The 67703-nt window shown below is 53.8% G+C and overlaps 5 protein-coding genes and 2 non-coding genes across 10 annotated transcripts in view; 4 read left to right on the plus strand and 3 right to left on the minus strand.

The window, feature by feature from the left end:
* Nucleotides 1–1646: 1646 nt before the first annotated feature.
* GCDH (glutaryl-CoA dehydrogenase) lies at nt 1647–15718 on the minus strand. Its single transcript, XM_039910521.1, has 13 exons — nt 15562–15718; nt 13055–13086; nt 11133–11247; nt 10624–10659; nt 10125–10268; nt 9285–9347; nt 8157–8327; nt 7529–7658; nt 7156–7372; nt 6679–6782; nt 5642–5767; nt 4397–4557; nt 1647–2170 (listed from the first exon to the last, which is right to left on the minus strand). The coding sequence occupies exons 1-13, from the start codon at nt 15701–15703 to the stop codon at nt 2097–2099; spliced, it is 1515 nt and encodes a 504-aa protein (XP_039766455.1). The 5' UTR covers nt 15704–15718; the 3' UTR covers nt 1647–2096.
* Nucleotides 11308–11445, plus strand: LOC114807507. Its single transcript, XR_003755567.1, has one exon. It is a non-coding gene; the product is annotated as a small nucleolar RNA SNORA7 (small nucleolar RNA).
* Nucleotides 15719–21797: 6079 nt separating the features above from the next.
* On the minus strand, nt 21798–21935 carry LOC114807541. Its single transcript, XR_003755600.1, has one exon. It is a non-coding gene; the product is annotated as a small nucleolar RNA SNORA7 (small nucleolar RNA).
* Nucleotides 21936–31199: 9264 nt separating this feature from the next.
* On the plus strand, nt 31200–36041 carry KLF1 (Kruppel like factor 1). 2 transcript variants are annotated; one of them, XM_029053190.2, is made up of 3 exons: nt 31200–31552; nt 32928–33846; nt 35695–36041. In XM_029053190.2, the coding sequence occupies exons 1-3, from the start codon at nt 31466–31468 to the stop codon at nt 35727–35729; spliced, it is 1041 nt and encodes a 346-aa protein (XP_028909023.1). In that variant the 5' UTR covers nt 31200–31465; the 3' UTR covers nt 35730–36041. The 2 variants fall into 2 exon arrangements, with proteins under 2 accessions (XP_028909023.1, XP_028909022.1); XM_029053189.2 differs by lacking the exon at nt 35695–36041 and adding an exon at nt 34265–35592.
* Nucleotides 36042–43938: 7897 nt separating this feature from the next.
* Nucleotides 43939–47813, plus strand: DNASE2 (deoxyribonuclease 2, lysosomal). 2 transcript variants are annotated; one of them, XM_007659347.3, is made up of 7 exons: nt 43939–44148; nt 45293–45452; nt 45652–45826; nt 46051–46138; nt 46356–46517; nt 46927–47124; nt 47249–47813. In XM_007659347.3, exons 2-7 carry the CDS (start codon nt 45364–45366, stop codon nt 47581–47583), a joined length of 1047 nt encoding a protein of 348 aa, XP_007657537.1. In that variant the 5' UTR covers nt 43939–44148; nt 45293–45363; the 3' UTR covers nt 47584–47813. The 2 variants fall into 2 exon arrangements, with proteins under 2 accessions (XP_007657537.1, XP_001507235.1); XM_001507185.6 differs by lacking the exon at nt 43939–44148 and adding an exon at nt 45057–45142.
* Nucleotides 47814–49857: 2044 nt separating this feature from the next.
* On the plus strand, nt 49858–51872 carry LOC114807318 (nuclear factor interleukin-3-regulated protein-like). Its single transcript, XM_039910584.1, has 2 exons — nt 49858–49945; nt 50993–51872. Exon 2 carries the CDS (start codon nt 51023–51025, stop codon nt 51758–51760), a length of 738 nt encoding a protein of 245 aa, XP_039766518.1. The 5' UTR covers nt 49858–49945; nt 50993–51022; the 3' UTR covers nt 51761–51872.
* Nucleotides 51873–56881: 5009 nt separating this feature from the next.
* The window catches only part of MAST1 (microtubule associated serine/threonine kinase 1), a 35432-nt gene continuing 24610 nt past the window's right edge, over nt 56882–67703 (minus strand). For both annotated transcript variants that reach the window (XM_029053430.2, XM_029053429.2), the window contains 19 exons: nt 67413–67514; nt 66865–66997; nt 66588–66655; nt 66324–66409; nt 65973–66181; nt 65509–65647; nt 65143–65275; nt 64717–64882; nt 64295–64396; nt 63952–64074; nt 63152–63261; nt 62767–62939; nt 62264–62520; nt 60339–60542; nt 59895–60124; nt 59598–59720; nt 59314–59450; nt 58887–59074; nt 56882–58460 (listed from right to left, as the gene is read on the minus strand). In XM_029053430.2, coding sequence (XP_028909263.1) covers nt 57130–58460; nt 58887–59074; nt 59314–59450; nt 59598–59720; nt 59895–60124; nt 60339–60542; nt 62264–62520; nt 62767–62939; nt 63152–63261; nt 63952–64074; nt 64295–64396; nt 64717–64882; nt 65143–65275; nt 65509–65647; nt 65973–66181; nt 66324–66409; nt 66588–66655; nt 66865–66997; nt 67413–67514 — 4014 coding nt within the window. In that variant the 3' untranslated portion in view covers nt 56882–57129. The remainder of the gene's footprint in view (nt 58461–58886; nt 59075–59313; nt 59451–59597; nt 59721–59894; nt 60125–60338; nt 60543–62263; nt 62521–62766; nt 62940–63151; nt 63262–63951; nt 64075–64294; nt 64397–64716; nt 64883–65142; nt 65276–65508; nt 65648–65972; nt 66182–66323; nt 66410–66587; nt 66656–66864; nt 66998–67412; nt 67515–67703) is intronic.

Here is a 67703-nt window from a genome sequence, read left to right on the forward strand (position 1 = left end):
TGGTTGAGCTGGGATTAGAACCCATGACCTACTGACTCCCAGGCCCGTGCTCTATCCACTATGCCCTGCTGCTTCCCAATTCTTTGCCTTGGCTGCTGGGGAAGCAGAGGATCCATGTCCAAAAATAAAATCAAAGATCACACACACACACACACACACACACACACACACACACACAGAGACCCCCACCACCACCACCACTCCCACCCCCCGCCCGTGTGAGAACCATCTTGATGAGGTCCCTAGTCAAGCACCAGCTTGCATATCCCAACCAGTGGTCTTCTTGGGAGGGTCAGGAGGTATGTGGTCACCCTTGTGCTCCGAGACTGCTGCTTACCTCGTTCACCATCTTGATCGGCCCACGGAGTCAGTCCGTATGGTCCTGACCTTGCCCCTTCATGACATCGCAACCCATTCCCAGAGGTTCCATCCCTGGAAACTCCCAGGAATTTGCCGGGTTTGCAGAATAGTGCTATTCCTATCTAAAGAAGAGGCAAAATGCAGCTCCCCAACCACCCTGTTTTCCTCCACTCTGGTTGGACTGGTAGCCTCTGAGGTGATGATTAGCTCCTATCCTGCCCACTTTCTCCTGGAGCAGGCTGACCCACTGAATACCCAGGCTGATAGCTTGCTCTTCCCATTTCAAACGCCCCACCATCTCTCACCTTCGACAGAAGCGGAAAGGGTGGCCAGGAATTGAGAGGAGGGTACGCAAACTTGAGGCACTATTTAAACTAGTCAGCACTGTTTATAAGTACCCATTTCTCCTTTAGTTTCAGTCAACCTCCTCTTGGGCAATTTTGGATAAACTTGCATAGGAATTGTGCACATGAACTACCATGCTAGTCCCAACACCGATCATATATCCCACCTCGACTACTTCATCAGCCTCCTCACTTATCTCTCCACTCCAGGCCACACTAGGATCTGCTGACCGGATCAATTTTCTTAAAAAAATAGTTCTGTGCACATCTCCCCATTCCTCAAAAGCCTCCAGTGGTTGCCCATCCACTGCCCTATCAAGCAGAAACTTCTCACCACCGGCCCTAAGGCACTCAATCCACTCTCCCTCTCCTACGTTACCTCGCCCATCTACCTCAACCCAACGTACACACTGAGCTCCTCTATCACCAACCTACTCACTGTACCTCGATCTCATCTAGCTCACATCCTCCCCTCCGGCCCCTAATTCCCTACCTCTTCATATCCAATAGCCCACCACTCTCCCCATCTTCTAAGCCCTCCTAAAACCATCTCTCTTCCAAGAGGCTTTCCTTGACTAACCCTGCATTTCCCCAGCCTATTCCCCCTCCTTTCTGCATCACCTATGTACTTGGATCTGTACCCTTCAAACACTCTGATACTCACGCCACTCTAATCCTTTTGTACACCTCCTTATTCTCTGTCACTTCCCCTTTCTGTAATTGATTTTACTGCCTCTCTCCCCCACTAGATTGTAAGCTACTTGAGGGCAGGGATCGTGTCTACCAACTCTATTATTTCGTATTCTCCCATTCGTATTAGTACAGCGCTGTGCACACAGTAAACAATAAATACCACTGACAGATACAGCTCTTCTTATTTTAGGGCTCCCATTCTGCTCATAAATAGAAATTATAGCATAATACTCTCTGAACATGCTAAACACAGCAGGCAGTAAGTGGGGACTTTATTTATCGTTAATAAAGTTCATCTTCTTCATTACCAGTCAAGTAACTTCAGAGAAGTTACCTTTACAACATAATGAAGGATAGATAAAAGGGTAAGTTTTTAACCGACCTTATTTTCCTGGTTAGGCGATTTTTTTTTTTTTTAATAAACACAACAACTTTGGGGAGTTTTAATGGTATAAATGAATAATAATTTTTGAGCAAGGGAGATTAGAATTGCAGAAATCACTTTCCCAATTTTTGGCATGGAGTAATAGCTTCCTCTTTAACAAAAAAAGTTTGGCTGGGAAAAATTTTTAAAAAGAGAAGAGTTTCCAAGTTTTCCTAAAAGACACTGCAATAACTGATGATCCTGCCAACGTGAAATTAGAATGGTTTCAAAATATTGTCGTGGGGTTTGGACACCAACTCCTTGGTGGAATGCATTTATTTCCCAACCGTAAATGCCTGAAGTCCCGTGATAGCCCTTCCAAGGATCAGAGCGTGAATATCATGAGTACCTAGGCAAAAGGAAAGTAATAAAGTTAAGTACGCAGTTCTGCACCTTAGGTGTCTTTAGCTACTTTTGTTAAGCGGGTTTTGACACGATTAGCTCCGATCTAACAATACATGGGCATTTAAGGAGCGGGAAACTAAGATTTGTTCCCGGATTTGGCCACACGGGGGCAGCAGTAGACAGTTTCCATCATCCTAAAACTGGAATCGAACTTTTAAAGAAAAACATTAAACGCTTTGCCATTGATCTTTACCATAGGAGGCTAAGGTCATTTTAACATTTAAGCAACGTACATCACTTTTGCAGAGCTCTAGAAATATATATATATTTAAAGGCTGGTAAATCTAGTGCCTGATAAATTAAACTCTAGTCCTCCTTACTACTACTAATTATAACGATTAGGGCATTTATTAAGTGCTTACTGCATGCTAAGCACTGGGGTAGATACAAGTAGGTCAAATCAGACACGGTCCCTGGTCCCTTATGGGGCTCGCAATTTATTTTATTACTGGTTAATTCATGTTTGAGCAGCTGAGAGCAGCATGGCCTGATGGAAAGACCATAGGACTAGGAGGCAGGAGACCTGGGTTCTAACCCCAGCTCCGCAAACAGCTGGCAGCGTGACCTTGGGCAAGTCACTTAAGTTTTCTGCGCTTCAGTTTCCTCGTCTGGAACAGGGGGATGAAATGCCTGGCTCCCACCCCTTTAGACCATGGGTCCCATGTAGGACAAGGACTGTCACACCTGATGGTACTATATCTATCCCAGCAGTTAGCACAGTGCTTGACCCAATGTAAGTGCTTACCAATCACCGCAATTATTTTTGTATTTTTAGAATATCTCAATCAAAACATGGCAACGCTTTTCCTGGGTAGGAAAGCTAAGGGATTTAGTTACGCAACTGAAAAGGTGGGGGCATCTTTCACATTTAAGAATAACCTAATTAGATGGAAAGTAAAAACAAATCTCAACTAGGCCCTCATGAAAATTTTTTTTTTTTTGAGTGTCCACACTGCACAGGATGTTGTGCAATTTGGGAAGATTCAGAGGAAAAATGTAATTTAAGACTCAGATTTCCTCCAGGTCCTCCATATAATCTCCCCCATGTCCATCTAGTATAAGACTAGAAGCAGCACGGCCAAGTGGAAAGAGCCCAGGCCTGGGAGTCAGAGGACCTGGGTTCTAATTCCATCTCTGCCACTTGTCTGCTGTGTGACCTGGGGCGAGTCACAACTTCTCTGTGCCTCAATTTCCTCATCTGCAAAATGGGGACTAAATCCTACTCCTTCCTACCTAGACCGTGAGCCCCAGATTGGACAGGGACTGTGTCCAAGTCGCTTCATTTCTCTGTGCCTCAATATCCTCATCCGTAAAATGGGGATTCAGTCCTGCTCCCTCCCCCTTAGACTGTGAGCCCCAGACTGAACAGGGGCTATGCCCAACTTGATGATCTTGTATCTATTCCAGCATTTAGCACAGTGCTTGGTACCTAATGAGTACTTAATAAATTCCATAATTAAAGACTATTTCCTAGATTGTGTCTTAGTCCCATCCAGTTTTTAAAAGACATTTTAATCCAAGACTACCCTAAGGCCCAGCCAAATGACAGGAAAGAATGAAGGGGAAGTGTGTGGGGGGGTGCTGTGGGGTGGCAGGGGCAGAGAGAGAGAGTCAGCTTAGTGGAATGTTCCCCCCACTGCTCTTCCCTCATTCATCCTTCTGCCATTCCTCAACTCCTTGGGGAATTGCAGGGTGTGTGGGGGCTGGAGGGCGAAGGGAGGGAAGGTGGGGGGAAGCAGCAGCAAGATGGAGGTTGATTAGTCAGAAATTCCTGATACGCACAGATGTTTCTGATAGATGTTTTAACATAGCAAGGATGTTGGCTGGCTAGTTCCTTCACTCTCTCTGGGATACTATCATGGCCAAGCTGAATTCCAAACCATTACTCGGAAATCCCGGCGCGCCACTCTCCACACTGGCTCTGAGTGGCTCAAGGCAGACAAAAGAGCCATTAGCTGCGTGGAGCCAGATGGGACCCAGAACAGCTCATGATTTTCCTTGGATTTCGTCTTTGAAAAATCCCTTCTCTGCTTTGCTAAGGACGCCATACTTCCCTGGGGAAGAGGCGGTCGTAATTCATTCACCCACCCTGTACGCCGTCTAGAGGGGGCTGGGGAGAAGTGGCGAAAGACATTCGCCTGACCCTGGCTGAGCACAGACTGGCTTTTACCTTCATAGGTGTTCACAGCCTCCAGGTTCATGGCATGACGAATCACGTGGTACTCATCGGAAATCCCATTTCCTCCCAGCATGTCACGGGCTTGGCGGGCTATTTCCAAAGCTTTGCCACAACTGTTCCGCTTCAGCATGGAGACCATTTCAGGAGTAGCTCTAGAAATACACACACACACACACACACACACACACACGGGAGGCATCAAAATTGCAGCTCCTGCAGGTCCCAACCAGGTTTAGCTGAGTCATCGAAAAACCCACCGTTTTTAGAAAGCCAGACTAACACCAGAGCCCCAAGGTTCTGCTTGGACCAGGCCACTGGCTCTTTTGCTCCCAGTGCTTAGAACAGTGCTTGGCACATAGTAAGCGCTTCACAAATACCATCATCATTATTATTATTTTGCTCCCGACCCCTCAACCCAACTGGGACTGGGTCCCAGCTGATTATCTTGTATCTACCCACCCCAGCGCCTAGTACAGTGTTGTCTGTTTATTTTATGGTATTTGTTAAGCGCTTACTATGTGTCAAGCGCCGACTTGGCGCTGGGGTAGATACAAGCTTATCAGGTTAGACACAGTCCCTGTCCCACAAGGGGCTCACGGTCTGAGTAGGAGGGAGGAAGATTTAATCCCCATTTTACAGCGGAGGAAACTGAGGCACAGAGAAGTTAAATGACTTGCCCGAGGTCACGCAGAAAGCAACCAGCAGAGCCGGAATCAGAACCCAAGTCCTCTGACTCCAAAGTCTACCTTCTTTCCACTAGGCCACGGTGCTTCTCTGCGCTTCACAAATAATAATAGTAATAATAATGATAACGATGGTATTTGTTAAGCACCTCCTATGTGCCAAGCACTGTTCTAAGCACTGGGGTAGAAACAAGGTAATCAGGTTGTCCCACGTGGGCCTCACAGCCTTAATCCCCATTTTACAGATGAGGCAACTGAGGCACCGGGAAGTTAAGTGAGTTGCCCAAAGTCACACAGCTAAGTGGCGGAGCCGGGATTAGAACCCATGACCTCTGACTCCCAAGCCCAGGCTCTGTCCACTAAGCCACGCTGCTTCTCATCCTACCAGTTACCCTAGGGCCCACAGAAGAGCTGTCGCCCAGAAGTCAACCGGCAACCAGGATTATACTCCACTGATACACTGCAGTTATAAGGATTAAAGGCTTAAATTATGCAACCTCCCCGCCCGTCCCCTCAGGAATTAAAACGTATCTCCCAGCACTCCCCTACATACTTGTCTTTATCCTTCAGACGCCCTAGCTGGAGACAGGCTTGCAGTCCAATGGTGATTTCAGTGAGCATGTCTGCCAGTTTCTTCTGTATTAGCTGGTTTCTGGCTAATGGGACTCCAAACTGAATCCTAAACACAATTAAGAGAGGAGTACGCAAGTTGTTGTGGAATGGCCTCCGTCTGGGCAAGAAGTAGAAATCACTGTACCACCTTCACCGAAATGACACCTACAGCTCCCCACAGTCTAACGGTAAACTCGTTGCGGGCAGGGACTATGCCTGGTTACTGCATTAGTGTACTCTCCCAAGCGCTTACTACAGTGCTTTGCACACAGTAAGCACTCTATAAATACGATTGAATGAATGAATTTGGATGAACAAAGCTAAACAGATTACGGGATGTTTGCTGAAGCTATTAAAACTTTCACTGACACTAACAGGGCTTCCCTTAGAGCTAAATACTCAGTCGATCAGTGGCATTTATTATCAGTCGATGGTATTTACCGAGCGCTTTCTGTGTGCAGAGCACTGTCCTAAGCAGTAGGGAGAGTACAACAGAGTCAGTAGGCACATTCCCTGTCCACAAAGAGCTTACAGTCTAGGTTGCCGGGGGATAGACACTGCAATAAATTAGGGGAAATGGCGGGGTATACAGATAAGGCACATAAGTGCTGAGGGGCGCATTTCAATCTATCAATGGTATTTTTGAGCGCTTACTTTGGGCAGAGCACTGGACGAGGCACTCGGGAGTCGGCGGACATAATTCAAACCACCTCTAGACTGTAAGCTCGTTGTGGGCAGGGAATGTGTCTGCTTATCATTGTACTGTATGCTCCCAAGCACTCAGTACAGTGCTCTGCATACAGTAAGCGCTCAATAAATACGACCGAGTGAATGAACGAATGACTGATCCCATCCTGGACACCGAAGCAACTCAGGTGCTTTCCAAAGGATGCCTCACCACTCTGAAGGGAGGGAAAGGCTCGGTGCCCTAAGAACCTAGACTCACCTAGTCCCCCTGCTTCTCCCCGCCTACCTTACCTGTCCAAAGCATACTGCCTGGCGGTGTGCAAGCAGAATTCCGCCGCTCCGAGGGCACCCCAAGCAATACCAAATCGAGCAGTGTTGAGGCAACCAAAGGGACCCTGTGGGATAACAGATAAAGCCCTGGTTGAGCCAGTCACCAGACCAGGTCCCTATAACCATTTTACTTAGTGAGAAAACTTCCGAGCCTCTGAAACGCAACCACCTTTAGGGTGGAATCGAGACCAAGGCAGATCTGGGATGGGTAAGGAGGAAATAAACATAGGGGGTGAGAGAAAAGCAATTAGGCAAGGCAGACCTGCCTCACCCCTCTTCACTCTTTTCATGATTATCCGGTCTCCACCCCAGCGCTTGGCATAGTGCTAGGCACAAAGTAAGCGCTTAACAAATACCACCATCATCGTGATGATTCGCGGCTCAGGACCCTTCTGTGACATCACAGACAAGACCTCCGAAATAAAATCAGAAACTTACGGCGAGCCCAGACACATTGGGGAGCAAGTTCTCTTCGGGAACTTCCACATCTTCCATCAGGATCATGCCTGTGACGGAGGCTCGCAGGGCAAATTTGCCTTCAATTTTCGGAGCGGAGAGACCTTTCATTCCCTTCTCTAGCAGGAATCCTCGTACTTTCCCATCCTCACACTTGGCCCAGACAACAAAGAGGTCGGCCACGGGGGCGTTGGTAATCCTGAGAGAGGGAATGAGCAACTGTAACCCACTGGGGAGGCCTGCTGCCCTGCTGCAGAAGAAGTTTCCAGTTGAGGCCAAGAAGCCCCGCCCAGAAAAGGAAATCAACACTTTCCGGGGCCCAAACGTCCGCCGGAGAGGAAACCAACGGCCTCACCAGGTTTTTGAGCCATTTAACGTGAAGGTCTTGTTCGCCGAGTTGTGCCGGGCCCTGGTCTCCATGCTGCCTGGATCGCTCCCGTGGTTGGGCTCGGTCAGGCCGAAACAACCCAGCAGCTCCCCCGTTGCTGCCAGGAAACCAGGAGTCGGAGCGGAAGAAGAATTGGGGTGGGGGTGAAAAAGGAAATCCCGCCTGGGGCCTGGGAGGCAGAGTTACACGGGCCCGGATGGGGCTCCGGCGGCATCTGCCCGGTCAACAGCTGAACAACTGCCCCAGTGGTGGGGGCGGCACTCTAGGGGCTGCTGGCCAAGAGGCCCGCAAGCCCCTCTTGGGCGCGGGCCACAAGGGAGAGCGGCAGGCCGCCGACTGAGAGAACACAGCCAGGATGTCTGCCACCCCGCCGAAGGGCAGAGTGCCAGGGCTCCGCTCGCCACCAGCGGCGGCGTTAGATGCCAGGCCCTGCTCCAGAAGGACGCTTCTGGACATCACCTACCCCGGGGAAGGCAGGGCCCCGGAGGGGAGGGGGCGGAGGGGGTTCTCCGCAGCTCAGCCGGGTTTCCGATTGAGAAGAGAAACCTCTCCCCGGATGCATTTTGGCGGAGGAGAAGTCGGTGTACTTGCTCACCAAGTCGGGGCAGGTATTTCTGCTTTTGCTCTTCCGTCCCATAGGCATGGATTGGGTGCATTACCAGGGATGACTGGACACTCATAACTGACCGAAAGCCACTGTCCACTCGTTCCAATTCCCGAGTCAATAGTCCATATGCGACCGATGAGGTCCCGGCACAGCCATAACCTGCCAGGGAAACAACCCCAAACAGGGGCATTGGCCAGAGTTTGGTCAAGCCAGAAGATCCCGTATGCTGACTGGCTACCCGTGAGAGAGGGATATGCAGGCGAGGTGAGGCGTCTCTGTGCGAGCTGTCGTGCGAGTTGCAAGGCTGACAGTCACATAAATAAACCCAGCCCGACAGAAATTAAACCCAAAAGAAATCAGGCTTCGGACGAGGAAGAATCGGGATAAAAATACAAACAGACCATCCCTCGGGCTCCTGCTTCTCCAGGCCACCAAGTACACTATGGGGTCTTTATTTGGCAAGGGTGAGAGGGTGGGGAGAAAGTGGCAAGCAGATCTGAGGCAGGGCTATGGGCTAAAAGGGTGGGTGGGTGCTGATAGAATGAGGAGAACTGAAGTATCAAACTTCAGAAGAACAAACATTTTTAAATTCTAAAGACACTTGCCAGAGCCAGACAACTAGATATCTGTTGGTTGGCTTTCCACGTATTGAGTTGCTTACTTTTGTCTTATTTGTAGCTCTGCTTTTGATTCTTTTGACCTGTTGGTCCCCCTGTAAACTGTAAGCTCCTTGTGGGCAGGGAACGTGTCTACCAACTCTATTGTACTGTACTCTGTACACAGTAAGCGCTCTCGATAAATACCATTGATTGATACTAATGGGCAATTTATGTTTGGCAGTCTCCCCCGTGAGACTGCAAGATCAACAGAAGGAACTGTGTGTTTTATTTCTATTGCGTGTTCCCAAGGGTCCAATAGAGCACTCCGCCCTGAGTTAGATGCCCAGTGCCACACTGTTGTGGATGAGGCGAGAATTTATTTATTTTTTTAATCCTTTTGTAACCCCTCTTCCCCCTGCTCCTTAGTAGCAATGAGATCTTCCCCCACTGTCAGAGAAACTCCTTGAGACCCTGCCGGGGCCAGGTGCAGAAGAGAGCTGCGATTTTTACACTTTACCTTTGATTGTGGGGCCCAAGACTCCCAGCTCCCCCATCTCTGTGACCATCTCGCGATGAAACACTAGAAGAAGAAAACAGCACACGTGTCCACCTACCACTCTGGGGGCCAGGCCACTCCCACCGCAGCCTAACTTCTTTTGTAGTTCCAACCCAGGGGAGCTTGAAATTGCTACTAAGGAGAGCTCAGTTCTTAGAGCCCAATCCAAGAGTTAAGATTTCCTCCTCTCACTCTCCTGCAACTGTTCCAAACTACAGATAATCATGTGGGAGTCCTAAGGGGGCAAGTTTGGGAGGCAGGGCAGCAAGGATAATGATGATGAAGAAAATAAAAATAATGATAATCATAACTGGGGTATTTGTTCAGTGCTTACTAGGTACCAAGCACTGTACTAAGCACTGGGGTGGATACAAGATAATCAGATGGGGCATTAGTTCCACTCCCACACCGGGCTCCTAGGCTTTGTGGGAGAGAGAACTGGTACTGGATCCCCATTTTACAGAGGAGGAAATCGAGGCCCAGGGAACTTAGGTGACTTGCCCAAAGTCACACAGCAGGCAAGTGGCAGAGCCAGGATTGGAAGCCAGGTCCTTTGACTCCCGGGCCACACAACCTGGAGCATGCTCAGCTGCATTCTTCCCTTGCACACCACGTCTTGGCCTCTGGCGTAACGAGCTAACTGGGCTGCAGGGACCAGGTGGACCAACCCAATGAGGAGGCAGTAGGTTGGCTCTCTACAGCTCCCATCCCACCAAGCTCTGCCTGGGTGCTCAAGCCAATGTCCGGGCCAATCTGGAGAAGCCCTCTTCCAACATCACCCCATCCTGAGCTCCCCGGTACCTTCATTTCGGTTGGCCATAAGGATACGTGGCATCAGCTTCTCCTGGCAGTACGTGCGGAAGGAGTCCCGGATCATTATCTCGTCCTGAGTCAGCTGCTCCTCCAGCAGCAAGGAGTCCCGCCAGTCAAACTGGGTTTTCGATGCTGACAGGACAGAACCATTCACACAGTCTGAGCCAGGAGGGCTTGGGGGGTACGGGGATTCAGTGTATTCGGCATAAAAGGCAAACGAGCAAATCAAGAGCACCGCCAAGTTCAAGAGGTCGGGCTCCATCCGGGTCTGGAGCCAACCAGGGAATGGCGGGATGGGTTTCCCCTAGGCCACTATTTCAAAAGGAGGGAGACCGGGCAGGCATGAAGTCCGGGAATGGGGCAGGGGAGTCAAGCTGCTTTCCCTAATGTGTGGATAACGGTAATTATTACTTTCTAAAATGACCCATTCACCTCTATTTGTAACCATAAACTGTGAGAGAGAAAATATCCCAAATGGCCTACTTACTTTTGGTTGACTTCAGTTCATTCTTTCCTTCCTTTTCTGGAGGGAAAAAAAAGTAAATAAGTATCCAAGTTCCACAAAATCTGGGCTCCAAAGTCACAGGAACTGGGACAAACAGCCCATAGTGTATACCCAACCCCGTGCCCCTCACTCAGAGGAGGGCTTAATGCGTGGCCTAGTGGATAGAGCACGGGCCTGGAAAGACCTAATCCTGCCTCCCCCACATGTCTGCTGTGGGACCCTGGACAAGTCATTCCCCTTCCTCTGTGCCTCAGTTCCCTCATCTGTAAAATGGGGATTAAGACCATGAGCCCCATGTGGAACATGAACTGTGTCCATCTGACTGATTATCTTGTATCTACCCCAGTGCCTAGTACAGTGCCTGGCACATAGTAAGCACTTAAAAAATACCACAGTTGTTATTACCATTAGGTCTCCCCACCATGCCGGGCTTTACAATGACCCAAGAGTGCAGCCCCCGCCCCGGCAGGGTCGCTCTCCTGCGTACTCACCTTTTGGGGCAGCCATCGTGCCCTGGGCCCGCAAAGCATTCAAGAGAGGGTTGGGTCGGCAACGGCATCTCAGGAACTGCATGCTGATGCTCCTCAGAGCCATCAGAGCAACTGCCTGGAGAGAGAGAAAAGCCAGGAAAGGACAGTTAGATTAGACAGGCGTGAGGGGTGAAATCCCCTCTCAGGATTGCACCTGGAGAGTTTGCAATACTCTACCAGCCTCGGCTACGAGAGGGAGAGTCAAGCAGAGGCCTATCCATTCCATTCCTAGCTTGGGCAGTGGCTAGCGAGTGGAAGCCAATCTGCTACAAGTCAAACCTCACCTGTTCTGGGCAGCAACGGCAAGGGAGACAGCTGAGGAGACAGCTGAGGGCGGAGACTCAGGTTTATTGTGCGGAAGAAGGCGACGGAAAACCACTTCCGTATTTTTACCAAGAAAACCCTACGGACACACTACCGGAATGACTGCAGATGGAGAATGGGGCGTTCTGGGAGAGACGTGGCCATGGAGTCGCTGTGGGTCAGAAACGACTCGACAGCGTAAGACAAGAGGGGTGAAAAAGTACCCAACCCATTCCAGGGCATCACCCAGGTCAAAGGCTGAGGACCGCAGATGCCTAAACACCCATCCCTTGGGACTTTCTCCTACAGGCAGCTATTCCCTAGCCTCCTCTACCAGCCATTTTCTGGCCCGAGCTCCAGGCAAGCCCAGAAAAGCACATCACATCAGCAGACTGTAAGCTCACTGTGGGCAGGGAATGTGGCTGCTTATTTTTATATTGTACTCTCCCAAGTGCTTATAATAATGTTGGTATTTGTTAAGCGCTTACTATGTGCCGAGCACTGTTCTAAGTGCTGGGGTAGACACAGGGGAATCAGGTTGTCCCACGTGGGGCTCACAGTCTTAATCCCCATTTTACAGATGAGGGAACTGAGGCACCGAGAAGTTAAGTGACTTGCCCAAAGTCACACAGCTGGCAAGTGGCAGAGCCGGGGTTTGAACCCATGACCTCTGACTCCAAAGCCCATGCTCTTTCCAGTGAGCCACGCTGCTTCTCCTTATGGGCCTGGGAGTCAGTAGGTCATGAGTTCTAATTCATGCTCCACCACTTGCGTGCCGTGTGACCTTGGGCAAGTCACTTCATTTCTCTGGGCCTCAGTTACCTCATCTGTAAAATGGGCATGGAGACTGTGAGCCCCATGTGGAACAGGGACTGTGTCCAACCCGATTTGCTTGTAGCCATCCCAGCGCTTAGTATAATAATAATAATGTTGGTATTTGTTAAGCGCTTACTATGTGCAGAGCACTGTTCTAAGCGCTGGGGTAGATACAGGGTAATCAGGTTGTCCCACGTGAGGCTTACAGTTAATCCCCATTTTACAGATGAGGTCACTGAGGCACAGAGAAGTTAAGTGACTTGCCCACAGTCACACAGCTGACAAGTGGCAGAGCCGGGAGTCGAACTCATGACTTCTGACTCCAAAGCCCAGGCTCTTTCCACTGAGCCACGCTGCTTCCCCAGTATTCCCCAGTATAGTGCCTGGCACATAGCGCTCAATAAATACGATTGCCTGACATCAGCCCAACAAAGGCAGCTGATGTGCCATGGATGAGTCTGTCCCACGGAACTCTGCTCTCCAGCCTGGCTGGTCCGGCCTCGCAAGGGAAATGGCAAGTAATAATAAAGCAGAGAAGGGTGAGGAGAGATGGATAGAGGCAGCAGGTGGGAGGTTAGCTTTCCCTGATCTCCTGTAGTTTGGGGGTGATCTGGAGCAGAGACAGCAAGTAGAGCCCCAGGCCTGCCCCCGGCCCCTTGGAGCCAATTTGTTGCAAAAATCAGACATCTGTAGGCATACTCGGGATGAGGATGAACACAACACTAAATTGTGTCTCCCTTGGACGAGAAATAGAGGCACATTACCTTCTGGTACTTGCACAAACTCCACCAGGTGCCTGGAGGGTGGGGAGAAATTGAAAGTTACCCATTTTTCCTGGTTGGTCCAATGCTTTAGTGCCTACAAGGTATCTGTGTGTGCATGTGCTTACAAGGCTGTCTTCTGGGACAGACCTTCCATCCCACACTGGAAAAGTCTTTGAGTTTGGTAGAACGGGATAGCTCTTCTGGCAGCCTGCTCTCTGAACCTCCCTCCAGGACCCTTAACTATGTTAACTATGAACCACTGATGTTCAGTCAGACAGTTTAGGGTCATTTCCCTGGTGGGAATAATAATAATAATCGTGGCATTTGTTAAGCGCTTACTCTATGCCAGGCACTATTCTAAGCACGGGGGTGGATATGAGAAGCAGCATGGTGTGGTGGATAGAGCACGGGCCTAGGAATCAGAAGGTCATGAGTTCTAATCCCAGCTCCGCCACGTGCCTGCTCTGTGACCTGGGGCAAGTCACTTCACTCTCTGGACCTCAGTTACCTCATCTGTAAAATGGAGATTGAAACTGGGAGCCCCACATGGGACAGGACTGTGTCCAACCCGATTTGCTTGTATCCACCCCAGTGCTTAGTACAGTGCCTGGCACTCAGTGCTTAATAAATACCATAAATTATTATTATTACAAGCAAATCGGGTTGATCATGGTCCCTATCCCATGTGGGGCTCACAGACTTGATTCCTCATTTTACAGATGAGGTACCTGAGGCCTAGAGAAGTGAAGTGACTTGCCCAAGGTCACACAGCAGACAAGTGGTAGAGCCGGGATTAGAATCCATGACATTCTGATTCCCAGACCCACGCTCTATCCACTACGTCAGGCTGCTTCCAAGAACCAAGACCCAAAGTGAGGGAGAAGCCTGCACTCAAGAGTTGGTGATGGAGCTGGCCATGAAACTGGCCACAAAATGGCTTCCTTGTAAGGAAGACTGTAAATCCTCTAGACTGTATGTGGGAGGGAACATGTCTACCAACTCTGTTATACTATACTCTCTCAAGCATTTAGTCCAGTGCTCTGCGCTCAATAAATACCATTCAATCGCATTTATTGAGCACTTATTGTGTGCAGAGCACTGTACGAAGCATTTGGGAGAGTACAATGTTGGGGTACCAAGCCTTTGCCTCCCTTCAGAGGGGCGAGGCATTCTTTGGGAAGCACCGGAGTTGCTTCAACATCCAGGATAGGATCACGTGCACCGACCCTATTGTATTGCACTCTCCCAAGCGCTTCGTCCAGTGCTCTGCACAAAGGAAGCACTCACTAAATACTGTTGATTGCCTGATACACGCACTGCGGCACTTATGTGCCTAACCGTATACCCTGCCATTTTCCCTACCTGATCTACTGCAATGTCTAGCCCCCCGCAACCTAGACTGTAAGTTCTCTGTGGACGGGGAACGTGTTTACCAACTCTGTTGCAGTGTACTCTCCCAAGCGCTTAGTACAGTGCTCTGCGCACGGTAAGCGCTCGATAAATACCACCGGTTGATTGATAACAGTAGGTAGACGTGTTCCCCGCCCACAACGAATTTAATAATAATGATAATGTTGGCATTTAAGTGCTTACTATGTGCAGAGCACCGTTCTGGGCGCTGGGGGAGATACAGGGTAATGAGGTTGTCCCACGTGAGGCTCACAGAAGCAGTGTGGCTCAGTGGAAAGAGCCCGGGCTTGGGGGTCAGAGGTCATGGGTTCCAACCCCTACTCTGCTCCCTGTCAGCTGTGTGACTGTGGGCAAGTCACTTCACTTTCACTTCTCTGTGCCTCAGTTCCCTCATCTGTAAAATGGGGATGAAGACTGTGAGCCTCACGTGGGACAACCTGGTTACCCTGTATCTACCCCAGCGCTTAGAACAGCGCTCTGCACGTAGTAAGTGCTTAACAAATACCAACATTACTATTATTATTCATCCCCATTTTCCAGATGAGGTAACTGAGGCTCAGAGAAGGGAAGTGACTTGCCCACAGTCACCCAGCCGACAAGTGGCAGAGGCGGGATTCGAACCGATGACCTCTGACTCCCAAGCCCGGGTTCCTTCCACCGAGCCACGCTGCCACCGACTGAGAGGGAGGCTAGACTTTAATAAACTCCCCTCTCTCTCCCTTCTCCCCTTGCTCCGCCCTAAAGTCAAGGGCAAATCTTGGGGGGCGACGGAGGAATACCCCAAACAGAATCGAGTTCCCCCCGCCCCCGATCCCCTCCACTGTTAGGGCAAAATCAGAGCCTAGGCCTTAAAGCGTACCCTGGGACCATCAGGGAAGCTGAAGGGAAAGTTTAGCACGTGACGGCTACTCAGGGAAGGGAGACTCGGGGTCCCTCCTGATGTCCCGTCTGGGGGAGCGGCGGGAGGTGACGAGACGCGTTGGGAAAATCTCAGCAATGCTGGTTTTCCCCAGGCGATCCCCACCCTGGAGCCCCGTCGTCCCGCAGCTACGCTTCTCTCTTCCCGTTTCTTTCCGCGTCTCCCGGCCGCTCCTCACCTTGGGTCCCGCTTGGAGGGGAAGGTCGCAGGGGGGGGGGGGGGGCGGTGGAAGAAGGGGTCCTGACAGAGGCCACGTGACCTCCAAGGAGCGGGAAGGGGGCGGGGCTCCTCGCAAGGGAAGGGGGCGGGAGGCTCCTCATTGGCTCTCCCCGAATTCCGGCTCTTCATTGGCTCTTTCTCCTTAAAGGGAAAGGAGCAGGAGCCCACTCCCTCGCCCCCCCGGGTGGGAGCCAGGGGGGAGGCCTGGGCGGCTTCGATCGGACGGAACTTGCTCTTTTCCTCTCTTGAAATTCTTAAAATTGGAAGAAAATGTCCCCCTCAAAGGGAAACCTGAGCGGGGCGGTAGAAGCAGCGTGGCTTAGGGGCAGGAGCCCGGGTTTGGGAGTCAGAGGTTGTGCGTTTTAATCCCGGCTCCTCCGCTTACCAGCTGTGGGACTTTGGACTAGTCGCTTCACTTCTCCGGGCCACAGTGACCTCATCTGGAAAATGGGGACCAAGACTTGTGGCTCGGTGGACAGAGCCCGGGCTTGGGAGTCAGAGGTCCTGAGTTCTAATCCCAGCTCCGCCACTTGTCAGCTGGGTGACTGTGGGCAAGTCACTTCACTTCTCTGGGCCTCCGTGACCTCATCTGGAAAATGGGGATGAAGACTGGGAGCCTCACCTGATCACCCTGTATCTCCCCCCAGCGCTTCGAACAGTGCTCCGCACATAGTAAGCGCTTAACAAATACCAACATTATTATTATTCCAGAACTGAGAACAGTGCCTGGCACGTAATAAGCGCTTAACAAATACCATCGTCATCCTTAGGGTCAAGGTCCCCGGGCGGTGGGTTGAGAGGGGAGGGTAAACCTTCCGCCGGTTGGCTGGCGGGAGGAGGTGTGTTGCTCAGGGTGTGACCCGAGTGCGGGGCGGAGCCGGAGAGAGGAATTAATAAAATCTGTAGTCTGTTCCAAATCCGTTCAGCCGCCTCTTCCTCACTTAATAATAATGACGGTATTTAGGAAGCTCTTACTATGTATCGAGCCCTATTCTAAGCACCGGGGTAGACACAAGCTAATCAGGTTGGACACAGTCCCTGCCCTACATGGGGCTCACGGTCTTCATCCCCGTTTCACAGATGAGGTAACTGAGGTTCAGAGAAGTAAAGCGACTTGACGAAGGTCACACGGCAGGCAAGTGGCCTACTGAGAGACCACCTCCTCCAAGAGGCCTTCCCAGACTGAGCTTCCCCTCCTTTCCCTCTGCTCCTCCCCCTCTCCCTTCCCCTCCTCTCAGCACTGTGCTCGTCCGCTCATTTGTATATATTTTTATTACCCTATTTATTTTGATAATGAGATGTACATCCCCTTGATTCTATTTATTGCTATTGTTTTGGTCTGTCTGTCTGTCTCCCCGAATAGACTGTAAGCCCGTCAATGGGCAGGGATTGTCTCTATCTGTTGCCGAATTGTACATTCCAAGCCCTTAGTACAGTGCTCTGCACATAGTAAACGCTCAATAAATACTATTGAATGAATGAAAGTGGCGGAGCGGGGATTAAAGCTCAGGTCCTTCTGACACCCAGGCCCGGGCTCTATCCACTAGACCACGCTGCTTCTCCGTAATTGTATCTGTTAAACGCTTACTACGTGCTAAACACCGTTCTAAGCGCTGGGGTAGAGACAAGGTAATCAGGTCTAACATGGGGCTCGCAAAGCTCAGTTCGCAGGGGCTCACTTCTGCCCCACAGTCTCCCACTTACCCAGACCCCAAGCCACCAGTGGTATTTATTGAGCGCTTATTGTGTGCAGAGCACAGCGCTAAGCATGTGGGAGCGTACAATACAAGAGAGTTGGTAGACAGGATCCCTGCCCACAAGGAGCTGACAGTCTACAGGGGGAGACAGACATTAAAATAGTTTAGGAATCAGGGAAATAGTATAAGAATATTTACATAAGTGTTCTGCGGCTGGGGTGCTTTCATGGTGCTTAAGGGGTAGATAGACAAGTGGGTTCAAGAGAGCGGTTAGGGGAAATAAAGGGCTTAGTCTGGGAAGGCTTCTTGGAGGAGAGGTGATTTTAAGAGGGTTTTCAAGGTGATAAGGACTGTAAGATTTGAAGGAGGATAGAGTTCCAGGCCTGAAGAAGGGTGTGAGCAAGGGATACAGAGAGTAGATTGACATTAGAGGAGTGGAGTGTGTGGGTTGGGTTGTAGTAAAAGATCAGACTTCACAGAGTGACACGTGGGCAGAACAGATTGACTCTAGAGGCAAAATTGAGACGGCAAAGGGCTGGGCACTGTGATCTCTAGACAGGACATGTAGACCATGGAACAGGTCCATACGGCATGACAGCGGAACAGGGTGGGGTGTGCTTCTGTACTTTGGAAGACAGGAATTGAGCCAAATTGGAAAAAATGATCGGACCAAAAGAGAAACAAAAGCAAACATACAAGAGCCGCAGAAGAAGATCGGAGGGGGAGATTCTGTATACCAAAAACTAAATGTGAGTCAGGAATGTACCAGTGTTATGAAAATAGTTTGAGACAACAGGAACAATAATAATAATAATAATGGTATTAGTTAAGCATTATGTAATAATGTTGGTATTTGTTAAGCACTTACTATGTGCAGAGCACTGTTCTAAGCGCTGGGGTAGACACAGGGGGATCAGGTTGTCCCACGTGGGGCTCACAGTCTTAATCCCCATTTTACAGATGAGGTCACTGAGGCACAGAGAAGTTAAGTGACTTGCCCACAGTCACACAGCTGACAAGTGGCAGAGCTGGGATTCGAACCCATGACCTCTGACTCCAAAGCCCGTGCTCTTTCCACTGAGCCATGCTGCTTCTCTATGTGTCAAGCACTGTTCTAAGCACTGGGGTAGATACAAGGTAATCAGCTTGTCCCACGTGGGGCTCACAGTCTTAATCCCCATTTTACAGATGAGGGAACTGAGGCACAGAGAAGTTTAGTGACTTGCCCAAAGTCACACAGTTGACAAGTGGTGGAGTTGGGATTAGAACCCACGACTCCTGACTCCCAAGCCCATGCTCTTGTCACTGAGCCACACTGCTTCTCGACTAAGACATGCAAGGGACAAGCAATAATCCTTCCACTAGGCTATGTCCTGGTCAGACTCTTATTATAGTATTCTGACCAATTTTGGCCACTGCTCTTTAAAAATACTGCAGAGAGAGACAATTAATCAATAGTATTTATTGAGAACCTACTGTGCTCAGAACACTGTACTAAGTACTTTGGAGACTACGATACAATTAATGGACACCATGTTGCCCTCAAGGGCTTTACATTCTAGCAGGGGAGACAGCATGGTGTAGTGGATAGAGCACGGACCTGGGAGTCAGAAGGTCATGGGTTCTAATTCAGGCTCTGCCACCTATCTGCTGTGTGACCTTGGGCAAATCACTTCACTTCTCTGTGCCTCGGTTACCTCAACTGTAAAATGGGGATAGAGACCGAGAATACCACATGGGACAGGGACTGTGTCCAACTCGATTTGCTTGAATAAATGGTGGTATTTGTTAAGCGCTTACTATGTGCAAAGCACTGTTCTAAGCAATGGGGGATACAAGGTGATCAGGTTGTCCCACGAGGGGCTCACAGTATTAATCCCCATTTTACAGATGAGGTAACTGAGTCCCAGAGAAGTGAAGTGACTTGCCCCAAGTCACACGGCTGGCAAGTGGCGGAGCCGGGATTAGAACCTACGACCTCTGACTCCCAAGCCCGGGCTCTTTCCACTGAGCCACGCTGCTTCTCCACCCCAGCGCTTAGTACAGTGCCTGGCACATAGTAAGCGCTTAACAAATACCATTATAATTATTAATAATAATAAATTTAAGGTCCTTGAGGGCAGGGACCATGTCTTCCAACTCCACTTTATTGTTAATAATAATAATAAGAATGTTGGTATTTGTTAAGCGCTTACTATGTGCAGAGCACTGTTCTAAGCGCTGGGGTAGACACAGAGGAATCAGGTTGTCCCACGTGGGGCTCACAGTCTTAATCCCCATTTTACAGATGAGGGAACTGAGGCACAGAGAAGTTAAGTGACTTGCCTACAGTCACACAGCTGACAAGTGGCAGAGCTGGAATTCGAACTCATGAGCCCTGACTCCAAAGCCCATGCTCTTTCCACTGCGCCACGATTGTTCTTTCCCAAGGGCTCAGTACGGTGCTCTCTGTACACAGTAAGGGCTCTCGACCTAGATTCTAATCCCAGTTCTGCTACTTGTCTCCTGCGTGACCTTGGGCAAGTCATTTCACTTCCTCTGTGCCTCAGTTACCTCATCTGTAAAACGGGAATTAAGACTGCAAATCCTATATGGGACAGGGGCTGTGTCCAACCTATCTTGTATCTACCCCAGTGCTTGTAGAGTGCCCAGGGCATCGTATGTGCTTAACAAATACCATTAAAAAAATACAATCGATAGATCGATTGATAAGTTACAGATAGAAAGAAGAAGGAAAACAGGAAATGTTTGTGAGTTAGTGCTCAAGTAGAGTATGTACAGAAATGCTGTGGAAATTGGTTAGTGCTTAAGTGGCCCAGAAGTGCTAAACAGGCAGTAGTGGGGACCTAAGAAGGGGAGATTTGAAATTAACTGAACCGGGTCTCATGGAGGAGACAAAATTTAGGAAAGGCTTCAAAAATGGGGAGAGTTGTGGTGTTTTGAATTTGAAGTTGGAGGGAGTTCCAGGCAAGGGAAAGGACATGAGTAAGAGATCGATGGCAGGAGAGATAAGAACAAAGCACAGCGAGGGAAGAATGAAGAGTGCAAGATGGGGTGTAGTGGGAGGAGAGAGTGGATAAGTAGGAAGGAGAGAGCTGATGGAGCGCTTTAAAAGCCCATGGTTAGGAGTTTTTGCTTGATAAAGAGAGGAGTGGAGGTTTTTGAGGAGTGGGGAAGCATATGCAGAATGATGTTCTAGAAATATGATCCAGGCAGCAGAGTGAAGTATGGACTGGAGAGGAGAGAGACTGGAAGCAGAGAGATCAATAAGGAGACGGATGCAGTAGTCACACAGGGAGGTGGCGAGCGCCTGGTCAAGTGTAGTGTTTGAATGGAAAGGAAGGGGTGGATTCTAAAGTGTTGTGGAGGAAAACACAATAGGACTTGGTGACAGACAGAATACGGGGGCTGAAAGAGAGGGAAGAGTCAAGGATAATGCCAGGGTTGTGGGCTTGAGAGATGGGGAGGATGCTGGTGTCAACTGCAATGGGAAAGCTAGGGGAAGGAGAGGATTTTTTTGGCGGGGGAATAATTAACATTAATTGTGGTATCTTTTAAGTACTTACTATCATAATAATGGTACTTGTTAATGGTACGTGTGCTAAGCAATGCTCTAAGCACTGGAGTTAAGTACAGTACAATCAGATCGGCCACAGTCCCTGTCCCACATAGGGCTCACAATCTAAGGGGGAGGGACAACAGATGTTTAATCCCCATTTTACAGATGAGGAAACTGAGGCACAGGGAAGTTACGTTCTTTGCCCAAAATCACAAAGCAGGCAAGTGGCAGAGCCAGGATTAAAATCCAGGTCTCCTAACTGCCAGTCCTGTACTCTTTCCACTAGGCCACACTGCTGAGGAGTTTCATTTGGGACATAACGGATTTGAGGTACCTGCACGGCATCCGGGTAGAGATTTTCTGAAGGTAAAAGAAATATGAGATTGCAGAGAAGGAGAGAAGTCGAGGCTAGCAAGGTAGAATTAAGAAGGTGTAGTTGAAGCTGTGGAAGCAGATGAACTTCTAAAGAGAGTGGATGTGGAGTAAAATGAGAAGGGGACACAGAACAGAGCCTGGAGGGGACACTCACAGTTAGGGAGCACAGGAAGAGGAAAAACCAGTGAAATAGACTGAGAAGGATCACCCAAGAGAGGTAAGAGAGAAACCAGAGGGGGAACTGTGTCAGAAAACACGGTTTAATGGAAAGATCATGGGGCCTAGGAATCAGAAGACCCAGGTTCTAGTCCTAGTCTGGTCTAGTCTAGTTCTGTTGGATGGGTTCCTTAACTTGATTTGCAGGTTGCCACACAGGTTTCTGTAAGCCTGTCTTTTGTCTGTCAGGAGGTGCTGCAGTGGGCGATCGGTGCAGTTCAATTGGGAAAATCCCCTCCCTTAATCATTTGTGTTTGTGTTGAGTGTTGTATTCTCCCGTGCAGTAAACTTGAGTCTTGGCCCTTGATTCTCTCCCATGCCGCTGCTGCCCAGCACAGGTGAGTTTCGACTTGTAGCAGATTGCCTTCCTCTCGCTAGCCACTGCCCGAGCTAGGAATGGAATGGGTAGGCCTCTGCTTGACTCTCCCTCCTGTATCCGAGACCGGTAAAGTACCGGAAACTCTCCAGGTGGGATCCCGAGAGGCAAAGCACTCGATTCCACAGTATAATACCCAAGTACAATACCATAGACACAAATTCATTCATTCATTCAATCATATTTATTGAGCGCTTACTGTGTGCAGAGCACTGTACTAAGCACTTGGAGAATACAATATAACACTCAACACAAATGATTAAGGGAAGGGATTTTCCCAATTGTACTACACCGATCACCCACTGCAGCACCTCCTGACAGACAAAAGACAGGCTTACAGAAACCTGTGTGGCAACCTGCAAATCAAGTTAAAGAACCCATCCAACAGGAGGTGGAATGTCAGTGGAAGAGATGGAAGGCTATGTAGAACCCTATCTCGCCACGGACCCCTTGTCCCCCATCCTCCCTCTGGCCTGGAACTCCCTTCCCCCTATATGCAACGGACCACCACTCTACCTTCAAAGCCCTCCTAAAATCACATCTCTTCCAAGAGGCCTTCTCTGATTAAGCCCTAATTTCCCCACTCTATTTGCTTTCCTTTCAGCCTCGCCTCTACCCTTGGATCCCATAGCACTTATGTCCATAACCTTATACTCTGCCACATCCCCTATCTGTACTTTATTTTCCTGTCTGTCTCCCCCTGTGGACTGAAAGCTTCTTGTGGGCAGAGATCGTGTCTACCAATTTTACTGTACTGTATTCTCCCAAGCACTTAGGACAGTGCTCTGCACCCATTAAATGCTCAATAAATACCGCTGATTGATTACCATCAAACCAAGAACTTCAACACATTGTCAAAGATGTTATATGGTCTTGTATCTGCTATCACAACTCCTCTGAAGATTGAGGATGGTTCCAGCCTCATCCCAGACAAGGAGGGAATCCTGAAGAGAATTGAGAATTCAATACTATTGAAAGTAAAGCCCTGAAAAAACCTGGAAAATTTTCCATCAAGGACAGACATGTAACTTTTGAGGAAGTCACCACAACATTCAGAGTCACAAAAAGTGTCTGTACCCACTGAAGTCTATAAGCACAGAGGGAACCCCCTGCTTAAACCCTTACACAAGCTCTTCTGCATCATATGGAACACGGAGGAGATGTCACAAGATCTCTTCTTTCAGGAAGAAATGTGAAAGATCAGATTGCCACAATTATCAAGGAAATCCTTCCTCTCCACTGCTGGCAAGATCTTAGCCAGAGTCCTCCTAGACCAGTTACTAAAGAATACTGTTGACTAAATGCTCCCAGAATAATAATAGTAATAACAACAACAAAATAATAATAACACTTAAGAACTTACTAAGTGCCGAGCAGTGTGGCCTGATAGGAAGAGCACAGGCCTGGGGGTCAGAAGGACCTGGGTTCTAATTCCGGCTCCGTCACATGTCTGCTTTGTGATGTTGGGTGAGTCACGTCACTTCTCTGTGCCTCAGTTCCCTCATCAGTAAAATGAGAATTAAGACTGTGAGCCCCATGTGGGACATGGACTGTGTTCAAGCTGATTAGGTTGTATCTATCCCAGCACTTAATACAGTGCCTGGCACATAGTAAGCACTTCAATACCACACACAAAAAAAAGCACTGTATTAAGAGCTGGGGTAGTTACAATACAAATAGATTGGACACAATCCCTGTCCCACATGGGGCTCATAGTCCAAGAGGTAAGGAGAACAGGCATTTTATCCCCATTTTACAGGTGAGGAAACTAAGGCCCAAAGAACATAAGTGACTTGCTCAAAGTCACCATGCAGGCAACTGTCAGTGCCAGGATTAGAGCCCAGAAAACAAGGAGGACAAAGGCAGTATTTTAAAAATAAAGCAAGACAAAGCCTCAGTCCATGCTGCATCCCAGTCAACTGCTGCAGGTAGGCAAACACGGCATTTTGCGATCAGGAAAGGAGCTGCTGTTTATGAACACGTGCTCCGTGAGCGTTGGGAGACAGAAGCAAAAGCCAAAACAGCACCAGACACTTCAAATCACCAGCGTGTGAGCACAACAGAGGACAGCTTTCATGGGTGTACAATGTGCTGGATGCCCCGCATTGGCCTTTTCAGTCATACACGCACCCGAAGGTGAACTGCACCTGCAGTAAGGTCGTCTTTGGGCCCAAAAGGCAACCATATATCCACAAAGGATACATCTAGGTCTGTTTAGGATGGCAAATAGACTGTAAGCTCGTCGTGGGCAGGGAACGTGTCTACCAACTCTCCTGTAGACTGAGAAGCAGCATGGCCCAGTGGAAAGAGCACGGGTCCATGCTCTAATCCCAGCTCTGCTTTGTGGCCTTGGGCACGTCACTTCACTTTTCTGTGCCTGTTACCTGGTCTGTAAAATGGGGATTCAATACCTGTTTCCCCTCCTATGTAGATTGTGAGCCCTGGGTGGGACATGAATCGGGTCTGCCCTGATTGTCTTGTATCTGCCCCAGAGTTTAGAACAGTGTTTGACACATAGTAAGTGCTTAACGACTACCACAATTATTATTTTTATTATATTGTCCTCTCCCCAAGCCCAGTGCTCAACACACAATAAACGCTCAATAAATACCACTGATTGAGTGAAAATAAATTATTCACTCACTCAATCACATTTACTGAGTGTGTTTACTGTGTACAGAGCATTATAATAAGCACTTGGGAGGGTACAATATAACAATAGACACATTCTCTGCCTACAACGAGCTTACTGTCTAGAGGAGCAGCGTGGCTCAGTGGAAAGAGCAAGGGCTTGGGAGTCAGAGGTCATGAGTTCAAATCCCAGCTCAACCGCTTGTCAGCTGTGTGACTTTGGGCAAGTCACTTAACTTCTCTGTGCCTCAGTTACCTCATCTGTAAAATGGGAATTAAGACTGTGAGCCCCATGTGATCACCTTGTATCCTCTCCAGCGCTTAGAACAGTGCTTTGCACATAGTACGCGCTTAACAAATGCCATCATTAGAGGGAGGAAGGTTAAATGCAATAAGGTTGTGTAGCCTGGAGGCTGAGGGGCGACTTGGACACCGTCTTCAAGTCTACGAAGGATATTGCATCAGCTGTTCACCTTGCACTGAGGAATGAACCAGGAGGCTCCGTTGAGGGTTGGGGACACAGCCGCATGCTCTCCCAATCTTTTGGGGGAGACAATGCTTCCCCCCTGCTGGGGTGAAAGTACCTCATCTCTAAAATCAGGACAACCTGATTACCCTGTATCTACCCCAGCACTTAGAACAGTGCTCTGCACATAGTAAGTGCTTAACAAATACCAACATTATTATTATTATTATTATTATTTTTAAGAAACTGGCCCTGCCACTGGCCTGGAGAGGTCACTTTGTTCGGTGCAGGAACAGGGCTTCCTCTCTGATGACCCCACTCTGTCCTCTTGGCCTGGCCCCGACCCCACTGCCTCCTGCTGGCCCAGCACCCGCCTGGGCAGGAAGGGTGGGGTAGCAGAGCCGAAGTGGCCCGGAAGGGAAGGGGCAGAGTTCCAGCTTCCCCTCGTGGGCCCGGGGTCGGGCACTGTGCCAGCAGCTACCCCGGCTGAGCCTCAGAGGGCAGTTTGTCCCCGGGAGGGGGGAGCCTGAGCACCCCCACCACCACCACCTTCCAAACCTCAATCAGAATGAGAGGCCAAAGTCTGTGCGATCCAAGTGGTTTCTGGAAATCTGGCTTCCCTTTTCCCCTACAACGGGCGGAGATAGCACTGAACCCCAAGATGGCCTGGGGATGCTGGTCTGACCTCCCTCCTGAAGTGGGAGAGAGAGGATGCTCAGTCTTAGTCAATCATATTTATTGAGCGCCTACCGTGTGCAGAGCACTGTACTAACTACTTGGGAGAGGACGATATAACAAGAAACAGACACATTCCCTGCCCACCACGAGTTTACGGTCTAGAGAGGGAGAAAGGCATTAATATAAAAAAAATTATAGATATATCCATAAGTGCTGGGGCTGGGAGGGGGGGATGAATAAAAGGAGCAAGTCAGGGTGACACAGAAGGGAGTGGGAGAAGAGGAAATGACGACTTAGGGAAGGCTTCTTGGAAGAGATGTGCCTTCAATAAGGCTTTGAAGGTGGGGGAGAGTAACTGTTTGTCAGATATGAGGAGGGAGGGTGTTCCAGGCCAGAGGCAGGACGTGGGTGAGAGGTTGGCGGAAGGTTAGACGAGGTACAGTGAGAAGGTTGGCATTAGAACCCATTGTTGGGTAGGGATTGTCTCTATCTGTTGCCGAATTATACATTCCAAGCGCTTAGTACAGTGCTCTGCACACAGTAAGGGCTCAATAAATACGGTTGAATGAATGAATTAGAGGAACAAAGTGTACGAGCCGGGTTGTAGTAGGAGAGTAGCGAGGTGAGATAGGAGGGGGCAAGGTGACCTCTGATCATACTCTTCGCTTTCCTTTCCCTAGGGAGGGCTCGTGGGCTTTGGCGTTTGAGGCCTTGGCTCCAGAGCACGAGATAGCAATGAGGTCTCGGGCCACTCGCAAAGCTGAGCCAACACGCCTTGCCCCTCCTGGCCCCTCAATCCCTGTTCTCCGGCATCAAAAGCTTCTGTCCCCTTTGACTGTCCCCTCCCCACCTCCAGGAGTCTAATCAGAGCCCCCACATGGCCTGGCCTGATAGAAGAGCCCTGATCATGGCTCCACAGATCCCAACCGACAGCAAGGGCTCATCTCTGCTGCACCGGAGCTGGCCCGGCTCAAAGCCGTTAGGCGGCAGATAAAGCCAGATAACCACTGAGGCTGGTGCCCTGCACAGCAAGAAGGCTGAGGAGGTCTTACTGGCTGTCCCCAAGTCCCTGTCCTGTCCTCCCTTGTGAGACTAGAAATGCATATAATCCCCACAAAAACATGAAGAATTTCCCCCAAACCCCTCTGAACCACACATCCCAACTTAATAGGGATTAAGACTGTGAGTCCCACGTGGGACAACCTGATTCTCCTGTGTCTACCCCAGCGCTTAGAACAGTGCTCGGCACATAGTAAGCGCTTAACAAATACCAACATTATTAACATTATTAACTCCCACCTGTATACATATATATATATATATATATATATATGCATTCTCAATTGCAAATTCAATTATTTATTCTGAGTCCATGCTGGGTAAAGATGTTTACATCTGTCTTCCTCACCTTGTGAGCAATAAATGTGTGCTGTGTTTCTCTTGTATTTTCCCAAGCCCTTAGTTCAAGGTATTGCACTCTGTGGGGGCTCAATAAATGCCATTACTCCCACTATCAATCAGTGGTATTTACTGAGCGCTTACTACAAGTAGGACACTGTGTTGAGCCCTTGGGAAAATGCAATAGAATTACAACTACTACATGCCTCCCTCTCCCACCCCCCTGGATCACGGACCCCATTCACATATCCAGTGTACACATTCACACGTGTGCCCCACTCAAACCCTGCTGGGTCATTTGCCTCCACTCATGCCTAGCACACATATTCACTTGTGCATGCCCCTCCCCAAACACCCCTAAAAAAATAATAATAATGGTATTTGTTAAGCACTCATTATGTGTGGAGCACTGGGGTAGATACAAAATAATCAGATCAGACACAGTCCAAGGGGAGGGAGAACAGGTATTTGATCCCCATTTGACAGATGAAGAAATAATAATGATAACTGTGTATTTGTTAAACTCTTCCTATGTGCCAGGCACCTTACTAAGCGCTGTAGTAGATACAAGATCATCAACTCCCACGTGGGGCTCACAGTCTAAGTCAGAGAGAAAGCAGGTCTTGAATCCCCATTTTGCAGATGAGGGAACTGAGGCACAGAGAAGTAAATTGATTTACTCAAGGCCGCACAGCAGGCAAGGGGCCAAGCCAGAATTAGAACCCAGGTCCTCCGACTCCCAGTCCTGTGCTTATCCCACTGGGCCACGTTGCCTCTCCCCTGACTCACTCATTCCCACTCAAAAATCCAGCACACGCACACTGACCAGTGTCTTCCCTTCCCAGTCCTCCCAAGCTGGACAAGCCCTAAAAAGAGTGACCGAAGCTGGGATCCTCCTGTAACCAAAGCCAATCCCAATCCTTCCCTATCTGTGGCCAAGGGCGGGAGCAGGGGAGGGGGTGGAGGGGGCTGGGCAGAGCCTAGAGCCCAGACAGGGTGGGGCCTGGCCCGGACCAGGCTGGGGGGCCAGATTCTTTCTTGGGGGCTGATTTGGCTTCACCCTGCCGAGTCCACAGTGTCCAGCTCGGCTTATGTTCCCACTTCCCTCCTCAGTCCCCTGCTCTCCCAGCCCCACCCTTCAACCTCCACTCCTCCAGCCTCTCACCACAAATGGCTAGAACCTTTGTTCCCCAGTTCCCCCCCTACTAGTGCTGCAAGCTGACTAAAGGCTCACAATCTATCGAATCCAGTGAACAGGGTCTGAGGGGCATCAGACACATACCTGCGGAGCAGGCAGAATCAAAGGTCACCTGATCCTTTCCATTGTCTCCAAACAGGATCACCCCTGCCCATCATTCCTTCACTGTCATGGCAGGGCCAAGAGGGGAAGATCAGCCTAAAGGCTCAAGGGGAGTAGACACTGGCTTGTTCACCCCATGAATCAGGGAAGGCTTACAGGGGGTGGGGGGCACAGGCTGTTTCTCTCCCACAGGGCCTGTGCTTGTCGGGCCTAAGGTATATACCCAGGTCCCTTTATCTTCCTGAAAGACTGTGATCTTGGCCCCTTCTTCCTCCATCTTACCTCCCCACCAAAGCCCCAGCACCAAAGGCGGCTCAGAGCTATCGTGTCTGGGCCACCCGGCTCCAGGGAGCGCTGATAAAGCCCTCACACCCATAATCTCTGGCGGGCCCTCTGCAGCTTCCCCGAACCCCCTTTCTGGCAAGTGTGGTGATTGTTTACTCCACAGTGGAGGGCGGGAGTTGCACGGGGAGTGCCAACGGGGTTCAGCTGCCAAAGGGACAACAGCCCATGCCTGAGCCTGCCATCCTGGAAGGAGACCTGTGGCAGGCCAGGGGCAGGGGGAGGGTACCAGGGGGCAGGCACACACTGGAAGGGGCTGAGGGGAGGGGTCACCGCCAAAGATGGGGATCAGAGAGCCCCATGGACAGTCAGATGTCTGTGGGAGAATAGACAATGCCAGTGATAGAGCTGGGGTGGAACCAAAGTTAACCCTCAGTCCTACCCAACCCAATAATACACCAGAGGAATGTGGCAGCTGTCCTCTTTCTTTTTTTAATGGTACTTGTTAAGCATTCATTCAATCAATTGTATTTATTGAGCATTTACTGTGTGCAGACCACTGTACTGAGCACTTGGGAGAGTGCAATATAGCAATAAGCAGACACATTCCCTGCCCACAGTGAGCTCATACTCCAGAGGGGGAAACAGGCATTAAATAAATTACAGGCATGTCCATAAGTGCTGTGGAGCTAGAAGGGGATGAATAAAGGGAGCAAGTCAGGATGACGCAGAAGGGAGTGGGAGAAGAGGAAATGACGGCTTAGACAGAAGGCCTCTTGGAGGAGATGTGCCTTCAATAAGGCTTGGAAGCGGGGGAGAGAGATTGTCTTATTATGTGCCAAGCACTGGAGTAGATAAAAAATAATCAGTTTGGACAAAGTCCCTGTCCCACCAGAGCCAGGATAGAGTCACTCTGTCCATCTGTCCAGCCCGCTACACTTCTAGCCTGGGCTGCAGCCACCAAAGCCTGAGTCAGACCAGACCGAGGCAGAGGGGAGATGGGTGACCTTGGGGTGGCCCAGAGGGTGAGAGGCCACAGGGAGACCTGCCCAAGGCTGAGGCCACTCTCCCCACTTCTGCTTCCTCTTTCCTGGCTGTGCAATCAGAGAGGGGGGCTGCACCCGGAAGGGAGAAAATAGACCCAATATAAAAACCCCCCATGGCCACCTCAATGGGGAGTGTGGGCAAGAGGAGGTAAAAGAGAGGAGGAACTCAGGGCAGAGGCCTAATGGGGGAGGTGAGTAGGAGGGAATCACCCAGGGGCTGAACAGCTGAAGCCTGCCTTTTGGGAACCTTTGGGGAAAATCTGGCCGTTTTCCTGAAGGAGAGACTGAGACTCCCCCTCCCCAAAATCAGCAGCATCCAATAGGGCTAACGATAATAATAATAATAATTATTATTATTATTATGGCACTTGTTAAGCGCTTACTATAGGCCAAGCACTGTTCTAAGCACTGGGGTAGATACAAGTTAATCAGGTGGGACACAGTCCCTGTCCCACATGGGGCTCACAATCTTCATCCCTGTTTTACAGTTGAGGTATCTGAGGCACAGAGAAGTTAAGCAACTTGCCCAAGGTCACACAGCAGACAAGTGGTGGAGCTGGGATTAGAACCCAGGTCCTTCTGACTCCCAGACCCGTGGTCTATCCACTAAGTCACGCTGCTTCTCCGATGTCCTGGTGTCCAGACTCCCCTCTGTTCTTGAGGGAGGGGGTGCACCCCCACACCAAGTTCCACAGGGAGAGGAATTCCTTGGGCCCAGGCCTTCCGCATCAGGTCCCCAGATGTGGCCAGACAGGTCTTGGGCCTCTGAGATTACCCTCCCATGGAGCCCTCCCCACTCATGGATTCTGCTCCTCCTCCCCCGCAACTGCAGATTTTTGGATTCTGCTGGAGAAAAATAGGGTGGAGGGCAGGAGTTCATATTATTGAAGGCCCCTTACTTCCCAGGTTTTTTTTTTTTAAATGGTATTTAAGTGTGTCAAACATTCTTCTAAGCGCTGAGATAGAAACAAGCTAATCAGGTTAGATACAGTCCCTGTCTCATATGGGGCTTGCAGTCTAAGTAGGAGGGAGACACCGATTGAATCCCCATTTTTGCAGTTGAGGAAACTGAGGCACAGAGAAATTAAGTCACTTGCCCAAGGTCACACAGCAGACAAGTGGCGGTGCTAGCATCAGAACCCAGGTCCTCTGGCTCCCAGGCCCATGCTTCATCCACTTAGACCACATTGCTTCCCACATATGTTAGAGCAGAATCTGGAAGAGTAAATGGGAGGCTGGGCCTCAGTTTCCCCCTCTGCTCCCTGACCCGGGTCAGCCCTCAAGCCGCACCCCTGCCCCGGTCCCCGGGGTGGTAGGAAGTTAATGAGTTTTCTGTGAAGCAATTTGAAACCTCAGATAGCCGGCTGGAAGGGAAGTGCGCCGGCCACCCCTGTTTACTCACAGTGTGTTTTGGAAACGTGAAAAATGAAAACATAAAACAATAAGATATTTGGATGTTCCCCAGAAATGATGAACCCATGAATTGTCCACCCCCCTCAGCCTCGTCTCGGAGACCGGCTGGGTCGCTCACCCCTATTGGTGTGCAGGCCGCCCCTTATCAAGGCCACCAGCCAATCCGCTGCCAGGAAAGGGGAAATGAACAGTTTGTGGATTTTGAAGATTTTGATTAGAACCTCCAGAGCCCATGTGCACAGAAGGAGGCAAAAGAATCGGGGTGTCAGGGGTGGGGTCCAGCGAGGAGAGGACTTCAGAGGAGCCAGAGAGGAAAAAAAGATAACTTGGAAAGCCATCAGTCCAAATCCATGACCTGAAAGGCGAAGGGGACTGGAGTCTTAGGGGCCACTCTGCGATCGGGGCCCAGGACCGGGGGTGTCCACCATGGCCGTGGCTGACACCGTCCTGCCATCCATCAACACTCTGGCCGGCTTCAATCAGTTACAGGACAAACAGCTGGATATCTTGAAGGTGAGAAAGGAGGAGGGAACAGGGGCGGGCTTGGGTGGAAGGATAGACTGAAGGACAGGGATCCGAGAAAGCAAAATCCTCGCTCACTCCCCAGGGCTGAGGGTTCTGAGAATCCGATAGCTGATAATCAATCGATTACACGATTGGTACGGTGACGGTCTCATGCCATCTCCAAGCTGCCAAGTCCAAGTCTCATTCATTGCGAGCACCTTTCCCCTCCCTCCCCACAGTCAACCCACTTTTCAAAAAGGAAGACTGAGACCCAGAGAGAGGGCACGCGTGAGAGGCAGAACCCAGGTGGGCCTCCATCTGGGCCCTGCCAAGCCCCTGCTGCCTCCAAATTTGGGTTCTATGCAGAAGATCGGGTCAAAAGTCTCTTGAAGCCACAGCACTGATTGACGATGAGGATGTATGTGTGTATATGTGTGCACGTGTGTGCACGTGTGTGTGTAGGAGGGTGGGCACTGTGTGTGTGTGTGCTCACATGTGCAGGAGGGTGGGCAGTATGTGTGTGTGTGTGTGTGTGTGTGTGCGCGCGTGCACGCACTCAGGTCAGGGTTTGGGGATGTGGTGGGGGCAGAAGGGCACACCTGCACTCCAACCCTGCAGTTCTTGGGCACTGCATGGGCCTCCCCATCCAGTGGGGAGTAGTCCTCTTCTAAGTGGCCTGCAGCAGTTTTCCAACCTCACCCCAGCGTTTAGTACAGTGCCCGGCACATAGTAAGCGCTTAATAAATACCATAATCAATTCCTAAAGCTGGGAGCCCCCAGGATGCTGGGCCGGGTCTCCTACTCCACTGCCCCGTCTCCCTGTCCCCAGAGGACCAGGAAATAGAATGGGGCAAAGAAGCACAGTGCGGGGGGGGTGGGGGCTGGGGTCTTAGCAACCAGCAGAGGCACCCCCCCCACACACACACCATCACCCACTGCTCCTCCTGGCCCTCTTGTAACTCTGAATGCAGCCAGGAGATAACAGGTTTTCTTATCTGCTCCCTCCAGCCTCTGGGACAGCGCCAACCTCTGCCCTCCTTTGGAGAAAGGATGGTGGGGGGGGGGGGGAGTGCATGTGTCAGGAAGGGGGAGCAGGGAGGAGAACCCCCTCCCCAACCAAGCACCCAAAGGGGCATCTCATTCCACCCCGGGGCTCCAGGGTGGCCCTCCCAGTCCACCCGCTCATCAAGAAGGGGAAGGAGTAATGTGGAAATCAGAACTTCCACCGAGTCTCTCCCATCCTGAGCCAGAGATTAAAGCCTAACTCCGGACCCCCAGTCCCATGAGCCCCGAGATCTGCAGCCCCCGCCCCCCGACCACTCCGGTCTCTTCTCTGCCTCTCACGTTTAGCCAACCCTGTCACCTTTTGTTTTCCCCTAAACAGTGGTGGAGAGTGGATGAACCCCAAGAGATAGTGTCCCCCAAGCCGCCAGCCCCCTCGGCCTCCCTGGTCCCCACCCGCCGCTCCCCTCATGTCAAAAAGGAGGAGGATGAAGAAGACTCTTACTGGGACCTGGACTTCCTCCTCACCAACTTCCCCAGCACGGAGATGGGTGGCCACTGGCCCAGCACTCCGGTGGGCTACGGAACCCCGGACGGACCAGACGGCCCCAGCCTCTATCCGGCGGAGACCTACCCTTCTTCGTCTGAGCTGCTGGGAGGGTTCTCTGGGGGCGGGGGGACCACCCTGACCACCCCAGCTTCCTCCAGCCTAGTGGCCGAGTTACTGTCCCCCGAGCCCCCTCCGGCCTGGGCCAGACCTGTAGTCAAGCCCCCAGGTGATAATGGGGTTCTGGAGGCCTTTCGGGGCTCCCCCACCTTTCCCCAGGCCCGGGTGGAGCAGGCCCCTGACCCCCAGCCCCTGGGAAGCCTTCCCGATCCCAAGCCTGTGACTTTGAGGCCTTGTTACCAGGTCCCCAGCGCCAGCTACTTCCACCCGGCCAAGGCAGGGAGCTTGGGAGACAAGGGGACCCCGAGGTATCCCTTCGCCGGGGCCCCCCCAATGGCTCCCTATGGGATGGTGAGCGGCTACCAGCCCTTTTACTCGCCGCCACCCTTGCACAGCCAGTACCAGGGCCGCTTCCAGCTGTACCGGGCTCAGCCCAGCCCAGCCCCTGCCTCCCCGGCCTTCCTGAGCCACCTGCCACCGGGGGCCGGGGCCGGAGCCGAAGACACAAAGCCCAAGCGCAGCCGTCGTTCCTGGCCCCGGAAGCGCCAGGCCAGCCACACCTGCAGCCACCCCAGCTGTGGCAAGACTTACACCAAGAGCTCCCACCTGAAGGCACACCTGAGGACCCACACAGGTGAGAGGAGTGGGGCTGAGGAACCCACACAGGTGGGGGGAGAGGGGGTGCGGGAGGGTTGTAGAAGAGGGTGGATGGACCATCTGGAGGAACCCGCCTCCACCCAGCCCCCGCATGCCCCCCTCCAGGGGGTTCCCCTTCCACAAAGAAGCACCCTCCAGGGGCTGCCTCCTTCTCACCAGAGAAGCCCTCTTCCTCATCCCCAGCATCCCTGTCCCTGTCCCCTCTTCCTCTTTGTCTCTAAGCCCCAGCGCTCTCCCTCCGCCCCCACCCGCCCCCCGGCAGCCTCCAGTTCTGAGGCGTTCACCTTCCCTTCCCCAAGGGTCTGGCCCCTTGCTGGCTCAGTTCTGGATTCTATCCCGTGTCTAGCGGGGTGGGGGTGGGGGGTAGCAGTTGATGACCAGGGGTCCTGTTCCAGGGGAGAAGCCTTACGCCTGCACTTGGGACAACTGCGGCTGGAAATTTGCTCGCTCGGATGAGCTGACCCGGCATTACCGCAAACACACGGGGCAACGCCCCTTCCAGTGCCAGCTGTGCCAACGCGCCTTCTCCCGTTCTGACCACCTCGCCCTGCACATGAAAAGACACACATAGTCTCCACTCACCCCTCCCAGAGAGGGGGGGTGGGGGGGGGAGCAGTCACCTGCCGGGTACCCGAGACACCAGTCCCCAGGCAGCTCCATATCCATTGCCGACCGGGGCCCCTCCCACGGTTTGAACAGACAGACGAGCTTGGAGACTTTAGGGGGGAGAGGGCTCCGCCGGTATGCTCTGTTTTTTCCTGGAATGAGGCTGCGTCGGTTAGGAGAGGCCCAACCGCCCCCCTCCCCCTTCTCCCCACCCCTTCCCCCCTCCCCAATATTCTGGATGACTGGAAGGTGGCTCCCCTTGGGAAGGCCACATTAAGGCGCGGGATAGGGAGGGCATCTTGTCGGGGGCGGGGCGTGGAACCTAAGCCCCAAGCCCTTAGCCCTAAAGAAAGGGTTAGCGCCAAGAAGAGAGAGGACCGGTCTCTTGAGAAAGTCCTGCTCCCTTCCTCCCATCGCCCCAATCCCAGCACCCTGGTTAGCGCTTGCACTCTCTGGAAGGAAACGTGGGGAGGAGAAGGGTCTGCTCTCAGCTCCCTCCTCGTCCCCTGACGCCCCTCCCGGTCCCCGAGCGTAGCCCCGGGAGAGCAGCTATTCCGGCCAGAGTCAGCCTCTTCCCCGCCCCGCCTCCCCCTCCGCCAGCATTAGCGATGACTAAGGCGCGGTAAGCAGTCGCCGCCGTAAATGGTTAATGCCCCGCTCCGTCCTCCGTCCCCCTGCTGCTGGCCGAAGGCCTGGGCCGCCTTAACCCCTTTTCCATCCGCTCGAGGACACTGGTTGGGGGGGTCGGGGGCTCCCGCCTTTTCCTCCTGGCGTCTCCGGGGTTGCCCAGGGCTGTGAGATCGGTAGCGCGGAGGGGAGGCTCGGTCCCGGCCCGCCTGGAGCTTAATCCAGGGGTCGGCGGGGTGGCCCGGGCTGGGGTTTCGCTGGGCGGAGGTAGGAGTAGTGATCCGGGGGCGGATGCGACCCTCCACCAAGGAAGGAGGAGGCCGGCACCCCCGCCCCCAAGTAGGACGGAGAGCAAGGGCAGAGCTGGATGGAGGCCGGCAGCGGCTACTCCCTTCCCATTTGCGCCTGGTCCCGCTGCACCTGCCGAACGTTTTGTAAATGGTCTTTCCGCTCTGCGACGCCCCCTCGATAAAGCTGTTGCTGAAACGCGGCCTGAGGCCACCCGACTGTTATTTGGGCAGGGGGGGAGGAGGGCCCACTTGAGTTGGAAGGGGCTGTTTCGCCAAAGGCTTGGCTTCCCTTACCTCTCCAGAGAGGGGGCCGGGCCCCGAGTCGTCCAGCCCTTGATCGCGACGTCCTTCTTCATTCCCGTCGCCCCGGCCGATGGGAGAAGCCGTTCCAGCCCCGAGCCTCCGCTGGAGTCCCGCAGCCTCCCCGGGCAACCGCGGGCGGGGCCGAAGCACCCCGGGGGAGACCTGTCAAAGAGAAGGTCCAGCCAGGAACGCCTGCCTCCCAGCCCCTTGGCCACTTCAACTCCGCGGCTCTAACTTGCCCTCCACTCCCCCGCACACCTTCCCCCCGAGATACACTTTTGTTGCTAAGCAACCAGGCGGAACCGGGGCAGGCTCGATTGAGGGGGGACCTGTAGCCTCGGAAGCTTCCCCCCCCCCCCGGCCCCTCTGCCTAACTGCCTGACAGAGCTAATGGGGTCCTGGGAGGCTGAGGGAAGGCCCTCAATAAATGCTCTTGACCGACTGATTGATTGATTGGGAAAGGACCAAGAAATGTCCTGATTCGATTGGCCCCTCTTCCCTCACCGGCCGAGGTAGGGCTGTGCCACACCAGGGGGATGCCCAGAGGGCCGGGCACGATCCACGGTCCACTCAACCAGAGCCTTCGAGATGGAGAGGGGAGAGTTGGGGCCCCTGGGTTTTGGTGTTCTTTCCTGTACTGCAGAGAGGTCCTATCCCCCAGGCCGAGACCTTCATTTTCTGGACAGAGAGAAACACCTCCCCAACACAGGTGTCACCCTTCCATTCAAACCCCACCAAAAAAAAAAACAACAAAAAAACCTACAAAAAAGTCTGCTGAGACCCTTCTTCCCCCACCTTCCCATTTCCCATTTGCCCAGAAGCAGCACAGGCCTGGGAGTTGGAAGGACGCGGGTTCCAATCCTGACTCCACCACATGTCTGCTGTGAGACCGTGAGCAAGTCACTTTACTTTCCTGTGCCTAAGTTACCTCATCTGTAAAATGGGGATGAGTGTGAGCCCCTGTGGGACGGGGACTGTGTCCAACCTGATGAGCTTGTATCTACCCAGTGGTTAGAACAGTGCTTGGCAATAGTAAGTGTTTAACAAGCACCATTATTATTATTAGCTCACTGGAACTTCTATTCTCGAGTGTCATCCAAGTTGATTTTCTTTTAGTTCTCAGGCTTTGCCACCGAGTTGTTCCCCTGAGGTACTGCAGGGGAATGGAGGAAGAGAGCCCCTGGCTAGACGGGTGGGCGGAGGTGAAGTTGAGCAATGTCTACACCGACCGTAACACCAGATCAACCTAATATTCATTCATTCATTCATTCATTCAATAGTATTTATTGAGCGCTTACTATGTGCAGGACACTGTACTAAGCGCTTGGAATGGACAATTCGGCAACAGATAGAGACAATCCCTGCTCAATGACGGGCTCACAGTGTAATCGGGGGAGACGGATGAAAACAAGACAACATAATCATGATAAGTAGAATCAAGGGGATGTACACCTCATTAACAAAATAAATAGGGTAATAAAAATATATACAAATGAGCACAGTGCTGAGGGGAGGGGAAGGGAGAGGGGGAGGAGCAGAGGGAAAGGGGGCTTAGTTGAGGGGAGGTGAAGGGGGAAAGGAGGAGGGAACAGAGGGCGAAGGGGGAGCAGAGAGGGAGCAGAGGGAAAAGGGGAGGCTCAGTCTGGGAAGGCCTCTTGGAGGAGGTGAGATCTCAGTAGGGCTTTGAAGAGGGGAAGAGAGTTAGTTTGGCGGAGGTGAGGAGGGAGGGCATTCCAGGACAGCGGTAGGACGTGGGCCAGAGCAGCACCATGATGGGGGCACAAGTGAACATTCAACCCTTAAACCACTGAACCCTAACTCTCACCCCAAAATAAGCCCAGTCTCCTCGTTTAAGGTCCCTGTTGCCAATCCCTCTCCCTGCCAGCTGGTGGTGCAGAAAGAAAACCATACATGCAGCAGCTATGAAAAATACAATGGGCAGAAGCCCAGAACTTGAAGTTCACGGAACTCTGCCAGGAAACAAGAAAGAAGAATTCTCCCCCCACACACGATTCCTACACTCATGTGCCCCCGTGCTCCTCTATTCAAGCTGGGACCACCCAAGGCAGCCCTGCAATCTGATTCGACAGACACTAGTTCTCAAACTTTTCCCCCTCCTGTCTGTTCCACAACTTCCTCCCTCACCACCCAGGGGGCTTCTGAGGATATTAGAGAAAAATTTGGGGTGGGGGAAGAAGGGGAAGGAGAAAAGAGGACTGTCCCTCCACGAGGAGATCTCCTGCCTGCTTTAAAATCTACCCCTTCAGCTGAGCCTCCGATCCCATTCCTCTGGCCTTAAAACTAAGGTGACAAGCAGCAGGGTCTAGCGGAAAGATCCGGGCCTGGGAGTCAGAGGATCTGTGTTCTAATCCCAGCTCTGCCATTTACCTGCTGCGTGACCTTGGACAACTTGTTTCACTTCTCTGTGCCTAAATTCCCTCACTTGCGAAATGGGGATTCAATACCCCTTCTTCCTCTGACTTAAAGACCATGGGGACTGATTAGCTTGAATCTACCCCAGTGCTTAGTAATAATAATAATAATGATAGCATTTTTTAAGCGCTTACTATGTGCCAAGCACTGTTCTAAGCACTGGAGTAGATACGAGATTACCAGGTTGTCCCACATAGGGCTCAGTCTTAATCCCCATTTTACAGATGAAGTAACTGAGGTACAGAGAAGTTAAGTGACTCGCCCAAAGTCACACAGCTGACAAATGGTAGAGCTGGGATTAGAACCCACAACCTCTGACTCCCAAGCCCATGCTCTTTCCACTGAGCCACGCTGCTTCTCCGGTCCTTGGCACAGAGTAAACATTTAATGAGTACCCCAATAATTTTTGTTATTATAAAAGCACTTGGCCCTGACCAAGCAGCGTGGCTCAGTGGAAAGAGCCCAGGCTTGGGCATCAGAGGTCATGAGTTCGAATCCCACTCTGCCACTTGTCAGCTGTGTGACTTTGGGCAAGTCACTTAACTTCTCTGTGCCTCATTTACCTCATCTGTAAAATGGGGTTGAAGACTGTGAGCCTCATGTGGGACAACCTGATTACGCTGTATCTACCCCAGCGCTTAGAACAGTGCTCTGCACAGAGTAAGCGCTTAACAAATACCAACATTATTATCTTTAATAGCAGTAGTAATATTAGGATTTGCTGAACATCCACTGTATTAGGTGCTTGGGAAGTAAAGAATAAAGAAGTGATATATATCCTCCCCACAAGAAGCTTACCTGCTAATGGTGGAAGACAAATAGCCTGTAAAAGTATTTACAGGAGTAGTCAAAATAAATAACTGAATGTTAAGTAAATAGACATGTATGTAAGAGTGTTACATACAATTAGGTTGGACACAGTCTCTGTCCCGCACGGGGCTCACAGTCTAAATAGAAGGAAGAACAGGAGAACTAAGGCACAGAAAAGTTAAGTAACTGCTCAAGATCACACAGCAAGCAAATGGTAGAGCCAGGATTACAACCCAGGTCCTCTGACTCCCAGGCCCATGCTCTTTCTACTAGGCCATGCTGCATCTATCAAACTCTCTTGTCTGCTGGGTGACCTTGAGCTAGTCACTTCACTTCTCTGGGCCTCAGTTTCCTCATCTGTAGAATGGGGATTCAATACCTGGTCTCCCTCCCCACCCTTAGACCGAGAGCCCCCTGTGGGACAGCAGGGACTGAGTCTGATCTGATGATCTTGTATCTATCCCAGCACCTATTAAAGTGCATGGCAGAGAGTAAGCGCTTAACAAATGTCAAAATTATTATGTTTATTTAAATTATTCAGCATTTACCCTGTCGGGCCAGTTTATGAGCCAGCAGCCCCTCCCAGCCTCCTGCTTTTATGAAAGATTTCTAGGGACAGACAATTTCCACCCCACTCACTCACCCAACTGCCTCAGGCCACTTACTATCTGAAAGTCCTTCTTTACCCAGGAGGTGGTAAGACTAGGTGATTCATTCCCACAGGAAGTTGTGCAAGGCAAAAAAAAGTATCAGCAAGTTCAATCAATCAATCATATTTACTGAGCACTGTACTTAGTGCTTGGTAGAGGACAATATAACAAAGTTGGTAGTCACGTTCCCTGCCTACAAGGTTTCGATCGATTCCTGAATGAGTGATTCATTCATTCATTCATTTGTATTTATTGAGGGCTTACTGTGTGCAAAGCACTGTACTAAGCATTTGGGAGAGTACAATATTCATTCAATAGTATTTATTGAGCGCTTACTATGTGCAGAGCACTGTACTAAGTGCTTGGAATGTACAAGTCGGCAACAGATAGAGACAGTCCCTGCCCTTTGACGGGCTTACGGTCTAATCGGGGGAGACAGACAAGAACAATAGCAATAAATAGAATCAAGGGGAAGAACATCGCATTAAAACAATGGCAACTAAATAGAATCAGGGTGATGTACATCTCATTAAACAAAATAAATAGGGTGATAAAGATATATACAGTTGAGAAACAGACAAATTCCCTGTCCACAGCGAGCTTGCAGTCTAGAGATCTAGAGATCCACAAAGGGACACTAGAGGGAAAGTTAGGGGTGACAGATGGATAGTCCATTCCTAACCATGAGGATAGAGGCCCAGTATTCCGCTGGCACTGTCAGTCCTTGGATGGATAGACTTTGGGTCCGATCTAGGAATGTCACTCCTCATGTCTTATGTTCTCCTGCTTCCGTTCATTTCCTCTTGTTCTCTCAGCTCGCTGGGTTAATTTGTCATCGCTGGAATTGAGAAAGAAAGTGGGGCTGAGCATGAGCTCTGGCTATGGACTGTGGGGGAAGGAGGGTGTGGTGGGATGTTACCCCATCTCTTACCATCTCCTCACAGGAGAAATTAATCTGGAGCTCAGAGTATGTAATCGTTATTGATATTAATAATTGTTGAATGCTTACTTTGTGCTAAGGACTGTACTAAGCTCTGGGGCAGGTACAAAATAATCAGGTCAGACACAGTCCCTATCCCACATGGGGCTCACGGTCTAAATAAGAGGAGAGCAGGAATTGATTCCCCATTTTATAGATGAGGAAAATATGGCCCAGAGAAATGAAGTCATTTGGCCACAGGTCACACAGCAGACAAGTAGCAGAACCCATATTAGGAGCCAGGTCCCCTGACTCCCAGACCCATGCTCTTTCCACTAGGCCACCCTGCTCCTGGTTCACACTGGAAATCTGATCAGAAGGAGAGAGGGAGTGGAGGGAGTGGAAAGAGAAGCCTTTGACTCTCTCATAAATCCCTCCCAGGGACTTTTTCACTGCCCCCTCTCCCTCAAGGGGACATACTGGAAAAGAAGGAGAAACAGCGTAGTGTTGGGAGTCAGAAGGACCTGGGTTCTGATCCTAGCTCCACCACTTGTCTGCTGTGTGACCTCGACTTCACTTCTCTGGTCCTCAGTAACTTCATCTGTAAAATGGGGATTAATAATGAGAGCCCCCTGTGAGACATGGATCAATAACCAACCTGATTAGTTTGCATCTACCCCAGTGCTTAGTACAGTGCCCGGCATATCGTAAGCATTTAACAAATACCATAAATAAATTTAAAAAGGAGGAGGCTCACAGACAGGATTAACCACCCCATCTGAGTGCTCCCTGTGGAACCCTCAATCCATTTTGAGCAAACTCCCCTTCACCTGCTCCTCCCCGCCATCTCCGAGACCTGACTCACTTTGGATGCTATCTCCCCTGCTGCTCTCTCACCCATGGGGGGCCTCGCCTTCTCTTATTCTCCCAGATTCACCATGAAAGGGAGTGGAGTCAGCCTGCTCCCTGTCCCCCTGGTGCCACTTTCACACCATCCCACCCTTTCCATCCTTCACTTTCTGTACCCTACCACTCTCTGGACCCTACCCCAAATAACCTGAGCAATTTCGGTGCCTTTTTCACCTTCCTTCTCTCCTCCTCTACAATGATCCTTGAGGACTTCAATCTCTATTTGAACGTTCTTGACAACACCCCCAGCCACCTGCTTCCTCTCATTCCTCGACTCCACTGACCTCCTGCACCAACCTACCTCACCCTCTTCAGCAACTTGGACACCCCCTGGATTTCATTACCACTAGTTATTATACCATTTCTAACCTCACCAACTCTGATATCCCTCTCTCCAACCACAATCTTCTAACCTTCCTACTCTCCCATGCACACTCCCTTGCAAAGCTATTCTTTCCCCCCTAAAGGAGACTTCCGACCTCTTGAACAATTCCAATGTATCCCAAGCCGTCGTATCCCACTAGAGCTCCCTACCCAACCTTTCCTCTTTTGATGCACAAATCCATGCCCTCAACTCCACCCTCTCTGCCAAACTCACCTCCCTCACCCTCATGTCCCTTTAATAATTATGGTATTTCTTAAACGCTTACTATGTGTCAAGCACTGTTCTAAGCGCTGGGGTAGATACAAGGATATCAGATTGTCCCACGTGGGGCTCACAGTCTTAATCCCCATTTTACAGATGAGGGAACTGAGGCAAAGAGAAGTTAAATGACTTGCCCAAAGTCACACAGCTGACAAGTGGCGGATCCGGGATTCAAACCCACGACCTCTGACTCCTAAGCCCGTGCTCTTTTCACTAAGCCATGCTGCCCTTTCAATCTCGCACCAACATCCCCCAACTCAAGATCACCTTCACAGCACGCTTCCTCCACTCCCGCGCTCACGTCACAAAGAGCTGCTGGCAGAAATACAGGCACCAGGCCGACTTCACCTGCTTTAACTTTGCCCTCTCTTCCTCTCAGAAACAGGAAACCTGCAGGACGCAGTCTTTGCTGACCAGTCAATCAGGTTTAGGGGCCATACCTGACAATTTCACAGAGAGATTAGAGTGCTGATGGGTGATGGAAAAGGGAAATGGCCCTGCATTAGAAGCTCTCAGTGGGCCTGGACCCAAAGATAGAGGCTGGGGAGACCCAGCTGGGTTAAGGGTTGAATGATTCTGAGTGGGCCAAAGGGTTTCTCCCTCAAGTCCTGCCCAACCACTTGCAATGTTGCTTTTGGGACTCTCTTCTGCTTTCATGGACTGACTCCGCGGAAAGGGTGGGGTCAAACCCTGAAAGGTGCTTCTCACTGAGGTCTTCATGATCTATTTTTATATTGTTATATTGTACTCTCCCAAGCACTTAGTACAGTGCTCTGCACACAGTAAGCGCTCAATAAATATGAATGACTGGCTGACTGACTTTCCAGGCTGGAAGATTGAACTTAGTCAATCAATGGTGTTTATTGAGAAAATTAAGCAGCACAGCCTGGTGGAAAGAATATAGTCCTGGAAGTCTGAGGGCCTGGGTTCTAATTCCGGCTCTGCCACTTGTCTGCTGTGTGCCCTTGTACAAGTCACTTAACTTCCCTGTGCCTCAGTACCCTCAACTGCAAAATGGAGATTCAATGTCTGTTCTCCTACTTAGACTGTGAGCCCCATGTCAGAACTGATTATTTTGTACCAATCCCAGAGCTTAGTACAGTGCCTGGCACATAGAGCTTAACAAATATTATTATTGTTAATAATAATAATAGGCATAGTGGCATTACGATTACCCTGTATCTACCCCAGTGCTTAGAACAGTGCTCTGCACATAGTAAGCACTTAATACCCACATTATTATTATAAGATGCACCCACATGGCCTAGTGGGTAAAGCAAGGAGCCTGAGAGTCCGAAGGTCATGGGTTCTAATCCCAACTCTGCCACTTGTCTGCTGTGTGACCTTGGGCAAATCACTTAACATCTCCGTGCCTTCATTAACATCTGTAAAATGGGGATTGAGACTGCGTGCCCCACGTGGGACGAGGACTGTGTCCAGGCTGATTTGCTTGTATCCACCCCAGCGCTTAGTACAGCGCCTGGCACATGGTAAACGCTTAACAAATCCCACATTTATTAAGATGAGTACATACATGCTATGGGCGTGGGAGATCAAAGTGCATATGGCGTACGAATCTTAGTACAAAGGTGACACTGTAAGGAGGGAAAATAACGTGGCCAAATCCCAATCTTCAGGCAGGTCGGCTACTTGAAAAGCCACTGGCGGAGCCCCTTTTGGGCTTCCGGGTTTACCGGATTGGCGAACCAACATTTTTAATATTTGCTTCCTCGACACACGCGCTCACTCCCTTTCTCTCCCCCTGGCGCGCGCTCGCGCGCACTCTTCCCCACCCCCAGACACGCGCGCATGCTCGTTCTCTCCCCCTCGCCCCTGGCGCGCGCGCGCTCTTCCCCCGCCCCTGACGCGCGCGCGCGCGCGCTCTCCCCTATTTCCCCCCAGTCCGTCTTTCCCTTTCTGTTCCTCCCTTCTCCCCTGAGGGGTCCAGATTTCTGGAGAGTTGCCTGTTTCTATGCCCAGAGTGGAAGAAAAAAGTGGAAGGGCGGGAGAAGAGCCGGTCCCCCGGCGGAAGGGGCGGGACTCCGCCGAATCGGAGGAGTGAGCGCTCACGCCTGGCCTGGGAGAGGTAAGAGAGTCATTTCCTGTTAGCCTGAAAGGGAGGAAAGGATGCTGAGAGTGGTGGTGGTGGAATTCAGGAAGGTGAGAGGTTCCCCCTCCTCTCAGTGGGAAGCAGCCTGACAAGAGCCCGGGCTTGGAAGTTAGAGGTCGTGGGTTCTAATCCCGACTCTGCCACTTGTCTGCTGTGTGACCTTGGGCCAGTCACTTCTCTGGGCCTCAGTTCCCTCATCTGTAAAATGGGGATGAAGACTGCGAGCCTCACATGGGACAACCTGATAAGCTTGTATCTACCCCAGCGGTTAGAATGGTGCTTGGCACATAGTAGGCGCTTATCAAATACCATCATCATCATCACTGTTCTAAGTGCTGGGATAGATACAAGGTTATCAGGTTGTTCCACTCGGGGCTCAAAGTCTTAATCCCCATTTTACAGATGAGGTAACTGAGGCAAGGAGAAGTTAAGTGACTTGCCCAAAGTCACGCAGCTGACAAGTGGCAGAGCCGGGATTAGAACTCACGACTTCTGACTCCCAAGACAGGGGTCTGTCTATTATTGATGTCTGTCTCCCCACCTCTAGACTGGAAGGTCGTTGTGGGCAGGGAAAGTGTTTATGGTTGTATTCTCCCAACTGCTTTGTGCTCTGTACACTCTAAGCGCTCAATAAATATGATTGAATACTGGTGGCAGCTTCTTCCAAAGAGGTGGCCACAGAGCATGTCGATCAGAGTGGCAAAAGAGAAAACATGCCTGCTAGGATGGACCGAGCCCCTTTATTCCCTGCCTGTGCTCAAGACCCCTCGTACAGTCATCAGGACTTCCTCTTTCTGGGGCCACTGGCATGTGAGCACATGTGACTTAGTAGGTCCTCTTCGTAGGGGAAGTGAAAAAGGAGAAGAGCCACACAGAGAAAGGAGGCTACAGCTCACTGCACCAGCTTGGGTCCCTGCAGCCTTCTAGGGAGCTGTGTGTTCAAGGGGTTTTGAATGCTAAACGGAGTGAGGTGCGGGTTTAACCCACAAATCTGCATCCTTAGCCCTCCCTCCACCCCAGCCTAAAGCTGAAGTCCTAGAGATTTCCTTGCCCTGGGTTCCCAGGGTTGGCAGAATCAGCCTGTGCTCCAGCCTGACTGTGATGATCTGATGTATTCTAGGAAGGATTCGGCCCGCTTCGTCCCCATTTCCCAGGATCAGGGACACCACGAGCCCCCAATCCTCATCCACCATGGTTATCCTCCTTCTCCTGGCAGCAATGTTGCCTGGGGCGGCCACTGTTATCTCCTGCTACGGGGACACTGGCAAGCCTGTTGACTGGTGAGTGTACCCTTGAGGCTGTCATGCCTCTACTCCTCCCCTCATATCCTGGGCATCACATTAAGACCGGTGTGGGCTCCAAAACATTAATGGACCACTGGCCCCGGGGGTGGATGAGGCGTTGTCTTTCCCAAGCACCCTTTCCCTGCAACTCTCTCCCCACTTTTTAGCTTCCAGACCAATCCCTCTCTCCTCCCAGGTTTGCTGTGTACAAGCTGCCCGAGTTGCCCGATTCCCGAGCGAGGAGTGGAATGAGCTACATGTATCTGGACGGCAAGACCGAGGGCTGGCGGGAGGGCACCGGACTCATCAATAGCACCCAAGGAGCCGTGGGGCGCACTCTGCAACCGCTGTATCGGGGCAATGCCAGCCAGGTGAGGCTGGTGAAACGGGTGGGGAGAGAGGGGAAGAAGAGATGGGGACAGAGTAGAACCTTTCCTTGGACTCTGACCTTGGCCCTGGGAACAGAACAAGACCCCGTTGCCAACTCCTGTCCAGGCACCTCTTCTGTTGTCAGGGGAAGTATTCCTCTTCAATCATCCGATAATTGTCCCCTTTTGTCCCCTCTGGTCACATTCCCTCCCGTCCACCCCCTCAGTGTGACGGGCTGGCCTTTCTGCTCTACAATGACCAGCCACCCAAGGGCAGCGGTGTCAAAGATAAAGCCTCTCGTGGGCACACGAAAGGTAATCAATCAATGGTATTTATTGAGCTCTTACTGTGAGCGGAGCACTGTACTAAGTGCTTGGGAGTTAGACACGATCCCTGCCCTCAAGGAATTTAAGGCTCCATATGGCCTGGAAGCGGGTGGGGGCTTCAGATCCGGGCTGACCCTCCCTCCAGTAACGCATGTCTCCCCTGAAAAAAAAACAAAACCTAACTCTGTCTATGCCTCTCCATCAGGAGTGTTACTGCTGGATAAGGATGGAGGCTTTTGGATGATCCACAGCACCCCTCACTTTCCCCCGCCCGCCAGCACCACCTATTCGTGGCCCGACACAGCCCGACCCAAGGGCCAGAGTTTCCTATGTGTTTCCTTCAGCTACTCCCAGTTCCAGGAGATCGGTGATGGGGCGCGGGCTGCTGGGGAAGGAGAGGGAGGCCTAGAGGGGTGGGATGATGGGGCCAGGAGAAGGTAGGTGCAGCAGAGGGGAGTCCAGGGCTGTGGAAAGAGGGAGGCAACTCTGTGGGCATGGGAGACTGAAGGGGTTGGGAAGCTACTGGGCCTGGAGGCATAGCTGGGAGAGCAGAATTTGGGTGAGGAGTAACGCCAGGGCTAGGAGGGGTACCTGGGAGAGCTGAAATACCATCATCATCATCATCATCATTATTACTAGCAATAATAATAATTTGGAAGGTAGAAAGGTCCAGGGTTGGGAGGAGGAGCGGGGGAGCGGGAAGAGCAGTTTGGAGGGAAGAGAGAGCAAGGTAGGAAGGGCTCTGATCTAACTCTACCCACTTCCTTCTCCCCCAGGGAAACAGCTGGCTTACACCTTCCCTCTGGTGTACAACTACTCAGTAGAAGGGACCTTTGCTCAGGACCTTCCTGAGCTGTTGGCTGCCTCCCAGGGTCATCATGTGAAAAGCGCCCCGTGGAACCGCAGCGTGGCACTCACTTCCTCTAGCGGGGAGGTCTTCTTCAGCTTTGCCAAATTTGGTGCCTTTGCAGATGGTGAGGCCCGGTCAGCTTGGGTAGCGGGGGCGGTTAGGGTGTGGGGGGCAGCAGCAAGATGGGGCTCGGGGAATCAGCTTCTTCCCCTGATTCCTCCCCCTGCCCCTCTCCCCACTTTCTGCAGACCTCTATTCAGGCTGGCTGGCCTCAGCCCTGGGCAGCGACTTGGATGTCCAGTTCTGGCCCAACTCACCCGGAGTGCTGCCCTCCAACTGCTCAGGGCCTTTCCGGGTGCTGAATGTGGTGCACACAGCCTTCCCTCCGCCCGCTGGCCCGACCTTCAGTGCCACCCTGGATCACTCCAAGTGGTGCGTGGCAGCGAGGGGCCCCTGGACCTGCGTGGGAGACATGAACCGGAACCAGGGCGAGGAGCACCGGGGCGGGGGAATTCTCTGCTCCCGCTTACCTGCCCTCTGGAAGGCCTTCCAGCCCCTAGTGCAAAAATGCCAACCCTGCTAGCCAATCTCAGTGCCCAGGCAAGAAAGGGGGCTCGTGCAGCTCAGTGCCAAGGTGCCCTCCAACTTCACTGTGTTGCCTGGTTGCTCCGCCCAGGAGCCCCCAGAGTGGGTGAGACCTCTAAGGATCCAGCCGAAGCAGACCTCGTGGGTTGGGATACAAGCTTTCAGGGCCCAACAGGAAACTCTGAAAAGAAATAAACTCTGCCAAGGGAATAAAAGGCTTTGGCAGTGTGTGTTCGTGTTTGTTCGGTGCAGCCAGAGCTGGGTTGAGGTGACGGAAGGCTAGAACAAGCAGACCTGATGCCTGGGGTGAACTGAGACTGACTTTAGTCTTGGGAGGATGGGTATTCCCTAAAATCTTGGCCAGGCAAGAAGAAGGGGCACAACCCAAGACTCCCACCTCCCTCCTCTGCCTTTTTTTATGCTCTGGGCCCAGGGATGGCAGTGACCTGAGCCTGGTCCTGTTGCTAAGCAACCAGCCTGTTCACTGATCTACTTTTTTGCCACCCAGAAAGGGATTCTAGGAATTCCTGGACTTCCCTGAAGAAACCTGAACAGAGGTTGGGGGAGGGGGTGTGGGGGGGTGGGGGCTAGGTAGGGGCTACTAGGGGACAGGAGGTCTCTCTCCATCTCCCATGTTCGGCGTCTCCCCAGCCCCAGGGGGGACCCCATAGCTCTAGTTCCCCTTCCCTTTTCTAGATCTTTATTGCTCCATCCCCGCCCACCTTCCTAGAAGGACCAAGGGAATGGGTCAGAAAGACCGGGGGGTCTGAAGTCAGGGAGCTGGGGGTGGGGGGAGCCATGGGTTATAAATATCCAAGCAGAGAACATTCTGTCCTCACAGAGCTGCCACCACTGTTATGCAATCTGGTGTCCTCCCAGTCTTGTCCAAACAGGCCTTGGGCCCCAGAAGCCTTCCATTCCAGCTCCCCTCTACTCCAAGACTTTCCTAACTTTTTCTACATTCCAGCGGGGCTTCATTTTTCTTCACTCTGGATTTGCCTTGCCACAGTCTTGGTGGCAGAGGGCCTGGGGGTTGGGGGTAGGATGGGGTCAATCTGACACTTGGGTCCAGTCCCGGTCCCTGGAGCAGGATCAGGGGATGAAAATCCGGGTGTGAGTGGCAAAACTGAGCATCTGGGTTCCCTGGCCATGCCTGCTACTCTCCCCTTTCTCTCGAGAGACACTTAGAGAAACAAATGTCTCAGGTATTAAACATTGGGCACTTCAAAGCCCATGTTTCTCCCTTCTTTGCCATCCCTCCTCTCACTACACCCTAAATCCAACTTCTTTTCCCCTTTCTCCACGCCTTCCCAGGAGTGGTTTACCCCTAGGAATATAACCCTTGCCAGGCACTCCCCTCCCATTATATAACTGGTTGTGTAACTGCCCCTCCCACCCAGATTCCGGACCTTGGAGGAACATCAACTTGTTGCCATGGCAGTGGCTGATTGCTCTGGGGGGAGGGAAGGAGCGGGGGGGGGGGGGGAGCGGGGGAGGGTCGGCGACAGGTACTGCTCCATATGCCAGGGCAGGAAGTGAGCGGGTGTCTTGCCACCTCTTCGGACCGTCCCCCAGAGCCTCCCCGCCCCTCCCCCACACACACCTCAATTTAAGGGTGGGAAAACCGAGGGCCGACCTTGGGGGCGAGACTGGCCCAGGCTCACATAGGCCCTCCCAAACTCCTCCTGATCATGGCTCATGAGGAGATGAGCCCGCGACCCCCCATCCCTCCCCAACACACACACACACACACACACACACACTCAGCTAGTGTTCTTGCAGGAGGTGAAGAGCAGCCCAAGGGGAGGAAAAGGCGAGAGAGGGAGCGGCAGACAAAAAAAGTGGACGGTAAAACAGGTAGCGAGGAAAATGAAAGAGAGAAGGGCGCAGAGCGGGAGCTCCGGGAAGCAGCGTGGCTCATTGGAAAGAGCACGGGCTTTGGAGTCAGGGCTCATGAGTTCGAATCCCAGCTCTGCCACTTGTCAGCTGTGTGACTGTGGGCAAGTCACTTCACTTCTCTGTGCCTCAGTTCCCTCATCTGTAAAATGGGGATTAAGACTGTGAGCCCCACGTGGGACAACCTGATTCCCCTGTGTCTACCCCAGCGCTTAGAACAGTGCTCGGCACATAGTAAGCGCTTAACAAATACCAACATTATTATCCGGTGACCGAGAGGAGGGGGAAGGGGCGTAACCCGAGCAAGGGCCCGGCTCTTCTCCCGCCCTCCCCGGGCGGGCGGCCTGTGAGTGACAGGGGGCGGGACGGGGTTACACTGGGTGAGCGCAGATCCCCGGCTGAACCCGGCCAGAAGCGGCAGGGCGGACGGACTCGAGCGGGAACCGAGAGGTGCCCCGAGGCCGGTGAGCTCAACCGGTAACCCTCTGCCCCGGTAAGAGCAGCGGAAGGGTAGATCACCGGTCCGGACCTCTGGCTGTGGCTTTAACCTCTAACGACGGTGGGGTCTGCGGAGCGGGGGGGTGACCCGCGTTTGGGGCTGTCGGCCTCTTGGCGTTGAGGGCTGCGTGACGGTGTACCTGCGCTCTGGGGATGCGTGCGACAGTCTTTTTGAGCGCAGTAGGTCAGAGTGTGGAAGACCGTTTCTCTTTTTGACGTTTCGGGAGTAGGTCGACGTCTCCTGTCGAAGGTGTCTGGCAGAACAGTGCCTCGGAGTGTGTACGTGCGTGCGCGTGTGTGTTTTCTCGGGGCAAGGTTGTGGAAGGGTGGTCAGGACTCCCTGTCCTGGGCTGGAACGTCCTGGTCGATAGTGGGAGGAGGGGAAAGAGAGAGAAATAGCCGGGGACGGGACAGAGAGCAGCGGGCTAGTACCGGGGGTGGGGGGAGGTCACGAGTTCAATATCCAAGGTGAAGAGGGGGAGGAAATGAAATCTGGGGTGAGGGGGCTGGGGCCCAGAAGGGTGGGGGACAGGAAGGGGGTGGCGGAGGGAGACAGCAACAGTCCAGGAGTGGGAGGGACTAATTACCCTTAGTGGGTGGAGAGGAGAGGTGAGGTCCACAGGCGGTTTGGGGGAAAGAGAAGTGGGGTAAGGAAAATTGAGGTCTGGGAACTGGGGGTGAGGAGGGGTCCGTAGTCTCAGGAGAGTGGGGGTGAGGGAACTGAGAGCCAAAGGGGGCAGGAGGGCTGAAATGTAGCCCCCAGAGGAGGAAGGAGATACTGGGGCGGGGGGAGGTTGGGGGGGGGGAACTGTGGGGAGTGGGGGGCGTCGAATGCAGAGGGTTCCCCTAGACTGTCAGCTCCTCGCGGCGGACAGGGATCGGTTCTCCCCACTCTGTTGCGTACTACTCTCCCAAGCGCTTAGTACAGTGCCCCACACTCAGTAAGTGCTCCGATAAGTACCATCGATTGATTGATTGATTTCCCCTGACCACTCTCCCTCCTCCTCTTCCAGTCCCCTGACCTTTCTTCCATAAGTGTCAGCATGGCAGAGCCCGGCCCCTCAGAGCCTCCAGGTCTGCAGACACCTGGGGCCTGCTTCACCAAAGAGGAGGCACCGTCCCCGCTGAGCCCCCACGGTTTGCGGCCCCAGTCTCTGCCTGCAGGCCCCGCCAGGCCACCACCCGCCTCGGCCCTGAGGCGCAAACGCAAGTTCACCCCGGAAGAGAAGAAAGACGAAGGCTACTGGGATCGGCGAAAGAAGAACAACGAGGCCGCTAAGCGCTCACGGGAGAAGCGGCGGGTTAATGACTTGGTCCTGGAGCAGCGGGTCATGACCCTTCTGGAAGAGAACGCCCAACTTCGGGCCGAGCTGCTGGCCCTCAAGTTTCGCTTCGGTCTCCTGGGTGAGGATCCACCACCCCCCTGCTGCCCAGAGCTGTCTATCTTCTCCGAGGACTCGGGCTTTTCTGCTCCCGGCAGTCCTGAGCTGGCAGAGTCACTTGGTGAAATGGGCAGTGCCCGCTCAGAAGCCAGAAGCCTCCTGCCCCACAAGCTGAGGTTCAAAGCCGCTTCAGAGCCTGAGGAACCCGGAGCTGAAGGGAGTGACCGCCTAGTGGGACGAGCCAGTGGGGTGCCCCTGTTGGCCTGGCACGGCCCACCATGCCCTCCGACGCCTACCTCAGCGAACAGCAGCCTCCACACCCAGCTTGCGTCTCTCTCAGCTGAAGTGGCCCAACTCAAGAGACTCTTCTCAGAGCAAATCCTGGCCAAGATGATATGAGGGCTAAGGGAGTCGGAGGATGGGGAGAAAAGAGGAGAGAGGACACGAGCTGTGCCTATCCTTCAGTGCCTGTTTGTACCTATGGGACTGAGAATAAAATGTGTTTCCTGCAGTGCCTCTCCTTCCCCCACCACCCCCGACCCCACCCCGTGCAGTAACTGTCTTCTATTTTACAGAGCTCCCAGGACCAAGTCTCCCTGGGCGAAGTTTCTGTTCCCCAGGCTCACTATGCTTTACTGGAGCAAGTGGGAGTACCCAGTGGCAGAGGGTGGCTTCCAGATCTATATGGGCCAAAGTTCCCACTGAACTCCATGCTACCCAAAGGGCGGAGGAGTCAAGAAAGGGCATCCCCGGAAAGGCGTGGAGTCCCAAACTAACCACAAGGTGGCAGCAGAACCCCACAGTGCTCTCTGCAGACCATCCAGGCACGTAGTCATCCTCTTGAGGGCGCTCTGTATCTTGGGCTTAATAGGTAATAATAATAATTGTGGAATTTGTTAAGCGCTTACTATGTGTCAAGCATTGTACTAAGCGTTGGGGTAGATACTAGATCATCCGGTCTCCCATGGGGCTCACAGTCTAAGTTATAATAATAATGTTGGTATTTGTTAAGCGCTTACTACGTGCAGAGCACTGTTCTAAGCGCTGGGGGAGATACAGGGGAATCAGGTTGTCCCACGTGGGGCTCACAGACTTCATCCCCATTTTACAGATGAGGTATCTGAGGCACAGAGAAGTGAAGTGACTTGCCCACAGTCACCCAGCTGACAAGTGGCGCAGTCGGCATTCGAACCCATGACCTCTGACTCCCAAGCCCGGGCTCTTTCCACTGAGCCACGCTGCTTCAAGTTGCAGGTGAGGGTACTGAAGCACAGAGAAGTGAAGTGACTTGCTCAAGGTCACACAACAGCCAGGTGGAGGAGGCGGAATTAGAACCCAAGCCCTCTAACTCCCAGGCCTGTGGTCTTTCCACTGGACCATGCTGCTTCTCTAGTAGGCGCTCAAACAAATAAAATGGTGATGGAGATGAAGTGAGACACAGAGCAGACAATGCACAGATCTGAAGGCCAAGGCCCTTTACCCAAGGGGGTGGGGACATCGCCCAGGGATTGGGGTGCCAAGCTTGGGGCCACACTACTGAGTGCTCCCTGTGGACATCACACTAGGCCCAGGAGTGACCAGAGAGGGTCTGGGGTTTCTTTCCTCTCCCAAATCTCTCAGAGGAGTAGGGGCAGGAGGGGTTAGAGAGTTTAAGGGCTAAACCAGTTTCTCCCCTTAGTCTTCTGGGAAGGAACAGCTCTCAGAACAAGGAGACCCCTGTTCCTTCAGATCCCACTATCCCAGAGAGGGGAGGGATGAAGAAGCAGAGAGATGAAAGGAGAGGGAAAAGGATGAAAGTTGGAGAGAAGCAGGAGAGGAAGGCAATGCTAAGTGAATGAATGGCCTCTGTCCCAGTCCAAACCTCCCACCCCGTTTTTTTTTTTCAGATGCCCTCAGGCCCTTGCTTCCCTACTGCCTCCTCCCTAGCTCAGATCTCCAGCTCTCAGGGTCCACCTTTCTCCCCACCACAAAACGGTGTGGCCTGAGAAGAATGAGAAGCAGCAGGGCCTAGTGGATAGAGCCTGGGCCTGGAAGTCAGAGGACCTGGGTTCTAATCCCAACTCCGCCACTTGTCTGCTGTGTGACCTTAGGCAAGTCACTTCACTTCTCTGTGCCTCAGTGACCTCATCTGTAAAATGGGGACTAAGACTGTGAGTTCCATGTGGGACATGGACTGTGTCCAACCTGATTATCTTGTATCTATCCCAGCACTTCTGCCTGCCACATCATGTTTAATAAATACCATAAAAAAAATAGGAGGCGGTCAAAGCTGGTTATGCAACTAGTTGCCTGTTAACACATATCATCTCCCACCCCCAGTCCCACAGCAAAAGCCGCCACACCACTGTGCCGTCACTCCTGACCTCGAGCACTGCTCCCCTTGTATTGATTTCAAGTTGCGAGGGAGAAAATGGGGGACTTTGTCCTCCCTTCTTTTAATTTTTTAAGATATTTGTTAAGTGCTTACTACATATCAAACACTGTACTAGGCACCAGGGAAGATACAAGACAGGTGGGACACAGTCCATGTCCCACCTAGGGCTCAGTCAATTCCCAATTTACAGATAGCAGTTAATCAGGTTGGACACAATCGCCATCCCACAGAAGACACACAGTCTTGATCCCCATTTTACAGATGAGGGAACTGAGGCCCAGAGAAGTTAAGCGACTTGCCCAAGATCACACAGCAGACAAGTGGCAGAGCCTGGGATGAAAACCCAGGTCCATCTAACTCCCAGGCCCATGCTCTATCCATTAGGCCATGCTTCTTCTCTCCCTACTCTCTCTATTTCTTCTTCCCCCAGCACAAGATGGGCAGCTGCCCTCTGAATTGCTTAGATCTGAACCGCCTAGCTCAACCTTCTTCCCTCTGCTCTCTCCCCTGTTTCCTTTTCTGTAGCTTTCACTCCGTTCCTCTACCGTCACTGCAAAGGGGTCTGGCACTACCCCCCGACTCGCCGAGAGCCAATGATGGTGCCAGCTTGAACCGCAAGTACTTACCTGTTGACAAGGAGCCTCTGGGCTTGGGCCAAAGTTTCGCCGGCTGATGCCAGAGGAAGAAGTCACCTGGGGCACATCTGGAGGTTTCCAGGAAAGCAGGGTGACTAGAATGGGCTGGGAGCACTGGGTCCCAGAGAAACTGAGGAGCTGAACTCAGGAAAATTTGCCCAGGAAACTTAGGGAAGAGATGGCAGGCTCAAATGTCCCTCCTTTCGGGAAACCTGGATACCCCCAACTGTAGAGCAAGGGAAGGTCCCAGACTCCCCCTCTTCCTCTCAGGTCCATGGCCATGCCACACAAATCCAACTCTCTTCATAGTCCTCCAACCAGAATCTAGGCAATGCCCACAGGGTGGATGGCACAGCTGAAGCCAAAACTTACCCTTGACTGGAGGGAGCCAACCAGCCGCCCTAGCTGCCGGGTTTTGCCAAGCTTGACTACCTGATACCAATCTAGGGACCTGAGGGCAAGATAGGTACCAGCTGCTGGCACTGGAAGTGGGTGTTCATCACTGAGAAGCATGACAGTTACTTAGGGAAGTGGTGCAAGAACAAGGCTGCTAAAGGCTTGTGGGGAAAATATCCGGCCAGGACCTGGGGCTCAGAGTCAACTTCAGACATCCAGCTGCCTTGAGGCGGGGCCAAAACATCCCCCCACACACACACATTGTGCATGGTTATCACGTCATCCTGGGCACAAAGCACAATATGCCAGCATTCTGTCATGCTGCACCCGCAACACGACGTCATATGCAACATTTTGCAGAAGCTCCTTTCTCCACCAGCATCCCAGGCAGCTCAGTTCCTAGGCCCTGACTTACACCCCACCGCCATCTTTGAGAAGGGCAGCACCGTGGCCATCTTTGAGAGAAGCCATGTGGTGGCCATCTTTGGGAGGTCTGGTGAAGCCGCTCCTGCCACACCTAGCCCTGAGGCGACACCTTACTTTGTTCATCATCCGAATCTGGCCCCGCTGGTGTTAGTGGACGCAAGCACTGTGCAAGGAGAATGCCCACTTTACCTCAATCTGCCCTTGGGACCCAGCAGTGCTGCTTTTGGAATGGGGAGTAGCAAGTTAGCAGTTCGGAGTACCCCCATTCTCCGGCACAGGCACTCCAAGCACGAGGTACTCATTCCGCAAGCCTCACTCGCTGACACATCTAATGGCTCCTCATCCCAGAGCAGCCTCAGTGGAATAACCACCACCGGGCACTGAACTGCTATTTGGGTGCCAGGGGCCTGGTCGCTATGCCACCTCAGGGCCACCCAATGTCCATTTTCCAGTAGCTAGAGAGTTGAAAATACATGTGGCATTTGTCAAGCGCTTACTAGGTGCCAAACGTACTAGGTGCCTAAGCACTGGGGTAGATACAAGATGATCAGGTCAGGCACAGTCCCTGTCCCACGTGGGGCTCACAATCTAAGAAGGGAGAACAGGTATTGAATCCCCATGTTACAAATGAGGAAACTGAGACCCAGAGAGGTGAAGTGATTTGCCCAAGGTCACCCTGCAGACAAGCGGCAGATCTGGGATTAGAACCCAGGTCCTCTGACTCCCAAGCCCATGTTCTTTTCACTAGATTGGACTCCATAGGGTGGCACTCCCCCCTCACCCGTCCATTCGAGTGAGGAGAGTGTTTCCCGGCTCAAAGGGCCCAGCTAGGAGGTATCTACAAAAGCCAGGGTGTCCTGGGTGTTTGCCCGACCCCACAAAGGCCTGGCAACTGCAGTGGAGCCTGGGCTGACTTCCAAGGAACCTGACAGATGCCAGGGAAAGGTGGCGCTGGTCCAGCAGGCACTGCACTTCCACGGCCTCTCCAGGGACAGCTCAAGTTGCCCCAGGATGGGTTGGTACCAGAGATGCCCTCCCAACAAGTAGCTGAGACTTGTGCCAAGCGATGCCAATCAGTGGGGAAAGGGCACAGAGCAACGATCAGGCTGCAGCACCGCCTCTGGAGTTCCTAGAATCCCAGATGAGGGATGGGTCGAAGGGAAGATCCCTAAGAGGGACTGATACTCCAGGAGGGATGGAGAGACCCATTGATCTTTCTCTTTCCCCCCAAGCTCGGCAACTTCAGGGAGCCCCCTCCCCAACCAGCTCCCCCCTCAGCAAAATACCGGACGCGTGGGCCGGTGCATCCGGGGTCCGGGCAGGTACCGGGATCGAGCCCGGAGGAGACTCCATCTCCCCTCTCTCCCTATCCTGGTCCTAGGGCTGAGGCTCGACCGGTCCAGCGGGAAAACTGGTGGAGGGGTTGCAGTCACCCTATGCTCCTGAGGTCACGCGAGGAGGCCCGGCCCTCGTCCGAGCCGCCTGGACCGTCAGGGCTGCCTGGACAGAAGGGTCGCGCTCCCCCTTTCCAGCATGGCCGCCGAGGGGCCTGCGTTCCCCGTCCGAGCCCAGACCCACCCGGGTCCCATGGGCTGGGGGCCGGACCCCTCGGGGTTCCCCTCCGGACCGGGACCAGAAGGGTCCTCCCCTCCGGAGATGGGGCCCGGCGCTTCAGTATTAACCCTTCCGTGCGCATCACGTTCTTTATTTATATGTGTACATATGTATACAATCTGCTGTACAGAGGTGGCAGGGCCTGCTCATGGGACTCGGCGCCGTGATGCTCCCCCGACTGCTTATTTACATCTTGGGGGGACGGGGTGGGGGACGGGGCGCGGGGTTCAAGATACGAGGAGCAGAGTCGGGGTAGGTCGCTTGGCCTTACTTGTCTCCCCGCTTTCTCCTTGGGGTGAGGCGGCTGTCAGGCCCAGCTCTCCTCAGTGGGCAGCTCCCTTTTTGGCCAAACCCGGGGCGGGCATGACCTCGAGGGGGCAGCGGGCAGGCAGCCCCAGCTCGCTCTTGACGCCCAGGGCGGGGACGGCTCCGTGGCCGGGACTAGGCCCATTCTTGGCTGGGGGTGGGGGGCCGCCAGGGTCGGGGGAGAGTTTCGGAGAGGAGGGCTTGGAGCGGGGCGAGCTCAGGGTGGTACGCTCCTCCACCACCTCCACCACCCACCGCTCCCGGCAAGCTGGGCCCAGCTCCCCAGCTCCTCCACCCTCTTTGGCGGCCCTGCTCGGGGGCCCGGCCCCTTCCACCTTTGCTAGGGCCCTCCCCGGCTCCACCACAATCGGCAGGAGGGGAGGGTCGCCACCTGGACGGGGCGGGGTCCCCGCCTCGCCGGCACTGCTCCGACGGCCCGCCTCGTGCTCCTGCACGGGGCTCAGGGCCGCCTTGGCCAAGGCCCGGGCCACGCCCCCGGCCTCCTCCGTCTGCACGCCCTGGTGCCGCGTGCTCCCCAGGTCCCGCTCCAGCGTCCGGGCCGGGCCCGAGGGAGGGGGGTCATGGGCCAGGCCGGCAGACAGGGTGCAGCCCGCCCCACAGGGTTCCTGTTCCTTCCGGGCCAGCTGTGGAGGAGCCCGGCTCTGCTCCTCTGGCTCGCTCACTTGGCCCGGCTCAGCGGGGCTGGGAGAACCTCCTGGTTTCTCTTCCCTGCCTCCCTCCCCCCCGCGGGGCCCGCCGAGCAACGGGTCCCCTCCGAGGCTCAAGGGCGATTCCTGCCGGCCCAGACGCCGCATGGCCACTTGGCGGGGGACGCCAGGCGCTTCGCCAGGCAGCGGAGGTGTTTCCCCATCTAACTCTGCCAGGCTGTGCAGCGCCAGCTCCCCGTGGAAGTCCTTTCGGTGGTCAGGGTGACCCACCTCCAGGCTGTGCTTGCGCAGGGCCCCTTTCTTCTCCGGCCCCAGTGGGCACCCCAGCTTCTCCGCTGACTGGACCCGCTTGAGCAGGGGAGAGCGGGGAGGCTCGGCGCTCTTGGGCCTGGGGCGTACCACGGGCGGGGAGGAGTGAAGCTTGGCCGGGAAGCTCTGGGTGGTGTGGGAACTGCCCACCGTGTGCCCAGGCAGAGGGGGCGGGGATGACTGGGTCGGGGAAGGGGTGTGAGCCAGAGGGCTCAAGGGGATGTTGCCCGCAGACTTGCAGCGGGCAGAGCGGTACTGGCGGTGCAGTTTGGGGGACAGGCCGTGCAGGGTGCTGGGCCGGATATGATGGGAGGAGGAAGCTGGTGAGTTGGGGGTGCTGGAGCTTGGTGAGCTGCTCTGGGAGGAGGCACCTGTGGGCAGGACAGAGGAGAGGAGACGGGGGGGGGGGAGAGGGGGAGGGGGAGGGGGGCTGGGGCCGGGTGACGCCAGCCTCCCCGGGCCTCCTGCCCTTAGGCAGCACCAGTGGCCGGGTGCCCTTGTTGCCCAGGAGGGGAACGCCAGCTTCCCTAGGCCTGTACGCCTGGGCCGTATATGGGATTTCTGGGCCCGGTCAATGCCTGCTTGCCCAGGCCCCCAGAGCCATAGAGGCCGAGCAGCTGCATTCCCTCTGCCCTGTCTTCACCCAGGCTCCCGAAGTCTGAGCCTACGAGGACTTGTGACTCCTTGGGCAGACCCGGGTGGCCCTTCTGAGGGGCACCGCCTTCTCAGCCTGGGACCCGGTTGCCCTCGCCCTCCCCCACCCCACCCTCGGCCTTCCCCCGACCCCCAACAGGTACCTAGGTAGGCCGAGTCGGGCGTGGAACGGTAGCTGTGGGTGGGCGAGCGAGCGGGCAGGCCGTGGGTGGGCGAGCCAGGGAGGCTGTCGCTGGAGGACAGCGAGCGGTTGAGCGAGGAGAGCGAGCGGCTCGTATGCAGGAGGTTAGACTGTTTTGTGATCTTGCGAAACAGGGAGCTGCGCTTCTTGCTAGGGAGGTCAGAGCCGGCGGAGGGCCCGGTCACGGCCACGGCGAGTGCCCTCCGTCCCCTCACTGCCTCCTCGTCCCCCACGTTTTACCGCAACCCCGGGGAAGTGGTTGGGGGGTCTGGGACCCTTTTGCGGGGAATCTTCTGGCCAGCCTGCTCTTATCTCCCTCCTGCCCTTGCCCCTCCAAGTACCCTCCCCCCTCACACATACATCCAGCTTCCCCTCCTGGGCCCACCTACCTCTCCTGGCCCTCCTTTGGGGCAGGACGCTTGTTCCTCCGGGCCATCTTGGCCTTGTAGCTGCTGCGGCGGGCGGGGCCGATGCGGATTGATGTGTTCTCAAAGGGCGTCGTCGTCACTGCTACTTTATTCCCACTCTATGGATAGCAGGCATAATGGTGGAGGCCAGAGGTGGTGCCTGTGCTTGTAGAATCACGACTCACACACACACACACACACACACACACACACACTCACCCCCTCACCCACTCACATGCACGCCCCTCGGTCTGGTCCCCTCTGACCTTGAGAATGAGCTCCACCACCTCGGGATGCACCATGCCATGGACAGGCTCCCCATTGACGTGCGTGATGAGGTCTCCAGCACAGAGACCTGCCTCCTGGGCTGGGCCCCCTTCCTCCACATGCTGGGGAGAGGAAAGTCTGGCTGTCGGGCCAGCCCTAGATTGGCCTCACCCAGCCCCCAACCTCACCCCCTCCATTGCCACCCCCTCTACTGCACACAACCCCCTGGCCTCCAGCCCAGCCAACCTCCCCTGCCCCGACAGTCCGCTGACCCCACCTCGGGGATAGCTACTCACCCAGATGATGTGGTGGACGCTGTAGACATCCGAGTCGCCCATGTAGACACGGATGGCACGGAGCGTGAAGCCGTACTTTTTGCCCGACCGTTGGATGGTGATGGGAGAGCGGAGACCACTGACCGCGGGTGAGTAGTCCCGGCTGGGTGACGAGTCCCGGGAAGACGGGTTGGAAGAGAGCGAGCGTGGGGACATGGGGCTTGCCAGAGGTGAGCTGCCATGCTGTTCCACTGCGAGCACCAAAGGGGCATCAGGAGGGGGAGTGAGAAGGGACTGCCCCAGGCCCCCAGGTGGTAGGATTAGGTCCTGCCCCTTGTCTCTCGATTGACAGGGCTCCCCCCGCACACACCCCCACGGGGATGACGGTGCCCACCCCCTGCACCCACAGGGGTGGCAATGCCTGCATTTGCAAGGGTGGCAATGCCCGCCCCCAGGTGGGGTTACCTGTAGGGATCATGACAGAGAGGGCCGTGGCGGACGCTGACTTGATGACCTTGCCCCCCGGACGTGAGGTCCGCTTCTCCACACTGTCACCAGACAGCTGCTGGTGCCGGGCCCTGCGCAAGACCAGGTCATTGGTGGCCTTGGGAGCTGAAGGGTCTGCGTCCTTTTGGGGAGGAGCCAGGTCACTGGAGCGGGAACGGTCAGCTGGGGGCAGGGGGACAGAGAAACAGAGAAATAATAATAATAATAATAATGTTGGTATTTGTTAAGCGCTTACTATGTGCCGAGCACTGTTCTAAGCGCTGGGGTAGACATAGGGGAATCAGGTTGTCCCACGTGGGGCTCACAGTCTTAATCCCCATTTTACAGATGAGGGAACTGAGGCACAGAGAAGTTAAGTGACTTGCCCACAGTCACACAGCCAACAAGTGGCAGAGCTGGGATTCGAACTCATGAGCCCTGACTCCAAAGCCCGTGCTCTTTCCACTGCGCCACGCTGCTTCTCACCACGGAGAAATGCCACGGAGAGCATATCAGACTGTAAGTATTGCCACTACTGAGTCAGCCCCATGGTCTGTCTGGCCCAGGATTCTGTCCCTGGCAGAATCACCAGAATTAATCATTGTGGTAACTATTAAGTGCCTACTCTGTGCCAAGCACTGTACTCAGTGCCGGGGTAGATACAAGATATCAGGTCAGACACTTGGGGCTCACAGTCTAAGTAGGAGGGGAAAGGATTTAATCTCTACTTTACAGGCGTGGTAACTGAGGTGAAGTGACCTTCAAACAATCAATCCTATTTATTGAAAGCTTACTGTGTGCAGAGCACTGTACTAAGCACTTGGGAGAATACAAGGTCACCCAGCAGGCGAGTGGCGGAGCTGGGATTAGAACCATGGCCCTCTGATTCACAGGCCCGAGTTCTTCCCACTAGGCCACACCACTTCCAAGGTGCTTGGAGGTATCCTGTGATGGAGGATCCTGGACATCATCCCCCTCATGGTTAGGGATGGGCCATCCAACACCACTGATCTTCCCACACATATCTTAACTTCTTGTTTTTCTCTTCCCCTTTTTCTCAGTTTCTCTCACCAGACCAGTCAACCATACAGACCACCACTTACCCCTTCTTCAAAGTCCCACTAAAATCATGTTTCCTCCAAGAGATCTGCCCTGACTAATCCCTCATTTCCCCACCTTCTTCACCCTCCCTTCCTCATTGCCTCTGCACTTGAGTCCGCACCCCTTAAGCACTTTCATACTCTCCCCAGCCCCCCAGCCCTTATATTCATAGCCTTATACAATGCCACTTCCCCTGTCGGGAATTGATTTCAATGTCCGTCTCCCCCTCTAGGCTGTAAGCTCGTTGTGGGCAGGGAACGTGCCTACCGACTCTGTTATACTGTACTCTCCTGAGCTCTTACTACAGTGCTTCGCACCCAGTAGGCGCTTGGTAAATACCACAGATGAATTGATGAGTCACACCATCCTGGTTCAGTCTATGGTCCGGCCAGTCCAGGACTTTCTCCAAGAGCAGCATTAGGACTCTTGGAGGGACTGTGGGACGGTGACTCCACTGGACATCTATCCTCGGGGACATCTATCCACGTGATCAGAGATGGATCATCCGACACCCCTCGTTCGGCTCCCTTTTGGTGCCCCCGGGTGGCTCAGGCTTATGCCGACAGAGCTGTTCCGTATCGCTCCACACCTCTCCACGTCCTAGCTTCCCCTCCGGTACTCCCGAATGGACCGCTCGCCCAGGCCACCTAACCCAAACCCTCTTAAACCTAATGATATTTTCGGCTGCACCACTTCTGAGAGAGATTATCAGAGGGAGACCAAGCCAGAGGGACTCAGCGAGAAACCAGCAAAACGAGCCGAGATACGCAGGGAAAGCGGAGAGCCTGGGGTTGTTTACTCACTGGTGTCGAGATCCCCGGTGCTGGGGGTACTGTCCCCCGGAGGCCCCTCCTTGGGGACGCGGGTGTCAGGGGACCCGGTGGGAGTGGGGCCATCAGGGCCAGGTCGGAGGGACCGCCGTAAACGGCCCTCATCCTCGTCCTCCAGGGGGGCGCTGAAGCGGCTGGGCTCCAGCAGTGCTGAGAAGCGACGTCGGGTACCCAGGGGAGGGCTGGCCTCACCTTCGGGGAAGGACGACTCAGAGACCGACAGGCGCTTGCTGAGGGAGGGACAGGGAGGGGAGGAGGGAAAGAAGGCTGGGGTTCCTCCCCCTGAGGGAAAACGGGGGCCAGGCAGAACCTTGGCATCCCCCTGACGGCACCTCTCCCCTCCTTCCTCCCCTGGAATTGGAAGGAGAACAGAGGGATCCAGGAGTCCTGCCCTCAGACCCGCCCTGGCTCTCAGCCCCCAACCCCTGCCTGGTCCCCACGCCCTGCGGTTCCCATCCCTTAACTCCCCAGCTCACATCTCAGGAGACCCTGATCCTGATCTCCAGCTCTTATCCCGCAAGGTTAGACTGCCCAGACTCTCCCGCTTGCCAGCGGCCTTCTCCTCCTGGTTTTTGCCACTCGGCTCCCTTTTGGTGCCCATGGGTGGCTTGGTCTCATGTTGCGAGAGCTGCTCCATACTGCTGTATACCTGAAGGTCACAGGGAAGGAGAGGAGGGCACGGATCAGGAAGGAGGGCCCCGGGCCACCTTGCTCCCCATCGCCCGCCACCTACCACATCAATAGGTCCACATGGGCTCATTCGCACACACAGCAGAATTCCAGAGAGAGGGACCCAGGAAACTTGGAGAGACGGGTGGGGGAGGGACGGGGGATGGCGCAGAGAAAGTGAGGAGGAATCACCTTGCTGAAGCGGGGGGAGCAGGAGGAGAACTGGCGGATCTCTACTGGCTCGTCCTCTGTGGTCTCGTCCTCATCGTAGGAATTGACGTGATGGTATCTGTCTGAGCGGGCTGTGGGGGAGGAGGATACTGAGGACCAGGCCGGGGGCATTCAGCACAGGACCAGACTCCTCCTTCCTCCCCCTTCCCCCAGCCCCCTTCTGCCTGACTGATGACTTTGGGCAGGACGAGAGAAAGAGGAGGAGAAAGACAAGGACAAAGGGTGCCACATCTCCCTCCAGCCTATCCCAGCTGCCTGTCCCGGCTGAGGAAGGGGCTGGCCCAAGGCCGGCTTCGGAGGGCAAGCAAGGCAAGCTATTGCCTCAGGGAAGGACGCGGTGGAGGGTGGCCGCGTGGAACCTCCCAAAGGCGAAAGCCGCCCAGCCCTCCTCAGTGAGATGGCCACCCCTCGGCTTCTCTCAAGGATGGCCCCATTGCTGCCCTTCTCAAAGATGGCGGCGGGGCAGCGGCGATCCACTGACGGAGCTCGAGACGGGGTCTCGGAGCCGAGACATCCCGGACACCTGGTTGAGGGGCGGCCAAGGAGACGGTGGCGACGGAGAAGCATTCTTCCGCAAAGCGTCGCGTCCGCTGCCGGGATGGTACTTCGCGTGCACACCCAGTGTGACGTGCTGGCCTCATGAAAAACGTGGAGGGTGGCGGGGCGGGATGTTTGAAGCCGGCCCTGGACCTACCCACGAGGACCCCCAGCAGCTGGTGGGTAGAGACCGGGGGTGGGGCTGGCGGGCTGCAGGCCCTTACTGTCGAAGTAGCTGGTGTCTTCCTCGGACTCCAGGTTGGGGATGAACTCAGCCTTCTGACGCAGCAGCCCCGTCCAATCCAGCTCACGGAAGAAGCTGTGCTGCTTCACTTCAAAGGCCCCACCTGCAGGACCAGAGCTGGCTGTAGGGGGCCAGGCGTGATGGGAGAGGCCAAGAGAGCAATAAACATGGGCACGGAAGGAGGGACGGCAATGCCCGTCAGCTGCACGGGGAAAAGCAGCAGGGGGAGAGCTGACCCAGGTAGGGGTCAGGGAGAAGGGAGGGAGGGAGGGACGAGAGGGCACTGAGTGAGGGCCGGGGGAGAGGCCTAGTCCCGCTCTTACCTGCACCCAACCGGACAAGTGGATTCGTCTGCAGAAGGCAGGAGATGAGGAGCTGAGCATCAGCAGGCAAAGCCTCATCCCCCTCTGGCCACAGGATGTCATCTGGAAGGAGCAAGAGGAGGGAGTGATGGGGGCAGGAAGATGGGAGTGAAGGGGGTAATTAGATTTTACTTCCTGCCCCTGAGAGGGTTGGGGATGGGGAGGAGATGAGTGAGAGAGAGTATATGTGGGAGGGGGGCGGGGGGGAGGCACGTGTGTATGTGCACGCATGTGTGAAGGAAATGAGTGCAGCCTGACTCAAGGGCAGAGCCACCACCTCTGGGCTGGGGGGGAGTGCAGGCCCAGCTGCATATGCCCATGCATGCCCGCGAGCGTGTGCATGTGCCCCCTTCTGCCCGCGCGCCATGCGCCCAGGCACGCACCGCTGATGACCTGTCCGAACAGCTCCTCGGGGGTGTCTCCAAAAAAGGGCACGCAGCCCACCAGGAACTCATAGAGGATGATGCCCATGGCCCACCAGTCCACCGGCTTCCCATAGCCCTGGCGCAGGATCACCTCGGGAGCGATGTACTCCGGGGTCCCGCAGACCTGCGCACGGCCCATGAGCATCACCACTCCCTAGCCCTCGCCGACCAGTCCCCAGGCAGGAGGACCGGGGGCTAGGGGAACAAACAGCAGCCGCCCCCCCGGGGCCTCGATGGGCCTGCCTGGCGCCTCTGGACCCGGTGCCTCCTCCAAAGCTGCTACAAGGAAGGGCCCGGCGTGGCCACCCAGGTGGACCCACAATGGACTCGCCATGCCCGCCTCTCCGTGCCCGTCCTCCTTGGAGCCCAACCCCCGATGCCCACCTGCTTGTCCAAGAACTCGCGGGCATCCTTCTCTATGTGTCCCTCGTACAGGTTGGTAGTGAGGCTCATCAGCCCCATCTTGGACAGACCGAAGTCCGTCAGCTTGATGTGGCCCATGGAGGTGATGAGGAGGCTGCGAGGGGAGGGCGGGGGGGGGCTCACCCACGCAGACCCCTCCTCACAGACCCCCTCCGCACATCCCCTCACAGTCCTTCCTCATAACTCCCCCATCCCTCACGGACCCCTCCCATGGCCCAGGCCAAGGGGCACACCCCACCCTCCCTGAGTCCCCCCACCCCATGAAGGGGAAGCTGGGGGGGGAATTCAAAGCCCCTCAAAAAGCCCAGGGGAAAGGTAGGCCCATACTTATCAGGCTTGAGGTCGCGGTGCACGATGCCGTAGTTGTGCAGATACTCGAGGGCCAGTACGGTCTCTGCAAAGTACATACGCGCCATCTCCACGGGCAGCGCCCCGATATTCTTCAGCAGCGTGGCACAGTCTCCCCCTGCGGGGGAGGTGGTTGAGGCACAAACACTTTAAGATGAGAAGAGTACCTGTGCTGGGCGGGGGGAGGCCGGGACATAAGACGTCCACCAAGCTCTGAGACAGAGAGCGAGCGGGGCCCGACAGTGGAGGGAATGTGGGGTTGGGGGTCGGGGGGAGGCAGTACCCAGGGGAGCTGCGGGATACCGCATAGGAAAGTGGTGCCTTGGGGGTGGGGAGGCAGTGTTGGCAGACAGGGTGACGACGCAGGGACTGACAGTCCCTCTGGGCTGGGAGAGGCGATCAATATCTCGGGGCAGGGAAGAGGGACGATTATCCATCCACACCTTCCACGTACTCCATGACCATGCACAGGTGACGCTTGGTCTCGAAAGAGCAGAACATGCTGACCACGAAGGGGTTCTCGGCAAAGGTGAGGATATCCCGCTCCACAAATGCCTGCTGGATCTGATTCCGCAGGATCAGGTTCTGCTTGTTGATCTTCTTCATGGCAAAGCGCTGGCGCATCTCCCGGTGTCGCACCAGGTACACCGCCCTACCATGGGCACAGACTGGCACCAAGGGGGACACCCCCACTTGGCCCAGAGATGCTCCCTCTGGCCTCCCGGCCTCTCCCACGGCATATGGGTTTCTCCAGCCTAGGCCCCCTCCCCGGGGGGCCGACCCCCTTCTCTTACCCATAAGCCCCATTGCTGATGAGCTTGATATTCTCAAAGTCGCTCTCCCCAGGGGGTTTCTTGGCTTTGGGAGTGGCACCTCGGCCCTGCAGGGGAGAGGAGGAGTGAGGGGAACACCAGGGGGGCTCCGCCCGGCTTCACACGTATAGGACGTGAGTGTGTCAGGCCTCGCGGTTCCTTTTGCCCTGGCCCTGGGCCAAGTGCCAGGCAAGGGGGATCCACTGAGGCTCTTGGGCCCACTGTGCCCCCCAGACTCTCATTCACCTCGGCAAAATCATCGGGCTCGGGAGTATTGGACCCGCCACTGTCCTGGTCCTCCAGGTGAGCCACATCTGGGGAGAGGCCAGGTGTTAGCCCCGTCCCGCGCCTGGGGAAGGTTTTCCCTCCACGCCTGTCTCCCTCTAGCCCCCTCCTTGCCCCCCCCCACCCATTGCTCCCCCAGACTCCTCCCCATTCCCTCGTCTCCGGAGCCCTCTCTCCACCCACTTGGTTGCCCCGGCCCACCCTGGCCTTCCCAAGGGGAAGGAGAAGCTGGTGGGACCTGGAAAGGGGTCACGGGTGAGGCCCAGCTGGCTGATGATGTAGCGGGGGATGTCTGTCTTCACCAGGTGGCCCTCCTTGGCATGGTCCTCAGCTGCCTCTAGCAGGTGGTAAAACTCCTCCGGGTTAAACTCCTGGGGAAGACACAACAGACAGGTGGCCTGATGAAAAGTCAGGTCTTCCTCAGTTTGTTGCACCCCCGCCCCCCCACGCACACCCTCTCCGCTTGAAGCAGAATTGGGCAAGAGCCAAGGACTTGTGTCTCTGCCTGCCGTAAACTGGGGAGCCTTTGTCCAGCTCCCTACAGCACCCTGCTCCCCTGATCCCTCATTCCCTAGGGCTGGTTCAAGGCTCTGATCTCTGCCCCAGCCACCCCCCACCCCCCGCCCCCACCACAGCCTTCATCCCTGTGTGCCTCCCATCCTGGCCCTAGGAAGGCCTTAGGAAGGACTGGCGGCCAGGCAGCGGTGAAAGCACTCCTGGGGTGGGGGAAGGGGCTCAATGGATCAAGCCTGAGCCCCCCACCCCCTCCTCCCCCCACCTCCTCACCAGACACTCCAGGAGCCGAGCGGGGCGGGAGATGATGATGAGTAGTTTCTTCACCAGCTGGGTGACAAAAGCGACCTCCAGGCTCTCTGAGCGCTCATATGCCTGGGGAAGAGGGGAAGCCAGAGCTCATTCTCTGGCCAAGCAATGGGAAAGCAGAGTCGGGACCCAGGCCTCAGTTTAGAACAAACTGGATAAAGGAGGGGAAACATGTAGGAAGTCTCTGCTCTGCTCTCCCCTGGGCCCCTTGCTGAGCCTGAGCGGGGACCGGGGTGAGTCCTGATGGTGAAAGGG

This window comes from Ornithorhynchus anatinus, chromosome X2, assembly GCF_004115215.2.
Source record: "Ornithorhynchus anatinus isolate Pmale09 chromosome X2, mOrnAna1.pri.v4, whole genome shotgun sequence".
Taxonomy (NCBI): domain Eukaryota; kingdom Metazoa; phylum Chordata; class Mammalia; order Monotremata; family Ornithorhynchidae; genus Ornithorhynchus; species Ornithorhynchus anatinus.

Coding starts and splice junctions, on each gene's coding strand:
- GCDH (XM_039910521.1), bottom strand. CDS start 15,703: ATGAGGAGCCTCCCGCCCCCTTCCCTTGCGAGGAGCCCCGCCCCCTTC. Junction 10,269..10,623: donor TGAACTGAAGTCAACCAAAA/GTAAGTAGGCCA, acceptor CTGTCCTGTCAG/CATCGAAAACCCAGTTTGAC. Junction 5,768..6,678: donor AGGCAGTATGCTTTGGACAG/GTAAGGTAGGCG, acceptor AATTGTGTTTAG/GATTCAGTTTGGAGTCCCAT.
- KLF1 (XM_029053189.2), top strand. CDS start 31,466: ATGGCCGTGGCTGACACCGTCCTGCCATCCATCAACACTCTGGCCGGC. Junction 31,553..32,927: donor AACAGCTGGATATCTTGAAG/GTGAGAAAGGAG, acceptor TCCCCTAAACAG/TGGTGGAGAGTGGATGAACC. Junction 33,847..34,264: donor ACACCTGAGGACCCACACAG/GTGAGAGGAGTG, acceptor GTCCTGTTCCAG/GGGAGAAGCCTTACGCCTGC.
- DNASE2 (XM_007659347.3), top strand. CDS start 45,364: ATGGTTATCCTCCTTCTCCTGGCAGCAATGTTGCCTGGGGCGGCCACT. Junction 45,827..46,050: donor ATCGGGGCAATGCCAGCCAG/GTGAGGCTGGTG, acceptor CCACCCCCTCAG/TGTGACGGGCTGGCCTTTCT. Junction 46,139..46,355: donor CTCTCGTGGGCACACGAAAG/GTAATCAATCAA, acceptor CCTCTCCATCAG/GAGTGTTACTGCTGGATAAG.
- LOC114807318 (XM_039910584.1), top strand. CDS start 51,023: ATGGCAGAGCCCGGCCCCTCAGAGCCTCCAGGTCTGCAGACACCTGGG.